Source organism: Camellia sinensis, chromosome 3 (assembly GCF_055761805.1).
Source record: "Camellia sinensis isolate YWXY chromosome 3, ASM5576180v1, whole genome shotgun sequence".
In the NCBI taxonomy this organism is placed as follows: Eukaryota; Viridiplantae; Streptophyta; class Magnoliopsida; order Ericales; family Theaceae; genus Camellia; species Camellia sinensis.
In genome coordinates, this window is record NC_138963.1 from 164,724,583 (window position 1) to 164,796,671 (window position 72,089).

Genomic DNA, 72,089 nt, shown 5'->3' on the forward strand with positions numbered 1-72,089 from the left:
CTAAGATAGATATTTTTGGTGAAGATACACACTCTCTCATCCAACCAATCCACTTATCACCAAAGCCAAAGTTTGCAAGCATGGAAAATAGGAAATTCCAATTTATTGAATCATAGGCTTTCTCAAAATCAAGCTTTAATATTATGCCACTCTTCCTATTTTTCTTCCAACCATCCACAATCTCATTAGCAATCAACACTCCATCCAAGATATTTCTACCTCCTATGAACGCTAATTGTGTATCATTAACTATCCTTGGCAACACTTGTTTAATTCTATTTGATAGTATTTTGCAAGAATTTTGTACAAAGTACCTATGAGACTGATAGGTCTATACTTACTCAAACAAGAAAGGTTCTCAGTTTTAGGAATCAGAGCAACAAAAGAACTATTAATCGCCTTTACCAGCTTGTCCTTTTAATGAAAATCCCTCATGAATTGAATCACATCTGCCTTGGCTGTCTGCTAACATTTCTGAAACATCATCAAGTTAAAACCATCAGGCCTTAGTGCCTTGTTTTCTTCACTACTCTTCACTGCAACTTCTATCTCAGCTTCTGAAAATTCAGCTTCCAATGAATCCACAGTTTCTCCACCTCCAATGGTCTTAAATGGGCCAGATAGACTGGGTCTATTAGTCCATGATTCACTGAATTGATTCCTTAAGTGTTGCAATACTTCAACCCATACTTCACCAGGTTCCTATCTGACAAACCCATTAACAGTCACTGAGCATAATGAATTCCTGTTGTTCCTGGACCTAGCCATGATATGAAAAAACCTTGTATTTCTGTCTCCTTTTAATGCCAAATTAACTCGACTTTTGCACCCATATCCATTTCATCATTCTACTCAAATTCCCAAGCTTTCTCTTTTGTCTCCCTTTTTCTAGCCAGTTCTGACTCATCCACTGTTCTTTCTTCAGCAGCCAAGTCTAGCGTGTGTAATCCCTCCTCAAGAAGTTTGAGTTTATATTCCACATTTCAGAACTTCATCGTTCCATTGTTTCAATGCTAATTTCAGTGCTTTGAGCTTCCCAAGCACTTAAAAATAGCCTAACCTACCTCATCAGATTCAGCCCAGGCATTCTCCACAAAAGTCTGGAAATTGGGGTGAAATGTCCAAGCATTTAGGAATCTAAATGGTTTTGGACCCCAATCCCTCACATCTTCCATGAGCAAAATAAGACAGTGGTCTGAAACCCTTCTAGGAAGCCCTCATAACTTGAATCCATTCTGGGTTGAGTAGAAACCTGTCTAATCTACTCCGTTTTGCCCAATTTTTTGAATTCAAATCCTTGTGCTCTATGTTTCTATCTTATCTGGATTAGAAATAGATTCAGTTAAATCTGTGTGTCGTTTGAACTCAATTCAATTCAAGTTTGTGAAAGAAAGATATGATTTAGAGAAGAATCATTAAAAAGCAAAAAGAATAATCACATTTTATCCAATATTAGACTTTGAAAATTTAAAAAGAAAGTGACACTACTATTTTAAAAAGTGAAGGTTCCCCATGTTTTCTACTTTTAGTATTCCACAAATATCCCTAAATTTATTACTTTAACACTACTATTTTAAAAAGTGAAAGCTCCCTGTGTTTTCTACATTTTAGTATTCCACAAATATCCCTAATAAAAAAATAAATGTACTTGCCCCACATCTTTTACAACCTATCTGCTAATGCTTCAATGTTGATGATATGCCTATTAGAGAACACAAATAGATCCATCTGTCAACAACCACGTCATTTCAAACCAAATACATATGTTTTAAAGTGTTTTCTACACATTTGCTATCCTGTTCCTCTACTGCATCATCAACTAAAATAAAGGTGTCGATTGACTACCTATTCAGTGATAGAGAAATATAAGAAAGTCTTTTCTTTGTGATTACATTACAATCAGTGGCGAGTTGGGAAATTAAGCCGGAGGGGGCACCTTACAATTTCATTTTTTTTGGGTGATCAACAATAAGATAATAATAATTTTATGAGACTAATTTAAGTATAAAATTTTAAATATTCATTATTAATAGAAACTAATCAAAATTCTATAATAGTGTGGAGTAACTTTGTTAGAACATGTGTGAAGGTAAATTATTGGAGCATGAAGGCATAGTCCCGCATCGGATAAGAGTAAAAAAGATGAGTCTCAATATACATTAGATAGACTTTCCACTTATAGACTTAAGCTTTTAACTGGGTATAAGTTCCAAATAATGTATGTTAGGCCTTCATATGACGTTTGTGGACTCTAGAGTTTCTTCATAACGGATTGGGCCGGTAGTATTGTGCACTTGTGAGCTCCCTAATTTCCTAACAAACTCGGCATACGGTGGTAATGTAAGTTTGCAATTTTTGCACAAAAAATTACAAGTTAAAATTCTTAATTTTAGAAAATAGAAATATATCATTTATAGCATAAATCATTATAAAATTTCTTTAATTTTTATTTAAGAGAAAAATATTAGAGAGATAGTATTGCTTATAAACGATGTGTTTTAAATAGAAATTATTAGATAGTCGTGGAGTACTATGTGGTGTTGCCTACGTGGTGCTTCCGATATGAGAAATCACAACTCACACTAAGTGGTCCGTTTATTGTTGCCAACTACTTAACAGTAATGAGTTACTATGTCCTATTTACGCAATTCTACGCTGCATTATTGATTTAGACCATCATATAAACAACACCACATATTCGTCTTAGAGTACCAAATAAGTAACCTATTGTGAAAAATGCAAAAAAAAACCCTTGACAAAGAGCATATATAAGTGAGAGGACAGAATTTGTACATGAAAAAATAAATAAAAATTGGAGGGATGGGGCACGTGACCTCTCTGCTCCTTCTTTAGCTCCGTCTCTGATTACAATTTAAGAGCCTCTTGTCTATGTTTGAAGATTTACCCATGTGTTATTGTTTTTGTTTGTGAATTGAATTTGTTGTTATCTCATATATTTACTCTTATGGTTTGCGTCTACATTGAAAGATTAATTTGAAAGAGAGGCTAGAGAGCAAAAGAGTGTTTCTGTATTGTGTGTTATTATTACAAGAGAAATGAACTCTCTCTTTATAGAGAGAGGCAATGTACATTGGATGCCAATCCATTACCACCGAAAGCAGAAAGAAGCCAGCTATACAATTAGCAAGAAAGCTAGACAGCTATACAATTAACAAATTAACAATATTATATTAACAGCCCCCCGCAAACTCAAGGAGGGAAAGCATCTACCAAGTTGAGTTTGGAAACAAGATCAGTAAAGCGGCCAGGAGGATGAGCCTTAGTGAAGATATCAGCGGGTTGATCGACTGAAGCAATAGGAAGAAGATGAACAGTTCCACAAGTAACATGCTGGCGAATGAAATGACAATCAATCTCAATATGTTTGGTGCGATCATGAAAAACATCATTGTGAGCAATCTGAATAGCACTCCGATTGTCACAGTAGAGAGGAGTAGGAGTAGATGAAGAAACTCCCATATCAGCAAGGAGCCAACGAAGCCAGAGAAGTTCCTGAGTAGTATCAGCAAGAGCTCGGTATTCAACTTCGGTGCTAGAGCGGGCAGTGAGAGATTGTTTTTTGCTACGCCAAGCAAGAAGAGAATCCCCTAAGAAGAAGCAGAATCCCGTGGTGGAGCGTCGATCCGTAGGATCCCCAGCCCAATCAGCATCGGAAAAGGCACGGAGGTCAAGAGAGGAAGAAGCCGAGAAGTGAAGACCATGGAACAGAGTGCCTTTGAGGTAGCGAAGGATGCGGAGTAGAGCAGTATAGTAGGGAGTGCGAGGAGCCGACATGTACTGACTGACAATGTGAACAGCATAGGCAATGTCAGGACGAGTGACTGTGAGATAGACAAGACTGCCGACGAGCTGGCGATAAAGAGTAGCATCAGAGAGAAGAGTGCCATCGAGAGGAGTGAGACGAATCTGAGGATCAATCGGAGTAGAGGCAGTTTTGCAATCAGTAAGACCAGCACGAGCCAGAAGATCGGATGCATATTTGGCCTGGGACAAATAGGAACCAGTAGAATCATGAGAGACTTCAAGGCCTAAGAAGTAGTTAAGAGTACCAAGGTCCTTCATCTCAAATTGTTGGTGGAGAAATTGTTTGAGGTGGAGAATACCAGCTGTATCATTACCAGTGATAATCATATCATCCACATACAGAAGAAGAAGAGTAGTACCATGAGCAGTAGTCCGTATAAAGAGAGCAGAGTCATAGGAACTAGAGGTGAATCCGAAGTCAAGAATGGTAGAACTGAACGTAGCAAACCAAGCACGAGGTGCTTGCTTGAGACCATAGAGAGCACGCTGTAGTTTGCAAACCTGATGAGGTTGAAAAGTGGACCCAGGTGGAGGTTGCATGTAGACCTCCTCAAGGAGATGACCATTGAGGAAAGCATTTTTGACATCCATCTGAAAGAGCCCCCAGTGGCGAGCAGTAGCAACAGCAAGTAAACTGCGAACAGATGTAAGCCGAGCAACAGGAGAGAATGTCTCCTCATAATCAATGCCATATTCTTGGTTGAAGCCCTTGGCAACAAGACGAGCTTTGTAGCGTTCAATAGATCCATCAGAATGTGTTTTGATTTTGTAAACCCATTTGCAGCCAATTGCAGTCTTGCCAGGAGGAAGATCAACAAGATCCCAAGTATGAGCTTTATCCAAGGCATGAAGTTCATCAGTCATAGCTTGCTGCCAAAGAGGATTAGTACAAGCCTCACGATAGGAGGTAGGTTCATAAGTAGAGAAGGCAGCAGATCCAACAATATAATCACGAAGATGGATAGGAGGTTGAGTTACCCGGCGTGGTCGACCTGGAGAAGGATCGGTGGGAGGAAGAGCCGGTGGAGAAGGAGGTGTGGTTGCAAGAGGTAGACCTTCAGGGAGAGCAGGCTGGACAGGATCAGGGGTGAGCAAGGGCGTCTCGATGGAGGAGGAACCTGTATCAAAATCAGCAGAGAAAAGATCGATGGAAGGATCAGTAAATAGTGCAGTAGTGGAAAGTCCGGGTAAGTGAAAAGAGGATAACGAGGAAAACATTTGGTGTTCCCAGAAAACGACATGGCGGGAGATACGAAGACGTTTAGAGAGAGGATCCCAACAGCGGCAGCCTTTATGTTCAATGCCATACCCAAGAAAGCAACAAAGACGAGAGCGAGGTTCAAGTTTGGTGTGTTCATGGGATTGAAGTAGAACAAAGCAGGCAGAACCAAAAACCCGGAGATTGGCGTATGGAGGGGGAGTGCCATGCAGACGTTCAAAGGGAGTTTGATTATGGATGACAGGTGTAGGAGAACAGTTGATAGTGTAAACAGCAGTGAGGGCAGCTTCGCCCCAAAAGTTTTCAGGGCAGGAAGAAGAGAGAAGGAGAGCGCGAGTAGTGTCAAGAATATGCCTATGTTTCCGTTCAGCGCGGCCATTTTGCTGGGATGTGCCAGCACAGGAACGATGAGGCAATGTACCATGATGCTGAAGAAAGGAAAGGAAATCGGAATCCCGATATTCCATAGCATTGTCAGAGCGAAAAATTTTGATGGTTTTGGAGAATTGGGTGTGGACCATTTGTGCAAAACGATAATAAATGTGTTTCAATTCAGACCTATGTTTCATGAGAAAAAGCCAAGTAAACCGGGAAAAATCATCAATAAAAAAAACAAAATAGCGGGATCCCCCCATAGTAGTAGTAGGTGAGGGTCCCCAAATGTCCGAATGTATAAGATCAAAAGGTGCAAGAGAAACAGAAGTACTTTTATTAAATGATAAAGCAGGTTGTTTGGCCAGTTGACAGGGTATACAATCGAAATTATCGGGAATTACATGACCCAACTGTCCACTAGAAACCAAAGACCTTAAGCGATTAACAGAAATATGCCCTAAGCGACAATGCCAAAGATGAAAGGGAGATAATGAGGAAGTAGATGTAGGAGCAGCAATTTGAGGAGAGGCAGGAACATGAAGGTGAATGAGTTCATAGAGACGTCCATGCTTACGGCCGATCCCAATAGTCTGCCCTGTCTAAGGGTCCTGTACCAAACAATCAGTAGCAGAAAATGTGACAGTTAGACCAAGTTCACATAATTGACCAATGGAAATAAGGTTTAAGGTAAGAGCAGGGATATGATAAACGTGAGGTATGGATAAAGAAGAGGTGGAAACAGTACCAACATGACGAACAGACATGAGAGAACCATCAGCAGTATGTATTGAGGGAATATGAGGAGAGGAAGATAAGGAAGAAAAAATAGTAGAACTGGAGGTCATATGATTACAACAGGCAGAGTCAAAATACCAAGAAGAGTTACCTGGAATGACAGACAAAGCAGTAGGAGGAGGTGTACCAGATGGGGAGAGAAGCTGTTTGAGCATGGCCTCTACATCTGTTGGAGAAAAGCGAGGGGTAGATGGAGTAGGTGACTCAGAGAACCCGGCAGAGGTGGCAGTGTCAGTGTGATGAGACTGATTCCCGGAAGCAGCAGCAGCAGTGTGATGAGACTGATTGCCGGAACGGTGAAAGTTTCCCCGGGAAGAGCCACCGCGAGAGGAGTGGCTATTGGAGGATGAGCGAGAGGGATTGCGAAAACAATCCTGTTGCAGATGGCCAGGACCAAGTTTGTTGCAGTAGCGGCAGGATCTGACGGGGCAATGGACCAGGAGATGGGTTGAAGGAAGGCCCCGATTCTGACAGTAGAGGCAAGCAGTAGTCCGCTGGGGAAAGGATGGCCGGGACGGAGGAGTGGCAAGAACAGAGTCCACATGATGAGTTTGAAGAGTACCGAGACGAGTCTCCTCGGAGAGCAACTCAGAAATTGCTTGTTCAAGAGTGGGCAATGGATGGCGATGAAGCAGAGAGGCACGTACGGGCTCAAAAGATGAGGTAAGAGCCATGAGAAATTGCACCAACCTTTGCTGGTTGCGATGGATAGTAAATAAAACGGCATCTTCGGGGTCATGCCATGCTGGTTCGGAAAGAGCAAGCTGATCCCAAACAGAGTATATTTGAGAAAGGAAGTCATTAATGGACTGAGTGGATTCTTGGCGCATGCGGTGAAGTTGGTTCTGAAGTTGATATTGATGGGCAAGACCAGTAGTCTGGTATCGTTCTTTCAAAAAATCCCAGATGTCTTTCGCAGGAGTAGTTACAGAGTCAAGCTGAAAGCGGCCAAATTGAAGACTGATAGAGGTAATATAGGTATTACGAAACCAGGTAATGATTTGGTAATTCTTACTGTCCCATTCCTCAAGTCGGTCTTCATAAGTAGCAGTATGAACAGGAGTTTCAGTAGTGGCACTGTCTTTTACTGGTTTAGCCACATCCCCGGTGACAATTCGCCAAAGCTTCTTGCCTTTGAGGAAAGAGGACATAGCTTGGGCCCACAGAACATAGTTTGAACCATTTAAAATGACGGAAATGGGATGGGAGGCATCATGACGATCCATAATACTAGTTGAGTAGGGTTAAAGTAATAGAAATAGATCCGTAGGAGCAAAATTTGGTAAAACAGAGTGTACCAGTGAGTCCGGAAGGTCGAAAATAGCAAGGAAAGGTATGTTGGACAGAGATGATGTCAGCAATGATGTCAGCGGCGCACGTTAGCAGAGTGTAGGGAGGAGCACGTTAGCAGGAAGGCAACGGCGCACGTTAGCAGAAAGCGCAGGCGCGGCGCACGGGAGCTGGTTTGGCGCACGCGGGTGCACAATAGCAAAGTGGCGCACGGTACGCGTACGGTAGCAGGCGCGGCGTATGGGAGCCGCGGACGTGTGGGCGCGTGTGGGCGCGTGGCGGAAGTGAGCGACAGGAGTTGGCGCGTGCGAGCGCGTGTGAGAGTGGTGGCGGTCGTGTTGACGCGCAGAGGCTAAGGGCGGCGCGTGTGGGCGCGTGTTGGCTTTTCTGAGAACGGGCTTGGTGCCGTTGGACTCAGGAGAAAATTTCGAACAGATTTATGCGCTCTGATACCATGAAAGATTAATTTGAAAGAGAGGCTAGAGAGCAAAAGAGTGTTTCTGTATTGTGTGTTATTATTACAAGAGAAATGAACTCTCTCTTTATAGAGAGAGGCAATGTACATTGGATGCCAATCCATTACCACCGAAAGCAGAAAGAAGCCAGCTATACAATTAGCAAGAAAGCTAGACAGCTATACAATTAACAAATTAACAATATTATATTAACATACATAATTATGAAGCTAAGCTTTTGTATGTTCTATTTTACTCGTGTGCTTCCTTCTTTTCTTTTCTTTTTTTGTCATTAATTATTAAGAAACTCAAGTTTTGGTTATTCTTTATACTTCCTCTTTCTTTCTTATTTGATAATATTATTTATGTGAATTTCTAAGCGCAAATTATGATGCTGAAGTTGTTATTCTCAAAATTTGTTGAGATTGCTGGTGTGCAAATTATGTTGGTGTTGCATTATCCATCTATTGGCTCTTACAATTGTTATGCTATCAATATATATAATACAACAAAAAGTATAATAACATTTTTCCTTCGTAAATTATCAGTTATTAACAATCAATATCACTTCCCTCACACATAATAACATGCATATATAAAAATGCAAACTCTTGAGAAATACCACGTGTACCATCACTAATACAGAAAAATGTACAAGATCGATCCCAAAATAAATATAATCCATATACATTATTATTATTATTATTATTATTATTATTATTTGGTACAATTTTCTGTGTTTAGCTATGCATGTAGATTTATTGAGCAAAACATATCTTTTGTTTGGTTGAGTTTTGAGAAAATGTTTTTCTTTATATTAAAGCTAGTTTGGTGAAAAAAAATAATAAATAAATAAAACACCGTCATTATTTTCATATGGTTCTCTTTTTTGGGGGGCGAATTTTTTTTTTAAATTCAAAAAATGTTTTTAATGTTGATTTTTGTCAAGCTAGGTTCTAACTTTTCAAAGAGGGAAAAAAAAAATCAGAATTTAAGTTCCGAAGACTCAAGGGTTTTTCTTTTTTTTTTTTTTGGCAGTATTTTTTTCTCTTGTTTTAGCTATTCGCAGCTATGAACTACTGTTCTGGATTGAAAATGTTGAAGCATAAAACATGAGGCCCAAATTGTGTTTTGATAACTATGGGCTACCGATTAGTAACTAATTAAAGGCGTACTTACCAATAAGTTTCATATATAAAGTTTAAAATTCATCTAATCTCAAAATAAAATATTTGTACCAATTAATCTTACATATTTTTAATTGTTACCAAAAAAAAAATATTTTTTATCACTTTAAAAGTATTGCTACATCCAACGACTTCTGTCAGACTCGCCGAAATATTCAACATCACTGGAAAGTCGCCAGAGTATCACCAGAAGTTCACTGGAGTGTTTTGAGCATCTCCGAAAATTCGCCGGAGTGTTCTAAACGTCACTAGCAAATGTCAAAAGTATCATCGGAAACTCACCGGAATATTCAGAATATTGCCCAAAAAAAAAAAAAAGTAAACAAACAACTAAGCAAATAATCTGTAATATTGATCAAACTTAAAAGTAAATTTTGAAACTGTAAAATGTTACAGTTTCAAAGCATTATTCTATTAAGTTGGAAAACATGTTATGACACTGTAAAATTTTGCAATTTTAAAGCATAATTCATTTCGGCACCAAAAAAGCTAAAACTGTAAAATTTTACAGTTTTCACCGCCTGTAACTAAAACTTAAAAACAATTTATTCAAAACTTGAAATTTTTCTCCATTAAAACAGAAAAATAAATGTGTGTAACAGAGAGAGTGTAGAAAAATTGAGAAATCGAAGGAAAGAATAGATATAGAAATAATATTGTATTTCGGCAACTATTTTTGGTTTAAATCTAGTCGAATCTCATGTAAATCTACTCAGATCTGATGTAGATCTGAGTAGATCTACTCATTTTCTTCACCGTCTGTGAGGATGAAGTAACGAGTTGATGTCGATGGTTGGTGGTTACCCGTGAATCCCAATCAATGGTAGTCGTCAGTCACCGGTGACTATATATTAGAAAGAGAAAGAGAATAAGGAATGTGTGATCATCGGTTGTTGGACATGACAAAGAGAAGGAAAAAAAAATAAAAAAATAAAAAATAAAAAAAGAGAGAAACGTAAAGAATGAGAGAAAACGCAGAGAGAGAGAGAGAGAAGAAAAGTGTAGGACTTTTGGGTATACTCAAAAAGTTATTGGATTAAATAGTGTACACATATTTCAAATAGAACCTACAGATAATTTTCCCCCAACTAAAAACATGAGGCCCAGAATGTGTTTTGCTAACTAGGTCTATGGGTTGCTTTATTTCTTCTTGGTCCCTTTATTTTTAATCAATTATTATGATTAGCTAATTGGGCTAAGCTTAAGTTCATTCCTTCTGGGCTTTTCTTGCCTAAAAACTTTTGGGGAACTGACCCAAAGGTCCAAGCCCAACATATCATACCCCATTTAGGCCCAAAACAAATTTAATACTCCATTAAGTCCTCAAATTATCAATAAGACGAAAATACCCACAATATATCATCCAATTTACACGCGCACAACCATCACCCACGATCATCTCAGCCTGATCAGTACACTGTCACATCTCCGCCGCTCGAAATTGAATTCTCAGTCCTCCATCTCTCCTTCGTTCGACTCCATTCCCTCTGAAACCCTACCCTAACCACAAAGTGAAACCATTCATCTTCATCACCCACGATCATCTCAGTCTGATCAGTACACTGTTACATCTCCGCCGCTCGAAATCGCATTCTCACTCCTCCATCTCTCCTCCGTTTGACTCCATTCCCTCTGAAACCCTACCCTAACCACAAAACGAAACCGTTCATCTTCAACACAACACCAAGCCGTTCATATTCTCCAATCGGCGACTCTCAACAACACGAAGAACCATCACCACTCTGAAGAAATTTCATAGTTCCTGACTTCCGATTCACAGAAATGGGGAAAAAAAGTTATATCTCTCTTCACCTATTCATTATTTTTCATTCAAATTTGTATATTATTCTTTCATATTTCGTATATATACATTTTACATACTTCAAAATGTATAAACCCTCTTTCATATATAATCCCCTGTTTTATAACATTCTAGCCCCCTATTTTTAAACATTCTAATCCACTGTTTTTACACATAAATCCCTGTTTTTACACATTCAACACCTTATTCTTATTCTTGTTGTTCAATATTGGTTTTTCTTATTGTTGTTATTTTTGAATACTTAATCTTCTCGTTGTTATTGTTGTTGTTTACAAAATACAATGGGCTATTCCTATTGTTGATACTGTTTATAAAAACTGCAACATCATACAGTTTCATTTCATCACTCTACAAGTAACATATCTAAATTTATTCAAACTGCAAATGAAACTGCAAAATTACACAGTTTAATCACTACTCAAAACAAATAGCTAACTTATTATAAAGTGCGAATCAAACTATCAAATTATACAGTTTCGTAACTGTTACCAACAAATACATATAACTTCATATTAAACTGCATATAAAACTTCAAAATTATACAGTTTTGTCACTATATTACTCATACCCTGCTGTCGCTTTCATTTTTTTAGAAATAGTTGTCGGAAGATATTGGAAGAAACAAACCCATATGCCCAAAAATCCAATCAGGGATTTAAGTATCTTCCCTTTTGAAAGTCTGTCTCCTGTATCCACTGAAATGCCACCAACATCTCCCCCTCCACAAAAAACCCAACCACCACAACCAAAAACAACCAAACACCACAGACCCCACCAAAAAACCCACAAAACAACCACACTACCTACAAGAAAAAGCACAAGAACTACACCACAGACCCCACCCACACAACAAACACCAACCACACCTCCAACCACAACAAAAACAAACAAAAGAAAGCCAACAAAAAAACAAGAAGCTCCTCCAACCAAAAAAAGAAAGCTCCAAGAAAGCCAATCAACTACCATAACAAAAACCAAGGCATCAAAAGGGAAAAAAGCAGCAGTCCTTGCGAAGAGAGTCCAACAATTTAATTACCGTTCCAACATCGGAACAGTAATCAAACTGTTGAAGGGGGTCAAATTTACAAAAGCCCAACAGACAGAGCTGGAAAAAAATCCCTTTTTGGCTCATTATAAATGCTCTCTCCTCAACACAACTGAAGGCCTCTTGGTGCAAATGCTACAATTCCATTGTAGCAGAAATGACAACACTCTACAACAAAAGAAAAATAGCATTTATACTTGGCAAAAAAGAAATGAAACTCAAAAACAGTGATGTCAAACTCATTTTTGGTATCGACTGTGGAGAAGACAGCATCACCACCAAATCCTATGCAAGACCAAAGGATTTTGAGCTTCCATTTTACAAACGAAGATGCAAATCAGTAAAGAGATTGGATGGTAAGTCTTTGAGCAAAATGTTTCAACAAACAAAAAAAGGAAAATCAACCAATGATCTTCAAGATCTTGCAAAGGTCATCACCCTTTACTTGTTCTTGAAACTTCTCATGCCTACAACAGGCCATGCACTCAGTTGGAGTTTCCTCAACTATGTTGACAATCTCAACAACATCAAGAAGTACAGTTGGGTTGAGGCAATAAAACACACACTCATGAATTCAATGGCAAATGCAAACAACAACCCAAGGCATGTCACTAGATGCGTCATCTTACTCTTGGTAAACACATTACTTAACTAGTTCACACAAAAACATCAGATATCTACCTATTTCTAACTATCTAACATATTTCAAATTTTTTTTACAGTACTAGTACTGTGAGCACAGTAAACTCCTCCGACCATCCAACAAAGAAGGCTTCTCAAGATTTATGAAATGGAACCTTGGCAAAATGTACTCCAAGTGGAAACATATCAGCATTGCTCACTTTGAAAAGGTATTCAAACTCTTCTATACTATCATAGCACAAATCTATTCAGCACTCATTTCACAGTCATTATAGTAAAAATCATGTTATGAAACTGTCAAATTCTTCAGTTTCAAACAACATATGTTCAACACTTGACACACATTATTCACAGTACAAATCATATTATGAAACAGTAAAAGTTTGCAGTTTCAAAGCACATACTTATTTAACACCACTCATGTTATGAAACTGCAAAAGTTTACATTTTAAACGCACAAATCTATTTCACATCACTCATATTATGAAACTGTAAAATTTTTCAGTTTCAAGCAACATATTTCGACACTTAACCCACATTACTCACAATACAACTCATCTTATGAAACTGACCAATTTTACAGTATTACTGATATATGCCACATTGTTCCAATGTAGGTTAACCAAAGTGCTTTAACCCCAACTGAACAAGAAATACAGTTGTTGCATATCAATCAAAGCACATCAACAAACTCTTCAGCAAAGAAACATGACCACAAAAAGGACAATAAGCGAAAAAAGAAAACAAAAGCAACAAAAAAAAGAGACTTCTAGACAGTGATGAGGATGACTTTCTCGAAGAAGAACATCAATCAGAAGCAGAAGCAGAATCAGAATCAGAACAAGAAGAACAACCAAAAAAAAAAAAAAAAGAAGCAAAAACCACAAGAACCAGAAAGTGATGAACAAGAAGAAGAGAGTGATGAAGAAAAAAAACAAGTGGCTGATGAAGAAGAAGCTGAAGAAGAAGAAACTGAAGAAGAAGAAAAAGAAGAAGAAGAAACTGAAGAAGAAAAACCTGATGAACAACAAGACAATGATGAAGCAGAAGAAAGACAAGAAGCAAAAGGTGATCAACCAAAAGACACTGATGAAGAAGAAGAAGAACAACAAACAAACCAATAACAAGAAGTCAATGAACAAGAACTGACAAACCAACAAGAAGAACTCCAAGAGAAATCTGACATATTTCATGCACAAGGTAAACTATTGTCTAATACTAAAGCAAATTGCAAAATTTAATTAAACTAACCAAAACACAATCCAACATTTTTATAGGTCATGACCAACCACAAACACCAACCAAAGAGGACGACAAGGACAAGCTCATATCAGCCATGAGAGCACAAATGCAAGATATAGAACAAAAATTCATGGCTGAATTGCGTAAAAAAGAAGATCAATTGAAGGAAATGTCCACCAAAAAAACTGGCAGTCCCCAACAAAGATCAATGGTCAGAGAATCAAACAAAAGTCAAGAAAACAAGCACATGACCCAGATTTTGAATACCAACCAATGACAAAAGCCAAAGAAGATACAAGGAACAAGACACAAACTGCTGCTGATGTACCTAAACCAACAGAGGGTACCGATGAAGAAAAAGAGAAGAAGAATGAAAAGAAAAAAAAAAAGAAATCAAAACAGAGACAGAACCTGCTACTGAACCCGAGCCAAAAGAGGGTGTTCATGAAGCAAAACAACAACAGAAAGAAAAGATGCAAGAAGATATTGGCCAAGAGAAAGCAGTTGCTGCTGAAACCAACCCAAAAGAGCATGCCAATCAAGAGAAGACACAACTTCAAGTATTGGAAAGTGATGATGATTTCAAAGAAGAATCAATCCAAAACAAGTCACTCGCCATTTCTTGCCGCAAAACAAACAAGGTTTGGCATAGCCTATCTAAAAAAGACCAAGACCAAATTCAACTTATCAACAACACACAATCAAGTGCTTGTGTCTAGTCTGGCAGCGAAGATGAAAATTGCGTATACTTTTCAGATATATGCCGATTGACCAACAGGGAACCCTTATATGGGAATGTAGGTCTCCAACTGCAGAATTTTACAGTTTATGTTCATATTCAATAACCTATTCCACAAACCTAACACATTCTCATATATAACATGTTTCAGGTCATTGATGCCTTCTCAGAAAAGCAATTGGCACTCCAACCAACCATTGAAGAATTTGAGAAAAATGATCTAGCCTTTGCAAGAAATCCATACGCGGGAAGATCTTACGTTTTCTCAACACTCATCAATGTAAGCAAAACTTAACATATATTTCAACTGTAAAATTTTCTACTTTCTTAACATGTCTTACTACATAGTTTTATAAAATATTTCAAACATATATATAACTTACAGACTCCACTACAAAACCAAGATCAAGCACTGAGAGAAAAAATGATAGACAACCATTTTCCAAAAGCAATGAAAAACAGATATATCCATTTCCCAATCAACCACGACAATCATTAGACAATTGTGGTCTTTGACAATGCTGATGGGATATGGAGACACTATGACTCTTTGAGACCAGCAAAAGATTGCCACAACAAGCACTTTGAAATTGCAAATGAAATTGTAAATTAAATAAAATTTCCTACTTAGTTCCATTCCTTTAAAAACATCTCAACTCATCACTATAACTAACAAAAACACCCACTAACTATTTTGTAGCAACAACATCAACTGAGATGGAATAAAGCATTACTCAGCAATCAAGGAAACATGTCATCATCTCAAGAGTGCGAGACAGTAATTGCATCAATTGAGGAATGCCTACAACAAACCCCACACTCGTAAGATACAAAATCAATAAACTAATCTTCCAATATGCTAAATTTTATAGTTTTACCTAACTAATTAACTTCATCTAAAACTTTGCAGGAATGATTGTGCAATCGCCGTCTGCAATATTATCAACCAATATATCAACTGGCAACCTGTGCAGAAATCACTTCGACCAACTGAGTGGGTCAAATTTCGAGCAGAAATCGTCAGTCAATTCCTCAATGATGAAATCCGATCTTGGAAAGTCGAGCACTACCAAATGTTGAAAAAACATACCAAACCATAGAAACAATGAACAAACTTCTTGACAATACAAATATTCAAGTGAACATATCTTTGTACTTTTCTTTTTTTCTTTTTCTTTTTTTTTTTTTTTTAACATGTGACAAGTACTTTATATACTTTTGGGAATGATCTTCTTCTGGTTATTATGATGAAAATGATTGTTGTCATTGATGTTATTATTGCTCTTCTTCTTGTTATTATTATTGTGCTTGTACTTCTGATTGTTTGTGTACTTGTTTGTGGTTGCATATATTTTTATACAGTAAAAGTTATTTCTAATAATTCTTCAAACTGTAAAATTATGTAGTTTCATCAGGTTGTTTCTAATAATTCTTAAAATTACAAAATTATGCAGTTTCATCAAGTTGTTTCTTATAATTCTTAAAACTACAAAATTATACAGTTTCATTACTCAAACAAAATTTATTCTACACAATTATGCATCCAATTTCATGACTCAACAAATAGATGAACTACATTTCAAAATTGAAAATAAAACTGTAAAATTTTACAGTTTTCTCGCTATAAAATATGAAATAAATTAATCATGTAGTAAAACTGCATTTCAATATAATAGTTTCAATAAGAAATTTTCAACAACCTTCTCTGCATTCCATAAAAATAAAACTAACCAAACCTACAAAAAAAAATGACAATAAAAAACAAAACAAAACTGTTACAAAACAATTTCAATAACTAAAGAACACATCAAAAAACAAAAAACAATTCAACCAACTTTATTCATTACTTCCATAATACCAAGTATCACATTTTTTATTATCATAATTCCTCAAATTCAAATACAAATCCAAAAGAATAGACTGTGGCCTCAAATAGCAGCCTTGCACGTCTTCTTATTGTGATTCCCATATTTCAAGCACCTCACACACTTGATTTGCTTTACATTCTCACCCCTAGAAGGTATCCTCTTCTTCTTGTTCCGCCCGGGCTGTTTCTTCGTTATAGGAGGTTTGATAATCGAACTACTGGCACCATCAAAGTCAAATCTCTCACTTGAAGAAACTGGATAAACAGATTCCTTGTATGACTCTCTAAAACAATCTACATGAAAAAAGGGATCAATGAAATCATATACATCTCTACCACTACTACACAAAGCATGCATAGCATGACAACAAGGAAAACAATTCAATTGCCATTCATGGCAAGAACAAGTCTGTCAACCAATATCAACATAAAAAGAAATAGAAGAATGAACCTCAAGCACAGTATCATTAGCAACAATCACATCCCAAGACTTAGCTAGCTCCAAAGAGTCCACCAACTTCTTTTCCATAACTGGACACAATTTCGTAATCCATCTTTTAGATTCAGCTCTTCTATTCGACAATTGAGTCATGATTTGAACCCTAATCATATCAACCATACAAGTAATAGGCAACTCACGGGCCCCACCAATCCAATTATTGTAAGACTCGGCAGCATTAGATGACATCTCACCATATCGTTTCCCTCTAAAAAATACATTCGCCCACTTATCATTTTGCAAACCATCCAACATACTATCAACTCTACCATTCCCAACAATACGCCTCAATTTCTCCATATAATGTTGGAAAGAAGTAACCGTTGGCGCATAAACACATTTAACTAATATTTTCATCAAACTCAGCTTATAGTTAGTACGAAGTCCCACCAGTTTGTCAATCAAATTTCTCTTCAAATGATTCAAGCAATATGCATGATTTGCATTGGGAAAAACCACTGAAAGAGCGTCTAGCAATCCATGTTGACGGTCTGACACAAAGGTCAATCTCCGGCCTGAACCAACACACTTTAACAACTGACTTAAGAACCACATCCAATTATCTTGATTTTCAGCATCAACAATCGCAAAAGCCAAAGGAAACAGGCATGCAAACAAAATAACATGAAACTGCAAAAATTAACAGACTCACAATACAATAAGACGCTGACAAACCAAACCTATACTAACTGTAAATAAATACATACCTTGATTACCATCCTTTGATGTTGCTGCAAACAAATGCCCCTTGTAACGCCCCTTCAAGAATGTACCATCAACAAACAACAACGGACGACAAAATTGAAAGCCATACAAACATCCATGAAATGCCACAAACAACCTCCGAAAACACCCACTACTTTCATCCACATCTAATTCAACACACACTTCCCGGATTCGTTCTCATGGCCGTCTCAAGGTACCATCGAAGTTGGTCAAAAGAAGTTGCAAAATCACTAAACAACCCACCTCTTGCCTTTTCAACTCCTAACCATGCAACCTGATAAGAAACATCTATACCATATTGCTTCTTCAACTTTTTTTTAACTTCAACAGGACAAGTCAACGGATTATCACTAATATCATTTTGCACAATATCAGACATAAGTCTAGAACCAACCATTTTGGTACAAGATCTACGAGCAACAACCCCACAAGTATGCACATTATCCAACTTCATTATAAAAAAAATACCGGAATTCATTAACACCCTTCCATGCACAAACCATTTACAACTCGTAGACGACTTCATCATACATTCAGCAGTTACTCTTGTTGCATCGTTCTTCAAATAATTCACTGCAAAACCACACTCAACTACATACTTAGCCAATGCAATGTGGAACGCCGGCACTCCACCTTCAAATTTTTGACCAACACTATGTATAATCCCCTTCCAACTAGCAGACAACAAAACTCTCTCTGGTTCTGGATAAAAACTAGGCAACAAATCACCAAAATCATCACAATCGTTAACCAAAGAACTCTCACCAATTACAGAATCAATCCTACAAGAATTACTATCATCAACCTCCACAATTCTCTTATCACCCACAACAACATCAACAACATGACAACCACTACCACCTACCATTGACAGCATATTCCACAAATCATCATCACATTCAACAATACAATTAGAATATCCAACAATAGAGAAAAACAAACAAAAGTTACCAACACTCAACTCCTTGAACTTCACACATATTTTCTCAATAACTTCATCATAACTACATCCCTTACTAATCTTAATAACAACACAACAATTACTGTATTTGCACATTAACATGAAACACCCCTCCATACTACAAAATCACAAACTAACAAACAATTGTTCACAGATTCCAAACTGCAAAATTAAACAGTTACAACATATCAGTACCAACACTGCACAATTCACAATTCCAAATTGCAAAATTATACACTTACAACATATCAGTATCAAAACACCAGAATTCACAATTCCAAACTATAGCTTCAAAACACATTATACTATACAACAAACAAAATCAACAAAATCAAAATCATTACACTATATCACATACAAAAATCAAATAAAATAAATATCAAACAAACAAAATTTATCACAAAACAAAGAACTAAAACAACATTGCCAAACACAAACCAAATATCACGCAAATTTGCTTATCTATATATACATTCATATATGTATCGACAGATACAAACCACACATACACACAGAGATATATATATGTATATGTATGTATCGACAGATACATACATACACATACATATATGTATCGACAAATACAAACCAAATACACAAAAAGAGCGAGAGAGAGAGAGAAAGAGAGAGAGAGAGAGAGAACGTACGCAGAGATCGCCTGTACACAGAGATTCAGATCGCACAACCAGATCCACCTCGCAGCACAATGAGATCGACCACACAGCACAATGTGATCACCATAACGAAGAGAAATCGAGATCGCAGAGACGAAGATTTGATTTTCTTTTTTTAACGGAGCAAAAATTTGATTTTTCACGTATATATAGATCTCAAAACAAAGGGTAATACAGTCATTTACAAAGTACGAAAATAAAAAATGGGACCTCTGGGTATAAAACTTAAAAGACTGTGGACCTATTAATCTATTAAAAATATATTGGGATTAGAAGGGAAATACATCCCCTACATAGGACTACATAGTAATTTTTTCAAAACTTTTTAATTTATTTTTTTGGGCTTGTTTTTGTGCAGAATTGATCCTGATCATGGGGCTGTAGAATATTACTTCCAACTATCAAGGGATGTTATCAGACCCAGCCCATGTTTGTCATCATTTTGGTGTTTGTCAAAATAGATTTGCTTTTCAGTAACATAAAATTTTCAATAAGTATTGCTCCGTCCGTCTTAAAATATTGATCCCTTATTTTATTTTTTATTATTCTAAAATATCAATTTTTTTTCAAAAATCAAGTACAAAAATAATATAAATTTTCCATTTTGTCCTTCTTTTAAATTCACTAACAACATAAAAAGTACAATTATGACATTGATATTTTCCAAAAAAATGTACTATCAAATAATAATTCTGAAAAATCAATTTTTTTTAAAGTGTAATAATTATACTACCAAAAAAGGTTGGATTTCCTAAAAAGAACCATTATTTTGGGAAATATTATGAAGTAGTTTTGTGGGTCTCACAATTTTTTTTTTTTTATATCATGATATTATTATATAAGATTATAGATACTATGAAGGTATTTTTTAGTTAGAATGGAATAAAGAATATAGTAAAATTTGAAAGATTATTTTCATCATTGGCAGAGGAAGATAATTATCATAAACAATGGGATTTAATAATTTTCCAAATAGAAGATTAATAATCGGATTATAAAATCAATCAGCCAAACATCGGATTAAACAGAATAAATAATAGGACTTTTCTCATGTGTGCCTTGCATATGGTATGCAAGGCAGTTACACCCTTCCATTTTGCATTTACACATTTATATGTATTGGGTTATATCAAAATATTTGGAAACTTACACATTGGTGACCTGCTAAGCAGGTCAGTTTCCAGGTAAATTAATAAAATAATATATTATATGACTAAAGGTGTAAATGGTCTCAAGAAAGGCGTAAGGAATTTCAGAAAAGGCGTAACTGATTACTGAAAAGTATAAATCATTTACACCTTTTATGAACACTTACTCCTTTTGTGTAAGAATTTTTGGCATAAGATTTATACCTTTTGTGGAAGCCCAACTTAAAGCTTTTCGGAAGTCAAAAATTCTTACACAAAAGGAGTAACTTTTCAAAATATATATAAGCACTTCCACGAAAAGGTATAAGGTTAAGAAAAAGGTGTAAATTTGATGAATTTTTTTTTCCACGAAAGGTATAAGTGACTTCCGAAATAGGTTTAAATTGGCCTTTCACAAAAGGTGTAAGTTCGAAGAAAAAGTATAAATCTCATGCCAACAATTCTTACACAAAAGCAGTAACTTTTGAAAAATGGTGTAAATATTTTCACGAAAAGTATGACGGAGTAACATTTCAAAGCGTTGATAACGAGAAAAGGAGTAACAAAGGGTTCATTTAAAAATGTTCGTAAACACAGAAGGAGTAACATATGTTCATCTGAAAGTAGTAAACACAGAAGGAGTAATATTTCGAAGTGTTCATAAACCCAATTGAGACAACCACTGAACAAATCAAAGGGTCGTGACCACCGCTGACCACCCAAGCGTCGGTGGGCTCCAGTGCTCACAGCCTTCTGAGATCGGCACCTCCACTGGCACCGCCGCCGCAAATCAAAGGTTTTTTGAAAGATTGGCTATCGATCTTGGTCTCTCTGTGTCGATGTCGGTCTCTCTCTATCGATCCCTGTTTATCTCGGTCTGTCTCCAGCGATCTTGGTATGTCGGTGTCCATGTGGGTCTCTTCTCTGTCGATCTCTGTCGATCTCGGTCCCTCTGTCGATCAGTGTCCATCTAGGTCTCTATGTCTGTGGATCTCAGTCTATCTCTCTCTCTCTCTCTCTCTCTCTCTCTCTCTCTCTATGTCTCTGTCCGTTGCTCTATACTAAAAACGGTATCTATATCTGTCGATAACAGTCTGTCGATCAGTTATACATTTTGTGGAAAAATAAAGTCATCAAATTTACACCTTTTCCCTAAGCTTCTACCTTTTTGTGGAAGTGCTTATATTTTTTTGAAAAGTTACTCCTTTTGTGTAAGAATTTTGGCATAAGATTATACCTTTTCTTCGAACTTACACCGTTTGTGGAAGGATAACTTAAAGCTTTTTCGCAAGTCAGTTATACCTTTTGTGAAAAGATAAATTCATTAACTTACACCTTTTGCTTAAGCTTATACCTTTTCGTGGAAGTGGTTATATTTTTTTTGAAAAGTTACTCCTTTTGTGTAAGAATTTTTGGCATAAGATTTATACCTTTTCTTCGAACTTACACCGTTTGTGGAAGGCCAACTTAAACCTTTTTCGGAAGTCACTTATACCTTTTGTGAAAAGATAAATTCATCAAATTTACACCTTTTGCTTAAGCTTATACCTTCGTGGAAGTGCTTATATATTTTTCGAAAAGTTACTCCTTTTGTGTAAGAATTTTTGGCATAAGATTTATACCTTTTCTTCGAACTTACACCTTTTGTGGATGCCCAACTTAAAGCTTTTTCGCAAGTCAGTTATACCTTTTGTGAAAAAATAAATTCATCAAATGTACACCTTTTGCTTCAGCTTATACCTTTTCGTGAAACTGCTTATATTGTTCTTGAAAAGTTACTCCTTTTGTGAAATAATTTTTCTCATAAGATTTATACTTTTTCTTGAAACTTACACCTTCTGTGAAAGAGTATATAAGCACAAAAGTATAAATGTCATGCCAAAAATTCTTACACAAAAGGAATAACTTTTCAAAAATGGTGTAAGTATTTTCAGTAAAAAGTGTAAGCTTAATCAAAAGGTGCAAAATTAATGATTTTTTTTTTTTTCACAAAAGGTATAAGTGACTTCCGAAATAGGTTTAAGTTGGGCTTTCACAAAAGGTGTCAGTTCGAAGAAAAAGTCCAAAGTATAAATCTTATGCCAACAATTCTTACACAAAAGCAGTAACTTTTCCAAAATGGTGTAAATATTTTAATGAAGGAGTAACATTTGAAAGCGTTGATAACCAGAAAAGGAGTAACAAAGGGTTCATTTCAAAATGTTCGTAAACACAGAAGGAGTAACATATGTTCATCTCAGAGTAGTAAACACAGAAGGAGTAACATTTCGAATTGTTCATAAACCAATTGAGAGAACCACTGAACAAATCAAAGGGTTCGTGACCCCCGCTGACCACCCAAAGCGCGGTGGGCTCCGGTGCTCACAGCCTTCTGAGATCGGCAACTCCACTTGCACCGACGCCGCAAATCAAAGAATTTTTGAAAGATTGGCTATCGATCTTGGACTCTCTGTGTCGATGTCGGTCTCCCTCTGTCGATCCCTGTTTATCTCGGTCTGTCTCCAGCGATCTTGGTCTGTCGGTGTCCATGTGGGTGTCTTCTCTGTCGATCTCTGTCGATCTCGGTCCCTCTGTCGATCAGTGTCCATCTAGGTCTCTATGTCTGTTGATCTCAGTCTATCTCTCTCTCTCTCTCTCTGTCCGTTGCTCTATATTAAAAACGGTTCTCGTTTACATTGACATACTTGGTTGGATTTGGACTCGGAGTCGCTATTGGAAGCCTTCCCAGACTCGTCTTGTATGAAACGGAGTTCTACTGGGAGAAAGGCCAAGCCCTCCGAAACGCCCTTCTCTCTCACATTGCCATTATCTGAACAAGACAAATACAGTGTGATTGGATTTTAGGAACTTGCAAAAAAAACGGAACTTGGACGTTTTGCGAAGTTACTTACATCTCTTTGTGGCATAGATCTATACGTTTTCTCCGAACTTACACCTTTTGTGAAAGTCCAACTTAAAGCTTTTTTGGAAGTCAGTTATACCATTTGTGAAAAAATAAATTCATCCAATTTACACCTTTTGCTTAAGCTTATACCTTTTCGTGGAAGTGCTTATATTTTTTTGGAAAAGTTACTCCTTTTGTGTAAGAATTTTTGGCATAAGATTTATACCTTTTCTTCGAACTTACACCGTTTGTGGAAGGCCAACTTAAACCCATTTCGGAAGTCACTTATACCTTTTGTGAAAAGATAAATTCATCAAATTTACACCTTTTGCTTAAGCTTACACCTTTCGTCGAAGTGCTTATATTTTTTTTCGAAAAGTTACTCCTTTTGTGTAAGAATTTTTGGCATAAGATTTATACCTTTTCTTCGAACTTACACCGTTTGTGGAAGGCCAACTTAAACCCATTTCGGAAGTCACTTATACCTTTTGTGAAAAGATAAATTCATCAAATTTACACCTTTTGCGTAAGCTTACACCTTTCGTGGAAGTGCTTATATTTTTTTCGAAAAGTTACTCTTTTTGTGTAAGAATTTTTGGCATAAGATTTATACCTTTTTTCGAACTTACACCGTTTGTGGAAGGCCAACTTAAACCTTTTTCGGAAGTCAATTATACCTTTTTGTGAAAAGATAAATTCATCAAATTTACACCTTTTGCTTAGGCTTATACCTTTTCGTGGAAGTGCTTATATTTTTTTGAAAAGTTACTCCTTTTGTGTAACAATTTTTGGCATAAGATTTATACCTTTTTTCGAACTTACACCGTTTGTGGAAGGCCAACTTAAACCTTTTTCGGAAGTCAATTATACCTTTTTGTGAAAAGATAAATTCATCAAATTTACACCTTTTGCTTAGGCTTATACCTTTTCGTGGAAGTGCTTATATTTTTTTGAAAAGTTACTCCTTTTGTGTAACAATTTTTGGCATAACTTTTATACCTTTTGTTCGAACTTACACCGTTTGTGGAAGGCCAACTTAAAGCTTTGTCGGAAGTCACTTATACCTTTTGTGAAAAGATAAATTCATCAAATTTACACATTTTGACCCTCTCGTGGAAGTGCTTATATTTTTTTTGAAAAGTTACTCCTTTTGTGAAATAATTTTTGTCATAAGATTTATACTTTATCTTCAAACTTACACCTCTTGTGAAAGAGTATATAACCACAATAGTATAAACTTGATGCCACAAATTCTTACACAAAAGGAGTAACTTTTAAAAAAAAATATAAGCACTACCACGAAAAGGAATAAGGTTAAGAAAAAGGTGTAAATTTGATGAATTTTTTTTTCCACAAAAGGTATAAGTGACTTCCGAAATAGGTTTAAGTTGGCCTTTCACAAAAGGTGTAAGTTCGAAGAAAAAGTATAAATCTCATGCCAACAATTCTTACACAAAAGCAGTAACTTTTGAAAAATGGTGTAAACATTTTCACGAAAAGTATGAAGGAGTAACATTTCAAAGCGTTGATAACCAGAAAAGGAGTAACAAAGTGTTCATTTCAAAATGTTCGTAAACACAGAAGGAGTAACATATGTTCATCTCAGAGTAGTAAACACAGAAGGAGTAACATTTCGAAGTGTTCATAAACCCAATTGAGACAACCACTGAACAAATCAAAGGGTCGTGACCACCGCTGACCACCCAAGCGTCGGTGGGCTCCGGTGCTCACAGCCTTCTGAGATCGGCACCTCCACTGGCACCGCCGCCGCAAATCAAAGGTTTTTTGAAAGATTGGCTATCGATCTTGGTCTCTCTGTGTCGATGTCGGTCTCTCTCTGTCGATCCCTGTTTATCTCGGTCTGTCTCCAGCGATCTTGGTCTGTCGGTGTCCATGTGGGTCTCTTCTCTGTCGATCTCGGTCCCTCTGTCGATCAGTGTCCATCTAGGTCTCTATGTCTGTCGATCTCAGTCTATCTCTCTCTCTCTCTCTCTGTCCGTTGCGCTATATTAAAAACGGTTCTCTTTTACATTGACATACTTGGTTGGATTTGGGGTCGGAGTCGCTATTCCAAGCCCTCACAGACTCGTCTTCTCTGAAACGGAGTTCTACTGGGACAAAGGCCAAGCCATCCGAAACGCCCTTGTCTCTCACATTGCCATTATCTGAACAAGACAAATACAGTGTGATTGGATTTTAGGAACTTACAAAAAAAACGGAACTTAGACGTTTTGCGAAGTTACTTACATCTCTTTGTGGCATAGATCTATACGTTTTCTCCGAACTTACACCTTTTGTGAAAGTCCAACTTAAAGCTTTTTTGGAAGTCAGTTATACCATTTCTGAAAAAATAAATTCATCAAATTTACACCTTTTGCTTAAGCTTATACCTTTTCGTGGAAGTGCTTATATTTTTTTGGAAAAGTTACTCCTTTTGTGTAAGAATTTTTGGCATAAGATTTATATCTTTTCTTCGAACTTACACCGTTTGTGAAAGGCCAACTTAAACCCTTTTCGGAAGTCACTTATACCTTTTGTGAGAAGATAAATTCATCAAATATACACCTTTTGGTTAAGCTTACACCTTTCGTGGAAGTGCTTATATATTTTTCGAAAAGTTACTCCTTCTGTGTAAGAATTTTTGGCATAAGATTTATACCTTTTCTTCGAACTTACACCTTTTGTGGAAGCCCAACTTAAAGGTTTTTCGGAAGTCAGTTATACCCTTTGTGAAAAAATAAATTCATCAAATTTACACCTTTTGCCTAAGCTTATACCTTTTCGTGGAAGTGCTTATATTTTTTTTGAAAAGTTACTCCTTTTGTGTAAGAATTTTTGGCATAAGATTTATACCTTTTCTTCGAACTTACACCGTTTGTGTAAGGCCAACTTAAACCTTTTTCGGAAGTCAATTATACCTTTTGTGAAAAGATAAATTCATCAAATTTACACCTTTTGCTTAAGCTTATACCTTTTCGTGGAAGTGCTTATAATTTTTTGAAAAGTTACTCCTTTTGTGTAACAATTTTTGGCATAACTTTTATACCTTTTGTTCGAACTTACACCGTTTGTGGAAGGCCAACTTAAAGCTTTGTCTGAAGTCACTTATACCTTTTGTGAAAAGATAAATTCATCAAATTTACACATGTTGACCCTCTCGTGGAAGTGCTTATATTTTTTTTGAAAAGTTACTCCTTTTGTGAAATAATTTTTGTCATAAGATTTATACTTTTTTTCAAACTTACACCTCTTGTGAAAGAGTATATAACCAGAAAAGTATAAACTTGATGCCAAAAATTCTTACACAAAAGGAGTAACTTTTAAAAAAAAATATAAGCACTTCCACGAAAAGGTATAAGGTTAAGAAAAATGTGTAAATTTGATGAATTTTTTTTTCCACAAAAGGTATAAGTGACTTCCGAAATAGGTTTAAGTTGGCCTTTCACAAAAGGTGTAAGTTCGAAGAAAAAGTATAAATCTCATGCCAACAATTCTTACACAAAAGCAGTAACATTTCAAAAATGGTGTAAACATTTTCACGAAAAGTATGAAGGAGTAACATTTCAAAGCGTTGATAACCAGAAAAGGAGTAACAAAGGGTTCATTTCAAAATGTTCGTAAACACAGAAGGAGTAACATATGTTCATCTCAGAGTAGTAAACACAGAAGGAGTAACATTTCGAAGTGTTCATAAACCCAATTGAGACAACCACTGAACAAATGAAAGGGTCGTCACCACCGTTGACCACACAAGCGTCGGTGGGCTCCGGTGCTCACAGCCTTCTGAGATCGGCACCTCCACTGGCACCGCCGCCGCAAATCAAAGGTTTTTTGAAAGATTGGCTATCGATCTTGGTCTCTCTGTGTCGATGTCGGTCTCTCTCTGTCGATCCCTGTTTATCTCGGTCTGTCTCCAGCGATCTTGGTCTGTCGGTGTCCATGTGGGTCTCTTCTCTGTCGATCTCTGTCGATCTCGGTCCCTCTGTCGATCAGTGTCCATGTAGGTCTCTATGTCTGTCGATCTCAGTCTATCTCTCTCTCTCTCTCTCTCTCTCTCTCTCTCTCTGTCCGTTGCGCTATATTAAAAACGGTTCTCTTTTACATTGACATACTTGGTTGGATTTGGGGTCGGAGTCGCTATTCCAAGCCCTCACAGACTCGTCTTCTCTGAAACGGAGTTCTACTGGGACAAAGGCCAAGCCCTCCGAAACGCCCTTGTCTCTCACATTGCCATTATCTGAACAAGACAAATACAGTGTGATTGGATTTTAGGAACTTACAAAAAAAACGGAACTTGGACGTTTTGCGAAGTTACTTACATCTCTTTGTGGCATAGATCTATACGTTTTCTCCGAACTTACACCTTTTGTGAAAGTCCAACTTAAAGCTTTTTTGGAAGTCAGTTATACCATTTCTGAAAAAATAAATTCATCAAATTTACACCTTTTGCTTAAGCTTATACCTTTTCGTGGAAGTGCTTATATTTTTTTGGAAAAGTTACTCCTTTTGTGTAAGAATTTTTGGCATAAGATTTATATCTTTTCTTCGAACTTACACCGTTTGTGCAAGGCCAACTTAAACCCTTTTCGGAAGTCACTTATACCTTTTGTGAGAAGATAAATTCATCAAATATACACCTTTTGGTTAAGCTTACACCTTTCGTGGAAGTGCTTATATATTTTTCGAAAAGTTACTCCTTCTGTGTAAGAATTTTTGGCATAAGATTTATACCTTTTCTTCGAACTTACACCTTTTGTGGAAGCCCAACTTAAAGGTTTTTCGGAATTCAGTTATACCGTTTGTGGAAAAATAAAATCATCAAATTTACACCTTTTGCCGAAGCTTATACCTTTTCGTGGAAGTGCTTATAATTTTTTTTGAAAAGTTACTCCTTTTGTGTAAGAATTTTTGGCATAGGATTTATACCTTTTTTCGAACTTACACCGTTTGTGGAAGGCCAACTTAAACCTTTTTCGCAAGTCACTTATACCTTTTCGTGGAAGTGCATATATTTATTTTAAAAAGTTACTCCTTTTCTGTAAAAATATTTGGCATAACTTTTATAGCTTTTCTTCGAACTTACACCTTTGTGGATGCCCAACTTAAAGCTTTTTCGCAAGTCAGTTATACCTTTTGTGAAAAAATAAATTCATCAAATGTACACCTTTTGCATCGGCTTATACCTTTTCATGAAACTGCTTATATTTTTCTTGAAAAGTTACTCCTTTATGAAATAATTTTTCTCATAAGATTTATACTTTTTCTTCAAACTTACACCTTCTGTGAAAGAGTATATAAGCCCAAAAGTATAAATGTTATGCCAAAAATTCTTACACAAAAGGAGTAACTTTTCAAAAATTGTGTAAGTATTTTCAGGAAAAAGTGTAAGCATAAGCAAAAGGTGCAAAATTAATGAATTTTTTTTTTCACAAAAGGTATAAGTGACTTCCGAAATAGGTTTAAGTTCGGCTTTCAGAAAAACTGTCAGTTCGAAGAAAAAGTATAAATCTTATGCCAACAATTCTTACACAAAAGGAGTAACTTTTCCAAAATGGTGTAAATATATTAACGAAGGAGTAACTTTTCAAAGTGTTGATAACCAGAAAAGGAGTAACAAAGGGTTCATTTCAAAATGTTCGTAAACACAGAAGGAGTAACATATGTTCATCTCAAAGTAGTAAACACAAAAGGAGTAACATTTCGAAGTGTTCATAAACCCAATTGAGACAACCACTGAACAAATCAAAGGGTTCGTGACCCCCGCTGACCACCCAAGCGTCGGTGGGCTCCGGTCCTCACAGCCTTCTGAGATCGGCAACTCCACTTGCACCGCCGCCGCAAAGCAAAGATTTTTTGAAAGATTGCCTATCGATCTTGGACTCTCTGTGTCGATGTCGGTCTGTCTCTGTCGATCCCTGTTTATCTCGGTCTGTCTCCAGCGTGGGTCTCTTCTCTGTCGATCTCTGTCGATTTCGGTCCCTCTGTCGATAAGTGTCCATCTAGGTCTCTATGTCTGTTGACCTCAGTCTATCAACGGTTCTCTTTTACATTGACATACTTGGTTGGATTTGGACTCGGAGTCGCTATTGGAATCCTTCCCAGACTCGTCTTGTATGAAACGGAGTTCTACTGGGAGAAAGGCCAAGCCCTCCGAAATGCCCTTCTCTCTCACATTGCCATTATCTGAACAAGACAAATACAGTGTGATTCGATTTTAGGAACTTACAGGTTTTCGGGGGAAAAAACCGAACTTAGACGTTTTGCGAAGTTACTGACATTTCTTTGTGGCATAAGATTTATACTTTTTCTTCGAACTTACACCGTTTGTGAAAGCCCAACTTAAACCTTTTGTGTAACAATTTTTTTCATAAGATTTATACTTTTGCTCCGAAGTTACACCTTTTGTGGAAAAAAAAATTCATCAAATTTACACATTTTCCTTAAGCTTTCACCTTTTCGTGGAAGTGCTTACACCATTTTTCAAAAGTTACTCAGTTGGTGTAATAACTTTTGGCATAACATTTATACTTTGTCTTCGAACTTACACCTTATGGGAAAGCCCAACTTAGAGCTTCGTCGGAAGTCACTTATACCATTTGTGAAAAAAAAAATTCATAAAATTTAGACATTTTGCTTAAGCTTACACCTTTTTGGGAACATATTTACACCATTTTTGAAAAGGTACTCCTTTTGTGTAAGAATTTTTGGCATAACACTTATACTTTTTCTTCCAACTTACACCTTTTGTGAAAGACCAAGTTAAAGCATCTTCGGAAGTCACTTATACTTTTTCTTCCAACTTATACCTTTTGTGAAAGACCAAGTTAAAGCATCTTCGGAAGTCACTTATACTTTTTCTTCCAACTTACACCTTTTGTGAAAGACCAAGTTAAAGCATCTTCGGAAGTCACTTATACCTTTTGTAAAAAACAAAATTAATGAAATTTACACCTTTTGCTTAAGCTTACACCTTTTTGGGAAGATAGTTACACCATTTTTGAAAATGTACTCCTTTTGTGTAAGAATTTTTGTCATAACATTTACTCTGTGCTTATACAATCTTTCACAGAAGGTGTAAGTTGGAAGAAAAAGTATAAATGTTATGCCAAAAATTCTTACACAAAAGGAGTACGTTTTCAAAAATGGTGTAAGTATTTTCTCGAAAAGGTGTAAGCTTAAGAAAAAGGTGTAAATTTGATGATTTTTTTTTTTCCCAAAAGGTGTAAGTGACTTCCGAATAAAGCTTTAAGTTGGGGTTTCACAAAAGGTGTAAGTTGGAAGTTAAAGTATAAATGTTATGAAAAAAATTCTTACACAAAAGGAGTAACTTTTCAAAAATGGTGTAAGCCCTGCCACGAAAAGGTGTAAGCACAAGCTAAATGTGTAAATTTTTTGTTTTTTTTATCACAAATGCTATAAGTGACTTCTGACGAAGCTTTAAGTTGCCGCTCACAAACTTAAAGGAGTAACTTTTCAAAAATGGTGTAAGTATTTTCACGAAAAGTATGAAGGAGTAACATTTCAAAGTGTTCAAAACCACAAATGGAGTAACAAAGCGTTCATTTCAAAATATTCGTAAACACAGAAGGAGTAAAATTTCTGTTTATATTTACAAAAATTTAAAAAACTCAAATAAAAACTTGTTTGGAAAAATTTTTGATTTATAAATCAGTGGTCTCAGTTTATAAATTTGGCCAAAAAATAAAAACACAAAAAATGTGTTTCCATTTTGAGCTTTCAGTTTTTTTTTTTTTTACCACCCAACACTAGCCACCACCCGCCACCATTTTCCACCACCGTCTTCCGCCTCCGCCAGCACCACCCACCCCCACCCCCACCCCCACCCCCACCACCACCACTACTGCCCACCACCCACCACCCACCTGCCATCCAACCGCCACCACCCACCACTTGCCATTACCATCCACCGCTCGCCACCACCACCTACTTGCCACCACCTACTTGCCACCACCCACCTGCCACCACCACCTGCCACCACTAGCCACCCACCACCACCTGCCACTCACCTGCCACCACCACCACCCACCACCCACCACCACCATCACGTATCACCCACCTGCCACCACCACCCGCCACCCGCCACCACCACCACCCAGTCGTTACCACCTATCACCCGCCACCGTCACCCACCACCACCACCACCATCCGTCACCTACCCGCCACCACCCACCACCACCCGCCATCCGCCACCCACATGCCACCACCACCCGCCGCCACCACCACCCGCCACCGTCACCCACCCACCCACCATCACCACCCGCCACCACTCGCTATCCGCCACCCACCTGCCACCACCACCCGCCACCATCACCACCACCACCTATTCGTTACTACCCACCACCCGCCGCTGTCACCCACCCACCCACCCACCCACCCACCATCACCACTCGCCACCACCTAGCACCTACCACCACCCGCCATCCGCCACCCACCTGCCACCACCACCCACTTGCTACCACCCACCACCCGTCACCGTTACCCATCCACTCACCACCACCACCCGTCACCTACCCGCTACCACCACCCACCACCCGCCACCACCACCACCACCACCACCACCCACTCGCTACCACCTGCCACCATCACCCACCCACCACCACCACCACCACCACCCACCACTCACCGTCACCACTTTCCACCACCGTCTTCCGCTGCCACTTGCCACCACTCGCCATTTCTCACTCTTTTTTATATTTTAAATTTTTTTAAAACATTTTGTCAATTACGAAACGCGTTTGTAGTTTATGTTTTTCAAAAAATAAACAAAAACTAGTTTATAAATTTTTTGTAAATATAAACTGAAAACGTAAACGTTACCAAACACACCAAGAAATTATTTGACAAAAGGTATAACCTTTTCAAATATGGTGTATGTTTGTCCGTAGAAGGTGTAAATGACCATAGAAAAGATGTAAGTTTTGTTTTTCACTAAAGGTGTAACTTGAAATAATAAGTGTAAATTTTACGAAAAAGGTTTTTCCACAAAATGTGTCATTTTTCAAGAAGTTGTAAATATTTCCGAGAGGAGGTGTAAATTTTTAGGAAAGGTGTAAACTTTAGGAATAGTTGTAAACTTTGTGATTTTTTACAAAAGGTACAAGTTCCCAAATAAGAGCAACCATCGAAGCTGAATGTTTCGTTTTTACAAAAGATATAAGTTCCCAAAGAAGACCAATCCGAATTAAAGCTGAATGTTTCGTTTTTGGAAAAGATCCAAGGTGTAACTTTTACTAAGAAAATTAATGTAATGTAAAGATAAAGTTCCAAGGTGTAACTTTTATGAAGAAAATTAATTTATAAATGATGTCAGTTTTCATTAAAAGGTGTAGGTTGTCAGAACAAGTATAAAACTTAAAAAATTGCCGAAGTGTTCAGAAGAGGTGTAAGTTCCGTCGGCCCGTCCGTCTCTCTTCCATCTCGGACCTCTCTCTTTGTTTGTCTTTCTGTCTGCCCGTCTCTCCGTTGTTCCATTTCCCCGTAGCTGTAGGGTTTTACAGAGAACAATATTTGAGTGCTGAGCTTAAGTTCTTGGGAAGGCTAGCCATGGAAGTGGATGCGTAAATACTTTTTTTGAGTTGATTTTTGTCGGTGGAGCACAACCGCAAGGGTTAATCGAGCACCACCGTCGGTTCGTCTGATCCGGTTGGTATTTCCTTTATTTCGTGCTGGTACATTATCTGTCTCCTTGTTTGTCTTCTATCATTCGCATATACCTTCACACCCAACCCGAAATCGACCCAATAGGAACTGTTCTGTACTCCATTTTGGTATTTTGTGCTATTCGAATAGGAACTCTTCCCTCTGCTAACCGAAATGAACCCAATAGGAACTGTTCTGTACTCGATTTTTTGTATTTTCTCCCTTCCGAATAGGAAGTCTTCCCTCTGCTATCAGTGCTGCAAGTTGAACATAGGTATGATAGTAGTTAGCAACAAGAATAAAAGGTGTTCTGCATTTACATGGCGAACTTGTTATGTTGGGTTATATATAACGAAAGAAGAGTTTAAAAGAAATTTGTGTAATGTTGGCACGGGAAAAACAAATTTTTTTTTTCTTTTCGAGTAGCCAAAAAAGCAAAAATAAGAAACTCGATAAACAAACAATGACTAATCTTGTTTCCGCAACAGGTAGCACACTCGGTTGAATTGTGCTTTAAATTTTGCTGTACTCGGTGATTTTATATTGCCAGAACTTATGTTTAGAAACAATCTGTGGTACACGGACTCTTCAAAATAGATCAAATACCCGTGTCGGACACCTGAGAGTCGGACAAGGGTATGGGATATGTGTCGGATACTTTTCAACGGACACTTCTTATATAATTGTATAAAACACAATTATTATATGTGCAAATTATTGTGAAATTACTATAAACGTGATTTTGACACCGTGAGTTACATATAGTACCATTTTATGGCACATATTAGATTAAAAATATGATATTTTTTCCCCACACCGTGTACCATTGAATGTAGGGTTAAGATATAATGAGTCGGACCTGTACATGCATACCGCACCTGGGACCCGTACCCGAGTCCGTGTAACACAGTAAACAACTCTTTCTTTCAGTGCTGAAGTTCATGCATAGTTGACGGTATTCAACTTAAAACATAGGAAAGCCAATTGAAAGAGTTGAAATGAGGATGACGATTTCCAAATTTTGTAGAGAGCTATTCGTTCCCACACCCAATTCTGAATCAAGAGTTGAAGCATTCACTTTCATGGCTAGCCTTTCCAACAACTTAAGTGGCCAGAGACGATGGCTGAAAACCAATACCTTCTCCCCACCTGAGTCGGAGAACCCTAACAGATTAAGGAAGAAGTTTGCCTTCAGTCCTTGTCTAATATCCAACTTTTCTAAGATGTGGTCCATCCGGGCATCGTCAATGCCCTCTGTTTCTGTGGTTGACGTGTCTGTAGGTGAAATCTTTAGGAGGGATCTCAACTGTGCGTGCACATACAGTGTGCTCCCATCGCAAGTGATGTTCAACTGCTTAACGAAGTTGTTCAGTTCTTCAACTTCACGAACTGTCGTAAGGGTGAGGTGAAGAAATTCAGAGAAGTCAACAAGCCCAGGCAATTCACGAAGAAAATCTAATTTGTAGAAATGGACAACCTTGCCTGTCATTGCACGCAACTTTTGAATGACGGTTACCTTTCTGTTGAAGTTATCATCTTGCATATATATACAGCAGTTACATTTGAAGAGGAAGGTAGCTGTCATTCATGAGTTGCGGGCTGTTTGAACTTCATTGAGCGTAGAAATGAAATGCGTACTCTCATTTGTCTTTTTTATGACCTTCGTGCAGAATGAGAATGGATGGGTACGTTAGTAATATTTTTTGGCAGGCAGTGGCAGTCTTGCTTGTTTCATTGTCGCATACAATTGATGAAACTTGTTTGTCAACCACAGAAAAGTATTCTTCTCTGATCTGCCCACTGTCTGAGCACCCGAAGGTAATGGAGCACGGGCCAGGATGCAGCCACCTCGATTCTCTGCAACCAAGTTGCTCAGTAGGAAATTGAAGCCCTCAACTTGATGGCTGGCCTTGCCAACAACTTAAGCGGCCGGAGAGTGCGTGCACACTGTATGTGCACGCACAATTTAGATCCCTCCTAAAGAGTTCACCTACAGACACGTCAACCACGGAAACAGAGGGCATTGACGATGCCCGGATGGACCACATCTTAGAAAAGTTGGATATTAGACAAGGACTGAAGGCAAACTTCTTCCTTAATCTGTTAGGGTTCTCCGACTCAGGTGGGGAGAAGGTATTGGTTTTCAGCCATCGTCTCCGGCCACTTAAGTTGTTGGAAAGGCTAGGCCAACCATCAAGTTGAGGGCTTCAATTTCCTACTGAGCAACTTGGTTGCAGAGAATCGAGGTGGCTGCATCGTGCCCACTGTCTGACCACCCAAAGGTAATGGAGCACGGGCCACGATGCAGCCACCTCGATTCTCTGCAACCAAGTTGCTCAGTAGGAAATTGAAGCCCTCAACTTGATGGCTGGCCTTGCCAACAACTTAAGTGGCCGGAGACGATGGCTGAAAACCAATACCTTCTCCCCATCTGAGTCGGAGAACCCTAACAGATTAAGGAAGAAGTTTGCCTTCAGTCCTTGTCTAATATCCAACTTTTCTAAGATGTGGTCCATCCGGGCATCGTCAATGCCCTCTGTTTCCGTGGTTGACGTGTCTGTAGGTGAACTCTTTAGGAGGGATCTAAACTGTGCGTGCACATACAGTGTGCACGCACTCTCCGGCCGCTTAAGTTGTTGGCAAGGCCAGCCATCAAGTTGAGGGCTTCAATTTCCTACTGAGCAACTTGGTTGCAGAGAATCGAGGTGGCTGCATCCTGGCCCGTGCTCCATTACCTTCGGGTGCTCAGACAGTGGGCAGATCAGAGAAGAATACTTTTCTGTGGTTGACAAACAAGTTTCATCAATTGTATGCGACAATGAAACAAGCAAGACTGCTACTGCCTGCCAAAAAATATTACTAACGTACCCATCCATTCTCATTCTGCACGAAGGTCATAAAAAAGACAAATGAGAGTACGCATTTCATTTCTACGCTCAATGAAGTTCAACCAACCCGCAACTCATGAATGACAGCTACCTTCCTCTTCAAATGTAACTGCTGTATATATATGCAAGATGATAACTTCAACAGAAAGGTAACCGTCATTCAAAAGTTGCGTGCAATGACAGGCAAGGTTGTCCATTTCTACAAATTAGATTTTCTTCGTGAATTGCCTGGGCTTGTTGACTTCTCTGAATTTCTTCACCTCACCCTTACGACAGTTCGTGAAGTTGAAGAACTGAACAACTTCGTTAAGCAGTTGAACATCACCTACGATGGGAGCACACTGTATGTGCACGCACAGTTGAGATCCCTCCTAAAGATTTCACCTACAGACACGTCAACCACAGAAAAGTATTCTTCTCTGATCTGCCCACTGTCTGACCACCCAAAGGTAATGGAGCACGGGCCACGATGCAGCCACCTCGATTCTCTGCAACCAAGTTTCTTAGTAGGAAATTGAAGCCCTCAACTTGATGGATGGGGTTTCATCTGGTTTTTGTGCCTAGGATGAGCACCAATTTCTGTCACAGAAGAATCGTGTCCTGATTGTTTAACCCCGTCATGAAATAGTTCAGTTGCTTCTTTGTCATTTGTAGGCGGGCCTTCATAAAAGTATGTGCGTGTAGTCCTTCAGCCCTAAATGAAAAACACAATGTAGTCCTTCCTCTTGAATATTTGTGAAATTATGCATTTATCGCTTGTACACATAATTGTTTTAATTGTAAGCTGTGTGAAAGAAATGCAAAATTTCCATGTGTGCCCTTTCTTTTGTCTGTTTCAAAATCTGTATGTGTTGGGAAATTCTGCGTGTTGTTGTCTGTGTTTACGCAAAATTTTAAGGTTAACAGCCACATGTTGCAGTCGTTTGTTTGTGTTCCTGTAAATATTGATTGCAATACTTTGCAGGAGTTGTCGTCATTGCATCTGATGGATATTGGTCACCTCGCACCAACAATGTTAGTTTTCTCCTTAAAGACTTGCTACCAGTTGGTTTGGTACATATGTTTGTAAACAAACGAAATCCATCACCAAGGAATACGCTGATTTTTTTCCGGATCAATTCTTACAGCAGCCCTTGTACTTTTGTGTTTGTGTTATTTGTTTTGCACAAATTTTGAATGGCCTCGCTTTGCACCATCAATTTTGAACTTTTGTTTCAATTACGTCCATTTGATTTCAACTCTTCACTGTTTTGTATCAGAAAATATGCATATACGTGGCAACTGTATTTTTTGTTGTAGTCAACTTATAACTTTACTGAACTTACATAATCTGAATCAATTGACATTACAATCTTTGTTTTAAAAATGACAAACGGCATTAGCAATTTGACCGAAAATGTCCACGAAATTTGAAATGGACTGTCACAATTTAGGTAGTTTAAAGTGCATCGATCGAAATTAGACGACGGACAAAATGTGTACACCACCCCTGTAATTTTCCCTTCAATCTAATTTGTATGATTTGTTCTTTCATAAGGGGAAGGAAAAGATTGAAGACAATTGCCGAACAACATATCCAAATGTCTGACACTATCGCTGGCTCTTGTCGAAAGCGGCCAGTTGCACCATTCATTTGTTACAGGTACTAGTTCTTTATTTTGACAATCTGGAATTACATATTTCGTACTGAAATTACGCGCCTCGTCGAAGTTCAGTTTGTGATGTTTCAAATTGGTTTTGTTCCGCATGTCTGAAAATGTTTAACTTGGTGTCGATTCAGTCCCGGATGTACGAAAGCTGTCTTATGCCGATTTCAGGGCCAGCGTGACATAAAAACTTGCATATATATATATATATATGTATTCATATTTCACATTTAGTGATGATAAGCTTGACGATGCTTGCATGCAGCCAGCAACAATTCAAGGAAATGCAAGGGCCAGACAACACTCGACGAAAAATGGTGAGTGTTGAAATCTGTATTCTCTATAATACAGTATGATGGAAACACATCGCTGGGTTGCTATCCACACGTTGTATTGAATGGTCGTAGTGGGCTTGTGATTGTTTCGCGTTTGTAGGATTGTAGCATGTAATAATGTCACCTTCCTATTGTTTTTGTAAATTTCAATTCGTTGTAAAAGTCCAGCTACGTTTCGTCGCTGACTTTTTGCTGCAACTGTTATTTGTATTTGCAATCTTATTTAATTAGCAACAATGCACGCGGATTGCGTTTGGCATAAAGTTGTAGTTACAGTAATTTCGGACTCATAGTTGTTACTTGTCTTGTACGTCTGTCATTTTCTTGGTTAAAGACTAGAAAGGAGATTGGGGAAAGGTGGAAGGCACTCCCCTCTGATGAGAAAAAGAGGTTTGTCGAAATGGCTAAGGCGAGCGCTGAGGAACACGCCAAAGTAGTACCATGTGCACCGAAGTCTGAAAAGGTCATTACGTACTTCATGTTTTCGTAAATGCATTTGCCTAGGTCCTGCTTTGCTGACATTGTTGGTTGTATTTTTTTATTAATTTAAGGGTAAAAAATGTGCAGGGTAAAAGGCAACTCCGCATATCATTGAAGTCAATTGTTGAGCTAGTTAACCGGTTCAACGAAGCACAAAAGCAGGCAGTCATTGACATTGGGTTTGCTGGCCTCCTGGGGATGAAGTGTACACGTATAGATCACGACTTGTGCGCATGGTTGGTACAGAACTTCGATCCTGACAGTAGTTCATTGAATGTCCATGGTTGTCAAGTCAGGCTCACGTGTAAGGCAGTTAATGTTTTATTGGGAATACGGTGTGAAGGCGATGACGTGCAGTTGGCTGGGTCATTGGAAGCATATCCCAATATCTACGATGAGGTTGGAGTTGTTAACGGAGTCATTCCTTTGAACAAGTTGAGACTTTATCTGACCGAGACTGCTGGTGCGGAGGACGAGTTTCGGCGGAAATTTGCGCTGTACGTGTTGGGGGCCATGTTGTGTCCTACCACAATGACCGGGTTGAAGCCATCGTTCATTCATGCCGTGAAGGACGTGAATCGTATGCGAGCTTGTAATTGGGCAAAGTTGACACTGCAATTCCTTCACAACGGTGTTCGCAAGTATAAAGGTCATCGCGGTGCAACTGGATGTGTTTTCCTGCTAATGGTATGCCAATACCTTGAATTTTTTTTTCCATTCCCCCCTTCATGTGTTTCATGCATTGTTCTGTCATGGTTCAACAAATTGGCCTTGATTGGGACATACAATGGTACCTGCTTTGTGAGTACGACAAACAGCACTCTTCCTGACCAAGTATGGTACTTGCAGAAATAAATTTTGTGTGACTACCGTCATGAATTTAAGAACAAAGAGTACAGGGCAAAAAGTATGCTGAACCTCAATGGAGGAACCAATTAAAACTACGTTGCGAAGAGGGGAACATGTACATAAAAAAAATTTCTTGGTTTCATCAATAAAGTCCTTGGTGTGCTGTACAATTTTTTCCCCAAAAAACATTGCATGATATGTGCCTATAAAGTTGACAGCATCCTCAACAAAATCGGTATGCTATGTACGTTCCACTGCAAAATTGAGAATAATGAATGTCATTGTTACTGAATATAGTTCATTTCTGTGGGAAGAACAACTTAATTATGGTATGCCCCTTAATGTCCACAGCTGTTGTACCTTGATTGTGTTTGTCTGAGCTCGACTACGACGCGGTCCACACCTCGGCTTCATTATTGGGGTGATACCCAAATACGGGAGACGCTGCGACGTATCAGAAGGAAGCAAAATTTCCCAACAATTGCGGTAAGCACTCCTACCACTGTGCACATTTCACACCATCGACCCACTTGTCTTCAACATACAATGTCAGACTTCATTTATGCGTTTCTATGATTAGGTGGAGTTTGATTACAGTAACACCGATGATGCTGACATGGATGCATGCCATGTCGAGAACCAACAAACAGGACAGTACAATGAAGTCCGTATGAGCAATTTGGAGTCCGACATTCGTGAACTGAAGGAAATGATGAAGCAAGTTCTCCACAACCAAACAGATTTAATGGAGATGTTGCGACATTTCGAAGGCAAGCAAGTTGTTCGCAATGACAAGGTAATCCATCCAAGCATTACGCAATTTTCACACAGTTGAGCCACATCATTTGAAGATGGTTTGTAAGACTAAGTTCACGAATGTGTATGTATAATTAGGTGGAAGGCAATGATGTGTGTATCATTAACCTCTCCTCCAATGTTGCTCAACTGAAGGACATGCTGAAGCAACTGCTTCAACGTTTCAGTTTGGGCTGCAACGAACCGTTCACTGAACAAACCAATTTACGTGAACTGAAGCAAATGCTACACCACCTCATCGAAGGTATATTCTCTACACCGCAACCGGCAGGCGTGGCCAAACAGGGTGTGGACCCTGCTGTTGGAGTCGAGGCGCATGAGGATGGCGTGGTCAAACCATCGGACGAAGTTAACCCAATGGAGTGTAATATTTCAGATGTACAAGGGGTGGATCACCAACAACATATTTTGAAGGGAACCTTGGCAAGGGACAAAAGTCATTTGCATGATGGGCACAAGCTGAACATCGAAGAAGGTGGCGACAACAACAAGAAGGGAGGCCTTCAGTCAGGGGAAACATATGAAACTGAAGATAAATACAGTCCTGACCTTCAGTCAGTGGGCGTGAAGAACGTGGCGTGCGATGTGCATACTTCTCCTACTAAGCTTGGCAAACCATTGGGAGCAACTGGAATCGTTAGAAGAAGTGCAAAGGGAAGACGAAAAGGAAAAGGAAAAGGAAAAATGTGCGGAAGTGGAGTTCAAGCCACTGAGGTCGGGGATATGCAATTGTGCATCGATAGCAAAACAAATAGTGGAGTTGACGACAGCAGTTCACCTGTGGATGTTGATGGTGTGGACAACGTGAACAAGGTACAAATACTGCCTTTAATGCCCCACAAGTTGTGAATACCCAATTCATGCCCACATCAATAATGTGAATCAGTAATTTTACAATCATCTGTGTTGTATTGTACTAGTTGTCAAAGAATTGCATGTTTGCAGTTATGACTGCTGCCATATGTTAGTACACATTTCTAACAAACTCCGCACCAAACATCACAAGTTGGGAAAACTCTGGGGCTCACAGTTTTTACATCATTTCACGTTTTTTTTATGACTACAGACCTTGTAATATAAGCTTCAATACTTTTATGAAATGTGTACTGTTAGTTGGCTGTTTATTTTTGTAGGACTCGTTGACGATGTTGGACAGCGAAGGGTTGTTATCGGCGGAGGAACAAAAACTTCTTCACTATGTATTTGACGATAGCAAAAATGAAATGTATTGTTTCATTTACTACTTGCAAATTTTCAATGACAGTCCACTGTGAAATAACTATCGTTCTAAGGATCATTTATTGCTTGTAGGGACATTGTTGTTTCCATGAATCTTCATGGACGGGCATGTGAAGTTGGCACCCGGCGTGACATGCGCACGCTCAAACCAGGGTCGTGGCTATCCGACACTGTAAGTGTTGGCTGCACAAATATGAATCTGCGTTTTTCAGTACCCCTAACTCAGAAACCTTTCTAATCAACTTGCCTTGTGTCTTGCATACAATGTTCCAGCCAATCAACTTGGTGGTGGTGCAATTGACTAATCGACAGAGGGATTTACACAATGACGGGAGGCACACTGATTGGTTCTTTCCCGTATATCTGTCGGTAAGTAAGTGTTTAAAGCTACGTTGTGTATTGTGTATGACATATTTTGACAAATGTTTCCGTCAATGACCTTTACGCATTACACATGCAGACTATGATTCTAAATAAAGATATGCAACCTCTGGACCATGAACATATCGTCACATCATTTTTCGGACATGACAGATACACTGGTGCGATTGATGCATGCCAGAGGGTAATATCAATGTTCATCCCGTTATATTAAAACGAAAATATGAAAGCCATTACATGTTTGCATGGCCTCTAAACAAGGTCTGCCGTTGTGTTTTCGTGTAGATTTACGTGCCTTTCAATTACAGAGGAGTGCATTGGTTGTGCGTTAAAATTGATATGGTGGACCGTGTAGCCTACCTATTCGACTCAGTCCCATCCAACCGACCGAACAAAAGGAAGCTAAATGCAGCTAAAATTTTGGTATGTCCTTCTGGTGCATTTCTGAACACTACAAAAAACTTGAACATCCTTTACGTAAACCAACTTCAACCTTGTGGAACAGGTTGAAACTATGCACGACTTGCTGCAACTACACTTTGGAAATGATTATGTTACAGACGTGCGTACCTTCCACCGCTGCATGTTAGACGAGAGGCCAGTACAACAACTGGATGAGTAATCCACAATCCCTCCCTCACATTAATGTCTAAGCTGCATGACTGACTTAATGAACCTATTACGTATTGACGACAACTTTAATGTGAAATTATTTTTGTAGCACGTTTGACTGTGGGATGTTCGTCATCAAATTCATGCAGCAACCTGATTTAAGCCCCGGTCCACACAAGGTACATTCTACCGCTTAATTTCCGTTTGTCAATCAAATCCTTCCTCGTACGTCCTCCAATTTTAACTGATTTGTCTTACGATTTTTGTGGACAAAGTTCGCTCCCTCTGTGCGTCATAAGTTGTTGGTTGACATCGTTATGGATGTCAATAATGCAAAGATCGCAGAGTACCGGGACTGCCTTCATATGAGCAATGCCACAAGCTAGGCCAGTGATGGGAATGGGCTGCCAGTACGCCACTAATTTGGGTGGCAATAGGACTTTAACTAATTTTTTATTCTTTGATTTCAATATGGATGTTAATTATGGGTCCCCAGTATTGTTTTTGCTGGACGATGTAAATATGGACCAACTGTAAACATGGATCAAACATGTCGATGTAAACATGGATCAAACATGTCGACGTGGCTGCTGACTTAGTACTGTTTTGTTTACGCATGTTTCTTATTCGGATGAATGCGACTGTAACTGTATATAATTTACGGCTGCTTTTGTTACCGAAGTTAATTTATAATTTAATTACAAAAAAGGCAAAATTAATTTTCAAAAATGAAAGAAACCACATTATGAATGAAAACTCAATACTCTTCGTAGGTAAGTTATATATCAGCCCATTAGCACATATGACTCCAGCCAAAAAAAAACTTTCATGGCTTACAGGGAAGGATAAAAAAAAAATAAATCAAATCTACATATCTGCTGCATCATCAGCAGCGTCTTCTGAAGAGTTGTCCGTACTGTCTGACTGACTGTCCTCATCCATTGTCTTATCAGACTTCGCTTCGTCCGCCGCCAATTTGTCATCGGTCAGCCAATCAACGTTCTGCTTGATAGCGCCGACTTGCCGCTCCAAACTTGACAACCGTGTGTCCACTTCATTCAGCCTTTCGTAGATAGCTTGCAACTGCTGGAATACAGGAGCAACATGAGCTTCAACAATAGCTTCAATCTTGTTCGAATCGGACATTTTGTAGGAATATGTGTATGGTTTATTTTACTGACTACTTTTTTAAAGGAATGTACAGATTCATAATATTACACAACACTATGCTGTAAGTATTTGTAATATATGGTACATGACTTGTATGTTTGCAGAAGACCTCATGCATTGTGACATACATCGTATTAATTTCTCAAACTGGCCGAATTCATCTTGCAAAAATTCGTTCCTTCTTGCATGCACCAAGTCATCCGTTCAGTACCCCTGATCGTCCATTATTTGGCATTTCCAACACACATGCATTGTACCTTCCATCAGTACTAGCCCACTGTCATTGATTTCCACACCCACAGTTCATCATACAGTCACATTCGTCATTTGTATTTGTGCCCCAAGCCAATTACATGTCTACTCATCCATAAAGGTTAGCAAAATTGCTCTTATCAGATACATATGCCGTTCCAATTGCACCGAACCTTTAAATGCAATACCCGCAGTCATTAAGTTGCTTTTACGCAGTTTGGGTAGTTGTTGCCACCAAACAACAATAAGTGTGTTCACGTCTTTAAACCTACCACCAACGTATTAATGACTATGGGTTGAAGGTAATTTAACATTTACAACCAACCACAAAAAGGTTGCAACCAGTGTTGTTTCCTTTGCATTTGGGTTTGTTTTTGCGTCCATATATTCTTCGTGAACCTGCGAAAACAAAGTTGGACTCAATCAAGAAGCTTCACACCTATGGATGCACACCACGGTAAATGTGGTCGTGGACAATCACTTGCAACGGCTGGCAGCTCCCGACCGAAGTCACCAGAATTGGATTATGCAGGTGGGTATATTGATTCCTTCGGTGATCGACGTTTCTTTGAAACAGGGTTCCCACTGTGGAGTTTTGAACCTCTACGGGATTACAACTGCACCCCAATACAAGATGCTTGCCTGGGGAAGTATTTTGGAATTCCAGTTTCACTGTTTGCCAAACGAGTTCAGTGTGAACACCACTGTCGATGTGCTTTCCTGAAGGTCACAAAAGCCCGATCGGTTGAAATGCAGCGGCAATTCCCTCATGTCAGCGACTCCCAACTTAGGCATCGTTTGCAAAGTGAGGTTTATCAAATGACTCGTCGACTCATTAGGAACTCACAGATAGAGGACGCAAAGGCAGAGTCGAAGATACATGGATCGAACCCGGCATCTGCGATAAAGGCTATAATGGAGGATCCTGCACTGGTGTCGGACCCTGACCTTTCAGATTACTCAGACTCCGAAGTTGTTGATTTGAGCGAGGATTAGCAGACCTGGACATGTGTATGACATAGTAAGCGTAGTCTTGTGAGATGGCATCGTCGCGCAAAAATAAACGACTTAGAAACTAACAGACCGTCATACTCTGCTAACCATTGCAACGGTGCATGCATTAACGTCTTCATCAAAATGATTTGTTGAAGGTATTTTTTTGGGTCACCGTCCTCGACTAAAATCTGTCTTATGATTTTTGTTGGTACGATGACAAGATAATATTTTTGTAATGTCAATGACCGATATCAGAAACTATCATTAACCTACGTTTTGTTGATTACTTCATGTTTGTGAATCGTTCAATATGGACAACAAGGTTTAAGTGTCGGAATCATTGCCTGGAATCACAAGCTGTAATTGCAAACAAAAATTGTGCACAACCAGCCAACGGTCTCATACACTCTTACCATCAATATGGGCACAAAATGTTTTGTTTTTTCAAAGACGACGGTTGTGTGGAAGCATACCCCATCGGGTCAACCTGTGCATTACCAATTTTTCTCCCATTGTGCATTGTTATGAACTAATCAGCTCCCCTTCAAACAAAAAAATATACAATAGACCATGCAGAAACAGAGTATTGATATTCATTAATGAAGAAGTCAGCACGATGGTGAAGAAATGTACCACGCATCCTACATCTGCTTTCAACTTGCTAACAGATAATAGTTGAGGCCACAGATAAGTGACAAACAGATACTAGTTGACAGATAACAGATTTGCCAAATCTGTTAATTACAAACAAACCTGCAACACATAACAGAAGTTGTTCATTACAACCAAAATTGATGCACCCAGATAAGAGAACCTGCAACAGAAAACAGGCCACAGATAAGTGACAATGCACCGAAAAAATTCAGTCATCCACAAAGCATCCACAAAATTCATCCACAGAGCATCCACAAAAATGAATCCACATACCATCCACAAAATTCGTCCACAGATCTGCCAAATAGCATCCACAAAGCTCTTACAATGACACCAATGTTTCCCAAAATTCATTACAGACTAACATTATAAGTCACATCATAATAACTTATAAAATTCATTCCGTACATTCATTCCATAATAAAATTCATTCCACAAAGCTATTAAGTAAGTTACATAAGTTACATCATAATAAAATTCATTCCATAAACATTACTTACATAATGAAGTACAATACAACAAAAACTGGTACAAACTTCCATTCAATTTCCCAAAATACAAACAAGTACGAAAGTTACATGATCAAGTACAAAATGATAGAAGGGCTGTGCTACATCCCCCGAATTTGGGGGCCCCTAATCCCCCGAAAAATCAGAACAAGGCAAAAAAAAAAACATGCCCAAAACGACGTTGCTTTGGGCATTAGGGGGATTAGGGGGGGCATTTTTAGGGGGACAAATCATTTCTCAATGATAGAAAATAGCAAAATGATTTGTCCCCCTAAAAATGCCCCCCCCCCCTAATCCCCCTAATGCCCCAAACGACGTGGTTTTGGGCAAATTTTTTTTTTTTTTTTACCGTTTTTTTTTTTTTTTTTTGCCTTGGTTTGAAATTTAGGGGGATTAGGGGGCCAAAAATTAGGGGCATGTAGCAAGGCCCTAGAAAAAATAATGAAATACACCATCGCTTTGATTATATTTTCTATCCTTTCAAGCCTTCGACCATGGTCATTTCCCAAGTCATGAAGCCTCGTCCTTACATCGTTGAAGTGTTCTACTGTTAAAGCATCACCAGCTCTAGTGTTGGAAGGGATTGTGGACATAACGCCTTCATCATCTTCAGCCACGAAGTTGAAGTAATTGCAATGGGGAGTGGGAGTGGTACTCTACAATGCATGACAATCAGTTAGTTGAATACGACAAATATTACTGTGACTACTAAAGGATTAAAATTTCCAATACATACTTACATATTTTGATGGGCAAACAAAGCACAAACGCCCTTCATTTCCATTCTTATTGTTCTGACAATACGTATGGCAGCGGTTCTTCCACAATTGCACAGCCTCGTTTGTAATCTTATGTTGCTAATGTTAGAAGAAGAAGCCATTTTTAAAATCCGCATACATGAGAAATTTGTAGTGGTCTGCTATGCTTCTGTTTGATGGGGTTAATAGCAGGTCTAGGTTAATTTGAGGGACAGAGTGTGTCTTTACTGAAAACATCTATTTGTTCAAACTGCCATGTTTAATAGCATTTGCACAGAGGTTACACAGACTAAACTGTTAATAGCATTTGAACAAACATCGCAGCTCAATGTACACACGTAGCATTTTGAAACTGAACAAATACAGTAGTTTCAAACATAGCATTTGTGATTAATTACAGACATGTTACACACATAGCATTTTCAATCTGAACAAACATGGCAGTTTTACAAACATATCAGGTCAATGTCAAGTAAATTATCAATCACGCATGTTAAACAACTATTATCAACAAATCATGCTGAAGTGAAATGATTAGGGGCAGATTGTTGGAGACTGTGATTCAGTAGTTATCAAACTGAAATAGTTATCAACAAATGACACATGTGATTTTCAACAAAGCACACTGAAATACTTATCAACAAATCAGTAATAGTTATGAACATTTAAGTTCAGTTTGATAATAGTTACCAATGTTGATAATAGTTAATTCAAGTCACGCAGCTAACACATTAGTTGATAGCAGTTCATTACAACAATTCATGCGTGATTGACAACAAATTCAGCAAAATCACATTATCAATCACACATTGAAAATTACACAACTATATGCATTCGTTCAACTAATTATCAATCTGCATAATCATACTATGTTCTGCAAAGATGTGATCCTTTCATTTTATGTTGGATCAGTTTCTGCGTATTCATACTACGTTCTGCAAAATTTATACTTTAACTCTAAAAGGTAAATGCATAAATGTTCGTCACAATATGTGCCGCATTTTTCAAGCATACCATTTATCTATCTGCATAACAGTAATTTTCAAATATATTTTGTGAATCACAACCCTAACTTTTTTATTTCAGCATTTGGAGGACGAACCTGGTTCATCTATGGCCTGAAAGCCCACGTTATCGTCAACAAATTCCTTCTCTACAGTCGATGGTGGTCGCGGTCGAGCTATGGTTCGCAAAGCAGAGAAAATGAGGGCTACAGCGGTGGGTTGGGTTTACGAGTGGGTGGCCGTCGGGAGTGGTCGCCGGTGAGGCTGGGTTCGGTGGAGGAGGAGTGATTCGGTGGAGGAGGAGTGAGTGTGACAGTGAGGGGGAGTGAGAATGAGATTGAGGTGTATACTCTGTATAACCTGTATAGCAGAGCCGGAAAACGGAAATTTATGTTTGGTTTGCATTTGGGAGACGAGTTTTAAAGAAAAAAATTTCTAAAAAATTGTTTGGTTTTAGTTTTTGTGAAAAAAATTTCAAAATCACTTTCTCTCACTTACATATCAATCAATCACTTTTTCTCTCTCCTCTCTCCTTTCCAATCACTTTTTCTCTCACACACATCTACTCAAATTCTCCCAAAATATCAAATCATTCCAAACTCCCAAAAAAACAACTCTCCCAAAATACACAACCATTGTTAACATAAATTTCAGAACATAAACCTTACACTTTTGATCATTTACCATGTGTATTATCAAGAAATCAAGACAAAATGACATACCTGAATCCATTGATGAACGGTTAAACGGAAGCGTGATTATCAATGAACTCTTTGTTATTGATTATGTTATTGCCTTCTAATCCTTTCCCCTTTGGTGCCTTATGTTTTTCCTTGAGAGGATTTAGAAAATAAAATGGCAGTGTTCTTCTTTTTTCACCTTTTTCACTTGGGAAGGAATACGGACCATAACCTTTTAAAGGTTGTAATTGGTTTTCAAAACTGAAAGGTTGTGGAAGTTAAAAATGAATGAAAACCAACTTTAACCATTATTGGTTTTAATTTCTATTTATTGGTTTTCAAAACTGAAAGGTTGTGGAAGTTCAAAAGGAATGAAAACCAATTTTAACCAATATGTTTTAATTTCTATTTCTGCCTGTCATAGAAATAGAAATTATACAACTAGCTAGTATCTACACATTAGGTCCATAACACATATACCCTTAAGCCTATTAACTAAATTGAATCACTTAAATTGTAGGTTTCTTATAAATGATAACACCACGTTTAATTATGTGGTCCCATTGAGACATTATCTAACAATCTCCCACTGGACCACATATGTATCCTGAAAAATGTGCTTAACTTTACTGAGCTCAGAAATTTGTTATCATAACTTGAGGGTATCCAAACAATCTTGTCCATTAACTATATTAATATAGGATCAAAGCGGTCTTCATTACATCAATCGTAACTCGACCCACCAATGGTCACGTATACTAATACAGCTAAATGACATAGATCAATTATGGATGCGTAGCATGGAAATTACATGTGATGTGATCCATACATGCCTATTTCCAACTGGTCCTACTTAACTTTATTGAGATCAATACTTCACAATACGTAACAGAGCGTAATAAACAGAATATTTCATTTCTGCAGAAATTAATCCAATTACATAGCTAAAACTCGAGGCTGACATAAAGCAGTAATATAAATACAAACTCCCACTAAACCAGAATGTTCTCAAATAGAACAACACCCATCTGAGCAGTGTGCTCATGAAAAACCTTGGGTGGTAGTCCCTTCGTAAGTGGATCCGCTATCATGGAGTTTGTCCCAATGTGCTCTATGGAAATTTGTTCACTCTGCACTCTTTCTTTTACAACTAGGAACTTGATATCAATATGCTTTGATTTTGTCGAGCTGCTGTTGTTATTTAAAAGAACAAACCTAAAAAATTTTAAACTCTCTCCCCAAATTTTTTTTCAAAAACAACTCTCCCAAAAACAAACCAAACAGTCTTCATTTTAATTTTTAGTCCATAAGCCAAAAAATCACTAATAAAAGACAGAATGAATTAAGACTGGGACCCCCTTTCCCCGTACAAGGATCCTCTCCTTGCAAGCCCCTCCTTGTGCCCGTCCTTGCAGAGCCGTCGGGCCTACTTTTAGGCCCAATTTTGATAATCCAAACCGTTCAAATTTTCTGATTTATTCAGTATATCATACCTGTAAAAAATCAAGTTGATATATTCACTGTAACGCCCTAAAAATTTACCCATTATATATATATCAATGACATGCATTATTTAAAGAAAACACTTCAATAATTCATTATAATATTCATCAGAGTCTTACTAAACAAAAACATTACATGTAACATCAAATTTAATGCCCTAACGGCTTACATCTTTCCAAGCCAACACTTGGACACAAAAGTATGAGTTCTAACTCAAATATAAATAAAGCCCTAGGCTTGAGTGTTTACTTGTACTAACAATAAAATAAAACAAATAACTAGAAATAGTCTTCAAAGTCCAAGTCCTTCCAAGCTAAGTCCTTGGAGGTAGCTTATCACCTGAACCTGAAAATGATGTTCCCATAAAGGGTGAGCCACAGCCCAGTAGAAATATACTAAACCACATATAAGCAATGAATAAAGCAATAGCGTTCAACAGATGGTTAACCAAGATAATCAATTACTTCATTTTACAGTCTCATGACACTATTGTCTAAGATACGTTTTACTTTCCAACTTTATCAACATGGCTCAGAACCTGGCCAAACTTACAACAGTGAATTATATATATCATATTCACATTCTTCCAATATCAACAAACAAATGAGACTCAAGCTCAAATCAAAACACTTCATACTTCCAGATTGATACACATTTTAGTGTTGTATCAATAAAACACTTCTATATAAATAAGCACACATAAAAGTGATGCTAATGGAGTCCATCCCCTATCTCCTCCCACACAAAACAATGTATGCAAATGCAATGCTCAATCAATACACGTATTTTCTGTATCAATGCAATAGTCAAAAATTAATGACTTAACCAATGTGATTAGTTTCAGTTATTCCTAATCCACATGCAATGTCTACAACAATCACGACTATCCTCCACCGATAGCCCAAAACAGTTATTTCTAGACTGCAAATAAATATATCAATATCAACAATTCAATAGGTGAGTGATTTAAATTACACAACTACTCCATTTAATCAATGAATTCCTCAATTTCATGAATTTAACAAAATTCCCCAATCTCCTGAAATTAATTATACAAATTAATTTATTATTACAACTAGGGTTTTTCCCAAAATTACCAAAGCATTTCCAACATATCAAAATACCAAAACTTAGAACAAAACTTATAAGATGGAGTAGGAAATCCCTACCCTTGAAGAAAAGAACTGGAATGAAAAAGATGACGAAAACCAAGGTGCTCCAAACCCACGATTGTTCAGATTAAACGGAAGCCCTTGACCCTCTCTATCTTTTTAACAAAGGACTTAGGGTAGAAATACACTCTAAGTAGATCAAACCTAAGAGAGAAGGTGTGTAGGGAGAGGGAGAAGACGGTTCTAGGGTTTTAAAATCAAAAAGGAGATGAAAAATGATCCAGAAAGTCGGATCTCGGATTTTTATACCAGTCGCCCCGCTCGAGCGTGGAAACCCCCGCTCGAGCGCCACTCACAGACTCCCGGTCGAGCGGCCAAACTCCCGCTCGAGCGGCGAATGCACACTCGCAGAAGTTTTTGCAGACATGTCCCCGCTCGAGCTCCCAACTCCCCGCTCGAGCGTTATTCACGACTTCCCGCTCGAGCGTGTAATCCCCCACTCGAGCGGCCAACACTACACAGGACATACTGGATGGGTGTATTCCCCGCTCGAGCGTCCAAACCCCCGCTCGAGCGGACAAGCCAAAATCTGGGCAACCAGACTGGGTTCCTAAGCTCAACCAACCTACTCCAAATCTTCCCAACACAACCCAAGACTGAAAATAAGGATTAAAGGGTGCAAACAACATACTCTCAACAATCAGCTCCACAGAACCTAAGTCTATATATAACAAGTAAAGAAAAGGGAAACCGGGATCGCTATATTCACTCTCTCTGCTTCCAAGTCCCTATGGAGCCTCCCTTTCTCTTCCCTGCCTTGGCGCGCTCGCCCTCCAATTCCCTCTAGAGATCGCCTACTCTGCTATCCACCTCGTCCTTCTGCCTGACCAGCTCCTCATTATTGCTCATAGCCTCTTCATGTCGCTCGACCGCGGCGGCACAGGCTCTTTGGGCCTCGTCGATCTTCTTCTGCTCGCCAGCAAGTTGGAACTCGAGCGACACAACCTGGCGGCGTGTGTCCTCCAGCTCCGCCTGAACCGTTTGCAGCTCAGTGTGGACACTCTCCCAACTTGCACTCTTCTCCTTCAACTTTGCAAGCTGGGCCTTGGCTTCATATGCCTTGAGTTTGTCACCCCCCGCCTTCCTCAGCAGGGCCCCTGCTAAGGTGGTTACCTCCATTTGAGCGAAGTATAACCCCCTTAGCAGCTCAGCCTCGTTGAATCTGGAGGCCGAGCGCAAGGCTGCCTCTTCTACAATCCCTACAAGGCGATCTGCCCCTGCTTTGGCTGGGCCTTCTTCTCCCTCCAGCCGCCCTACGGTCCTACCGACTCCTCCTTCTTGAGGTAGAAGACCCCCCTGAGGCTGTCCCTCCCTCCTTGGCCCAGGGCCAACAGCCTCATCCTCCACTTGCCTTTCAGGGACGACCTTTGCGCCCCCTACGGCGATCGCCGCCGCCACTGGCACCACCTCCATGACCTTTGAGGCAAGCATTTATTACGACAACACCTCTCCGTCGGAACAGGACCCCCTTACCCTGAGCAAGGTAAGGTACAACATAGGCTTTCGGCAAGGAGAGCAGGTCGGAAGGGACAACGAAATGATGAGAAAAGGATATAAGCAAATGTTGTAGACAAGAAAAAGGTTAAGTTCTCTATTTGGAATCCTCTCCCATATACTCTGCTTCTTTCCAACAACTTGCTCGTCCGAGAGTTCGCTGGGGGACTACTCCGTTCCCCGTTGAACTTGCCTGCAGGTTATCTGGTGGGCTTGATCATTTGGACACGGCCTGGAGGAGCTTAGACCTGTCTGATCCATACACTGGGACGAACAACATTAACACATAATCAGTGCAAATTTCCTGTCACAAACATCATATCCAAGTACAACAAAATCTATTACTTTGAAAACACAAAAAATTAAATTTAAAAAATATGAAAATACTAAAATAACATAAAAATAGCAACTTCCTAACCACCTTTTAGGGCTGGTTTGGCATGTTTACAAAAAGCCAAAAGTCAAAAAGTCAATATTTTTACTTTGATCACATTATTTTAAGTGACATCACCTGTCACACACATCATTTCAACCCCTAACCCAAACGGAACTCATATTTCACAAAAAGTGAAAAAATACATTTATTTATATTTAAAAAGTGAGGGAAAAAATTGGACTAAAAAAGTGCAATTTTTGTCTTTGTGGATGAAAAAAATGTGGATGTTTGGGTTAACTTTTTGACTTTTATAAAAAAATGTGTATTAAAAAATTGTATAAATTAATGTGTAAGGCAAAATTAGAATTCGGAATTGTGTAGGCCTAATTTTTGACTTCCTGTGAATAGTAATAACTTTTTGACTTTTTGGTTTTTTTTCCCAACTTGCCAAACTTGGCCTTAATATGTAGTGTCACGTACGTTTCCGTTTCCCTCCCAAATTTGGAACAAAAACCAAAGTCGGCAGACAGCGCTTTTGAAATCCCACAGACGCAGTACTTTTCATGATGACACACATGCCGTAGCCTTTCTAATCTCACCAACTCATTTCCATTTCCCATACAAATTTCGGCTACTTTGCTGTCCCTCCTTCTCTCTCCATTTCGGTTTTGCTGTCCACCTCCAGTAACACACTCTCTCTCTGTGTCTCCATTTCGACTGCGCCAGGTCGCCGACGGTAACAGTCACCATTTTCTCCGGTATGTGTGAGTCTGTCTATTTTTTATTTCGGAGCACATTATTATTATGACCTACTGTGTTCCACTCGCACGACATTACCATTTATGAACTATGAAACTGTTCCTCCTTAGGTAATTGAAACCATACGTACGATTAGGTATACAAACTACACGGGTGACAAACTGATATTGCCATTGAGGAGTTCCAAACTGACAGACGGTCTTCGTTGAGCAGTGTAGTCGGGTTTTTATTTCTCTGCATGAAGGTAAGTTGCGTATGGGTGCTGTTGGGTTGAATGTCCGATGTGGCCCTGTTTCAAGTGTGCGCATTGGTTGTTGATTCGGGCTTCAAGTCGTAAATACTATAAAACGAGTACAACATATGGCCAATTAATTTTCGTAAAACAGTGGCATGCCATATCTGCATAAATTAACGACAACATATCGTAGTTGAAAATAAACGAAAAGTACCACTCGTACAATGCACGTACGACTCAATGGTCCGTTGATTGTAAGTTGTTAACAGTCAATTTCGTTTTGTTACAATGTGGGAGTAACGTTCTTTCTGCATCCTTATGAATATTGCATGCAATTCTTTGCAGGAATTATCGTAATTGGATATGGGCGACATGTCAGACAATGCGAAGCAACTGTGAGTTTATGTCGTTCAGTATTTGATACATTTAGGTTTGCAAGGTTATGTTTCCTGTACCTACTAAATACCACGGTCTGTTCGTGTATGGCATATTGTGCCGTTATGTACTGCCATCAGGAGGTTGTGCGATTTGAGTTTGACACATTTGCGATAGCCTCAAATTGCACCATGAATTTCGTGTAATGGATTAAAACTGTGTCGATTTCTTACCAGAATATGTGCACATACGGCACATGTCGCGTATTCTGCGGAGAGCATTTGTGAAATCCATAATTCACTGAGTTATACTAAACCAATTCGGTTCATCATTTTCGGTGACAACGGAAAACGACGTTACCAATTTCACGAAAATGGCACAACTTTTGAAATGGGAAGGCAAGATTGACTAACTTGAAAGTTAACCGACGAAGATGATAGGATGCACAAAACGTACATACCACCGATGTAATTTGGCCTTGAACAAAATTTCATTTACGCTGATATTTGTTACAGGCAAAGGAAAACATTGAAGGCAAGTGGCAAAGGTTCAGGAATGGAAAGGGTTGACATTACCGAGCCCCCTCATCAAAAGCGGCCACTTGGGCCATTTATTTTTTACAGGTTCGATCCGTGTCCTTCAAAGCGGCTCACAGTACGAATCCCTCTCGTCAGAAACATGTGACAGTATTTTTGCACAATTCTGCATTACATATTTTGAACTCATAGCTTGCGCCTGTGCAGATTTCAGTTTGTACTCACAAGAAATTAAGATTTTAGAGACCAAAAGTAAGGGCCAAAATAATTTGGGCCATTTATAATTTTTGTTGCAGAAATGATGTGGTTATTATATTTTTAGCAACCAAAATTGGACATTACGGATGCATTATTATGTAGTTGGGACCAAATTTGTTTGTGTCACAAATTGTGTACGTATATGTATATATATCCATCCATATCTAACATATACTTGCGCCGAAATTGACAATGGTTGCAGCCAGGAACAATTCAAGGAAAGACGAGAAGCAGACAACCCCGGACCGAATATGGTTAGTGTGCAGACATGTAGTAAGTAGAGTACCGTGATGGAAACACGTGACTGCTGTGATAGCAAAGTATGGACTTCTATTCCATGCGCGCACCAGTCATGTGCTTCCATTGTGTCGCATTCAGCGATTTCCAGCAGTCATAGAAGCCATATTGCATGTTCTTATAAACTCCGATTATTTGTAAAATTCCATGTCCGTTTTTATTTCAACTGTGTGCGAAATAGTAATTTGTATGTGCAAACATATGTAAATACCAAAAAATGTGCACACATTGCGAGTGATACAACTTTTGCTGACAATTATTTTGGACTTACAGCTCCTATTTGTCCTGTATGTGCGTCACGTTGGTGTAACACTTACAGAGCCGAAAGGATATTGGGGAAAGGTGGAAGGAACTCCCCTGTGATGAGAAGAAGAGGTTTCAGGACATGGCTAAGGCAAGTGCCAAGGAACTGGGCGAAGAAGTTGCAAAGAAATCTGCAAAGGTACTTACGTGCTTAGTGTTTTCGTAACTGCATTTGGGGAGGACCTGCTATCGACACAATGTTGGTTACTTTTTTGTATTAATGTTCACGTTAATCACATTGCAGAGTAAAATGCAAGTCCGCATATCATTGAAGGCAATTTTTGATATCGTGAACCGGTGTAACGAAGCACAAAAGCAGGCAGTCATTGATATTGGGTTCGGTGGCCTCCTGGGGTTAAAGTGTACCCGTATAGATCACAACATGTGCCAATGGTTGGTACAGAACTTCGATCCCGACACGTGTTCGTTGACTGTTCATGGCCGTCACCTGAGGCTCACCTGTGAGGAAGTGCATGTCTTATTGGGTATACGGTCAGAAGGCAATGACGTGCAGTTCACTGGTTCAATAAACGCATATCCCAATATCTACGAAGAGGTTGGAGCTGTTAAAGGAATCATTCCTTTGAACCAGTTGAGAGTTTATCTGACTGAGAGTGATGGTGCGGATGACGAGTTTCGGCGGAAGTTTGCGCTGTACGTGTTGGGGGCCATGTTGTGTCCTACCACAATGACCGTGTTGAGCCTGTCGTTCGTTCATGCCGTGAAGGACGTGACCGGTATGGGGGCATGTAATTGGGCAAAGGTGACACTGCAATTCCTTGTGAAAGGTGTTCGGAAGTATAAGATGAAACTTCAGCGCCAGGCAACTGGATGTGTTTTCCTTCTAATGGTAACGTAATTGACCGTTGTTTGTTTGTACCATGCCGATTACATATTTCATCCATTGCTGTGCATATGGTTCAATAAAATGGCAGTCGTTGCGAAATACAAACTTACCTGTTATTGAACAGCATGACAAATATACCTGTACGGGCCACATTTTTTGTAACCACGAAAAGCTTATCTTTTGAACCGGAAAGCTGCATGGGGATTTTGCCATCGAGACACATAAACACATACATATGATTGTGTTGTAAGTTGTATGCATTGTTAGCGAATACGGATTACTTTGCTCGGAAGTGTATAGTAAATATCTTTTCCCCCTTACAATGCAGCTATTTTACTTGGATCGTTTTGCCCCTCCCTGCAAGAGTACGTCGGCTACTACACGCTCCATCCCTCGGCTAAATGATTGGGGTGATGCCGAAATACGGGAGACGAGGTGACTTATGGGAAGGAAGCAAATGTTGCAGCAACATGAGGTAATCAACCCATTCGTTCTGCACATTTGACAGCATTGCCCCACCTGTGTTATGGATAACGGTGACAGACAGAATATGTGTTCCTATGACTAGGTGACAAGCACCGACAAACAGTGACCCATTCCTTAGCGTACGTCATATTTTCAGTTTGTCCCTCCCTATTTACTCTGAAATACTCGAACTTTTGGGGGGAAAACATGAAGTTTCCATGTGGACGATGTTGTAGCCTTACAAATTCAATTTTATGTACTACTTCTGTTACGAAATGAATTTTCGTTAAGCCCTGAAGTCAGATTTTTGGAAAAGCTTGAAGATTTTGGTTTTTTAACCTTGTAAAAAGGTCAAAACATTGTCGTTCAGTTATTGTTAGTTAGTTTGTAATTGAAAGTTTCTCTTTGTTTATGTAATTGGGAAAAGGTAAAGTGGTAAACATGGGATCGACTGTGAAGTTTTTATCCACACCAGATGAGCATCATTTACAACAACATTTTTTTTCCATTTCAGACGAATGGAGTAATTAATTTTTATTAGATATATTTAATATGTAAAGTGTGTATGTACACATATGTTGTGTGCAACTTAAGAAAGCAGACGGAAACTTTACGATTCAAAGTTGAGCTCGATTAACGATTCAGTGCATTACCATTTTCATTTATGATTTGAATCCCGATTTGACAACTATGTTAGGTGGAGTTTCATCCAACAAAAGCGGAAAGCAACGACATTGATGACGCAATTGACACACACCATGTCAATAACAAACAGAAACCACGGATTGATGATGTTCGTTTGAGCAAGGTTGAGACTGACATTGGTGAACTGAAGGAAACCATGAAGCAAGTGCTTCACAGCAATGCGGAAATAAGGGAGATGTTGCTCAATTTCCGAGGGAAGGAAGTTGTTCACAATGCAAAGGTAAGCAAAAGCAATCAGTACACATGCTTCACACAGTTCACAGAGGTTACTTGAAGATGAAATATCGTACCAGGTTAATGTATGTGTTTGTGTGATTAGGTGGAGTCCACTGAAAGAAATTGTAACATTAACATATCCTCCAGCATTGGTGAACTGAAAAGAATGCTGAACGAACTGGTTGCAGCTATATTGTCTGGGAAACAACCGTTTACTGAACAGACACACATTGCTGAAATGAAGCAAATGATGCAGCAAGTGCTGGCAGGTTTATCGGAAACAGCACAATTGGCTCGCTCAGAGGAAAAGGGTGTTGACCCTACCATGGGAGTCGAGTTGCATGATGGCAGCGTGGTCTTCCCAAATTATTATGGTAGCCCAAATGAGGGTAATGTTCAAGATTTACAGGGGGTGGATTGGGAGGACAATTATGTGAATGGAATGTTGTCCAATGAGATAATTGATATGCACGTTGGACAGTTGCGTACCGTCCAAGAAGTTGGGGACATGCACAACAACCGTCGCCTTGCGTTGGAGGAAACATACGCAAGCGAAGAAAGCAAATCTCTTTCAGTTCAGTTTCTGTCCATGAGGAACGTTGCAAAACAGAGTTTATCTTCCTTTGATGATTTGCAAACCTTGCCACCAATGCGAGGAGAAGCAGACAATGTGCATCCTTCTGCTGGTAAGGTTGCCCAAACATTGGGAGCGGGACAAATTGTAACAGCCACACGAAAGGGAAGAGGAAGAGGAAGAGGAAGAGGAAGAGGAAGAGGAAGAGGTGTTGAAGCGACAGACGTAGGGGATATGCATTCGTGCAACGATAGCAAAATAAGTACTCGACTTACTGCCGAAAAATTCCCAAGTCGCCACATCACTTCACCTTTCGTATGTTTCATTACCAATTGATGCCGACAGCATTACTGATCATAATAGAACCATTATTTGTGTTGTATTTTAATATTTGTCATTCTACTGCAAGTTTGCAGTAACAAATGTTGTACAATTGTCTTACAGATTTCGGACAAACTCCTGTCCAAACTGCACAGGTTGGACAAGCGGTTCCGTTCAGAGGTTAGACATCGCTTCACCAATTTTAGATGCATAAGGATGTGTTATGTACTTTGCAAATCACATTTCTGAACAGTGGTGAGTTAGTTAATTGTTTATATTAATAGGAGGAGTTGATGTTACTTGATTGTTTATATTGATAGAAGGACTTGATAACACTGGAGAGCAGAGAGGTTTTATCAGCGGCCCAAGACGAAGTTGTTGACTCTGTACTTGACGACAGAAACAATGAAAGGTACGGATGAGTTTAGTACTCGCAATTAACCTGTTCCGTAGTATTTGTGAAATAAGTTTGAATTCCACAATTTTCATGTGTCGTGCTATGTTTATTTGATTCTTGTAGGTATCAGTTCTTTAATTTTTCATTCTCTATGATTTTGATGGGTTTATGATGGGTTTATGATGGGTTTATCCATGTCGTATGTAGGATTCTCTTTGAATTTAATGCAGTGGGCTACGGAAAGATCAGTGGCTAAATTTCCTGTCTGAAGTTTTCTTCTTTTGGTCTTATCCTGCACACATGTACCTATTGGGAAAATTGCAAACCACTGATATTTTCACAAAAATATTTACACATTCATGGAAACCTTTATAATTTTAATTATGAAACTTAATAAAGTTTACCAATGATTTGCAAATTTTTTTGAGAACTTATAATGAAGTGCAATTTTCCCTACCTATTTTCTTCTACTCTGCTTACATTTTCCATTTTGATCATTTTGGGATATTGTTGGCTCCAGTTTGTAAAAAACGTGTTTCTTTTTTTTTAACTTGCTGACCTGTAAATGAGCATTTCAATTTTCACATATTATTTTAGCAAATACTATTGGACATGTCATGAGTTGTAATATCTAAAACTTTGTCTTTTCATTTTGTTTTTTAAAAACTTAAAACTAATCTTCATTGGATTGGAGCCTAGTAGAATCAGGAATATCTGCCATAGTTGTACAACAGGAAAAACTAATCTTATGTTGTAGAGTTAAGCCAGATACGTTTAAGTTTTACTAGGCTGTAGGTTGCTTCTTACTGATTGATGTATACGTTTTATGTAGGGACATTGTAGTGTCTATGAATCTGCATGAAATGCCTTGCGAATGTGCTACGCGACGTGACATGCGCACGCTGAAACCAGGGGCATGGCTATCCGACACTGTAAGTCGTGGCATCTGACAATGTTATTTCCACTATATTTGCATGATGGACATATCCATGTAGGGACATTGTTATTTCGTATTACATTTAAACAAATGGCAAACCTTATTTCGCAAGTTGCCTGGTCTGTTACAATGTTCCAGCCAATCAACTTGGTCGCGGTTCAATTGACTAACGGACAGCGGCAAGTACACAAAGACGGTAGGCATACTGCGTGGTTCTTTCCAGTATATTTGTCGGTAAGTAAGTGTTTTAGGTCGGTTGTGTATTGCAGAAGACATATTTTCAGAAAACTTTGGCTGACTGAACTTTACACACTAAACATGCAGACTTTGATACTAAATCAAAAAACTCAACCTCTGAACCATGAAAATATGGTCAAATCATATTTTGGACATGACAGATATACTGGGGTGCTTGATGCATGTGAGAAGGTAATATGAATGTCCATCCCATTGAAGCGAGTAGATTTAATATGGACGTCGGTAATATGAATGTCGATCCCATTTACTTGAATGTCAATGTAAATATGAAAGTGCGTACATGTTCGCATGCCCTCTAAACAATGTCTTCGCTTGTGTTTATGTTTATGTGTAGATTTACATGCCTTTCAATTATCGAGGAGTACATTGGGTGTGCCTAAAAATAGATATGGTAGACCGTGTGGCGTACTTATTTGACTCATTGGCATCCGCCACACTGGACACCAACAAGCTGAACACAGCAAAAATGTTGGTATGTCGTGCTGAATTTCACAAATCTACTTCCACACTGTCACATCCTTCACATAAACTAACCGTCTCATTCTGCAACAGGTTCAAACAATGCATGCCTTACTGCAACTACAGTTTGGAAATGAATATGCTGTAGACATGCGTACCTTTGAGGTGCGCATGTTAGAACAAAGGCCATTACAACAGCTGGACGAGTAATCCACAAACCCTGCGTCACATTGACTTCACTCTTGAATCACTCATTTAACGAACCTGCTTATATTTTACGAGAGACTGAATGTTACATTTCATTTGTAGCACTTTCGACTGTGGGATGTTTGTGATCAAGTACATGCAGCGGCCTGATATACCCAGCGGTCCACACAAGGTACATTGTACCGCTTAATTTCCAATTGCGAAATAAATCCGTTTATTCCCTACCGCTGTAACCGTACCTGATTTGTGTTATTCGCTTTCTGTACATAGTTTCATCCTTCTGTGCGCCGGAAGTTGGTGCTTGACTTCGTTATGGATGTGAACAATACAAAGATGGGCGAGTATCGTTCGTGCATGTGATTGATTGCAATTACAACAAATAGTGCAGCGATTTTATCATGGCCTGCCAGTACAAGTGTAATTTCGATGCCCAACCACAACTGGATTACTGCATCAGCTTGTCGTGACAACTTTTTAGGTCGCAGCTGTGATAATACTAATTTCCCACGCGTATTGATTGTACACATAATTCCAATGTTTGGGACTCGAACAAACGAGGGAAAGTAGTCATGTTTGTTTGGTTTTATCGTGGCCTGTACGTAATGTGATACACATAATTCCAATGTTATGGGTACAGTACAGAACAAACAATGCAATGTCATATTTGCCCAAATGACTATACTAATGTTTGTCCAGTGCAATGTGATATTTGTCCAACAAACAATGCAAGTTGAAAGTAGTAATGTTTGTTCGCTTTTACCACATGAATTATGTTTGTTCGATTTTTTTTAATGCCATGATTTTGTCCAAAACAAAGCAAAAAAAAGCCCACAGAAGAAACAAATGGCGGTGACTATAATGCACTTTGAAGGGGAATTGATTACTTCATAAAAATGCACAAACGGTGAAAAATTGCACAAAAAATAAAAACAACCATACAACAGACCATTAAAAACACAGATTATTGATATTCAATTTTTTTTTTTTTGTTCAGCAAAACAAAAAACTGTATTGATGGAAAAGCACATACAAGGTGTCAATGATACATCAACAAAGAGGAGGTTGGAGACCAACGAAGAGAAACAAAAACAGAAGGAAAACAATAACAATGTAACTCCAAGCCCATCCTCACAAAACCACATAATAGGGCAACCAGATGAAACTCCAAGGCAGCATGAACAAACTTCAGACCATACAGCCACCATTGAGACTTGAGCCTGAACCTTCAACCTCCATTGAGACTTGAGCCTGATCCTTCAACCTCCAAAAAAAAAAAATTAGTACAGCAGCAGACCAACAATTACAACAAGGCCCGCAGCAGACCTCCAATAACTTTCCCCAATCCAACAGCAGACTTCCAATACAGCACACCAAAACATCATTCAAACAATTGCAAAAAGGCCAATATGCAGCAGCAGACTGAAGCCTATTCGTTGATCCCATATAGCAGCAGCAGAGTACATATATAGCAGAGCAGATTTGAAGCACAGCAGAGCAGCAACCAGAAATGAGCATGCTTGACCCCATAAACTAAGCCAGAGCAACAAGCCAAAAATAAGGCAAAGCATAGCAACATTGAAGCACAGCAGAGCAAAAGTAGCCACCAAGAAGATATGGTAATACCACAGACTGACCAAAATCCTGCATACCACAGCTTGACCAAACTCCTGCACCCCAGTTTCAAAAAACACCAAACACCACCCCCTAAATGAGACTTTGATACTATCCAGAATACAATATATGTCGTCCACTGAATACTGTAGGCCTCTATAACTTTGCTTACAGCAAAGTGCAACCCTCACTTTCACCATCTCAGCCAATTCAGGCCCATCAACAATCTTATCATTAAAAAGGCAATCATTCCTACCTTTCCAAATCATTCCTAGGTGTGCAATACAAAAGAATACATATATAAACTAGCCTAGGATTTGGGGAACAGAACGCCTAGAACACCCCACTCTGATTGAGCATCTGCCAGCATGGCTTGGGCTTGGTCCAACTCAGCTTTAGTTGTCTGAATGGATGCAGAACGATGTCTAATTTGGGAGAGCATCATCCTTGCTTCTTGATTAAGCTGGTCGTGTTGCTGCTGCAGATGAGCCTTTCTTTGCCGGACAGAGGCAAGTTCTGCCATGAGTTTGGCTTCCTCAAGTTCAAGTGCTGAGTGTTGCTGAAGAATGGCTGCAGAGGTCTGCTGGCTGAGTTTGAGTGAAGTAGATATGGTGTGGGCTTCGTTTAGGAAATCCTTATTGGTTTGAATATCCTTCGAGCAAGTCTGAACCATCTCTGAAAGGGTTGGCCATTCTGTGATGATCTTGGCCAATTGCTTTAGTTGAATGGGGTTGAAAGGATTAGGGGAGAGGTTTACAACAGCAGAAAGACAGGCCAAGGTTTCATCAGGTTTGTGGAGAATGATTTCTTCAACTGGGGTGTTAATGAGGTTGATGAAGGTGGTTAAGGTTTGTTGAGTTTCAGCATCAAACAGATGTAGCCTTTGAGGCAATGGGGATATTTCGTCTAGATCTTGTTGAAGAATAGAAACTTCGGCCCAAATATCCTGGCATGGACCGACGGCCTGTGAACATTAATAGTTTGGTGAGAATATATGCTTGCAAGTAATAAAGAGTAAATAGGATGACGTTGGAAATGGTAGTACCTGTCCTGATAACGTGCACGCAGATGGTTGGCCTTGTTCAGCTGTGGTTGTCGCATGAGGACGAGTTGTTTCTGGTACTGATGAGATGGCAGCATCAGCGCCTTGAGGGTGTTTCTCTGGTTCTGCTAGCAGGGGAAAGTCATGAGGACCTTCAAGTTCTGTCTCGCCCATTGGTCGTGGAGATGAGTCCTGTATTATGTCCATCCCTGTAGATTGGAGAACAATACCAGTTACTTAAAGAGAAGTTTTTTTTTCCCAAACGAACAGTAACATTTGTATTTCTATTTACCTTGGTTGTGGTGAACTTCTGGTTGAGGGGATTTTGTGTTGTCATCTGTTGGAGAGGATTGGCTGTTGATTGAAATGTCAAATTCAATCCTCTGAGATTCTTTGTTTGACGTTTGGGAATTGGAGGGGTTGGATGGTGATGGTTGAGGGCTAGAGACAGAAGGGACAATGTGTTGAGGAGAAGTGGAAGGATGTTGTGATGCAGACTGTGTGGATTGCTGTGGCAAAGACTGTGAAGCAGGTTGTAAGGGAGTTTGTTGCGATGCTTCAGGTGGTGGTGGAGTTGGTTGTACAGTTGGTTCTGTGGGTACATTACTGATTGGACTGGGAATTTGATGAATGTGTTGAGGAGAAGTGGAAGCATCGTCATCATCAGCAGCAGCAAGGAGTAATCTCCTTCTTTTTCTCTGCACAAAAGTAAGTGATCAGTCGGGCGTGAATGCAAATTCAGATGCTGTAAATATGTAAAGTGAAGGCTTACTTGGTAGAGCTGCCCTGAAGGATTTGATGTTGTTTCGCCAACCATTTGGCTGAGAGGGATATCCCACTCACTTAGGTCTGTGCTTAGAGCAGGAGCAGTGGAAGGCTCTTCTCTCTTCTTCGCCGTGACCTCTGTCTCAGCAGGGGTACGGGTGGTAGCTCCTCTCTGTGCTTGTGTCTGCGCGGCTGCGAAAGAGTCTGCCATTAATTTCGGAACTGAGGGGGTGTTTGTCTGAGTAGTTGCATCCATTGGATCCTTGCCTTTACGTTGGTCCCTAACCAATGGTTCAGCAGCAGGCACAATTTTGGCTGTCAAGGGTTAAACAAGTTAGTGTTGTAGAGAAAAAAACAAAACAAATTGCATGACACAGTCAGGGATATGAAGTATATGAAGGAAGGATACCTGTAGCCTTAAGCTTGGAAGGCGAGGATATGCGGCCCTGAATATGAATACAAGTATCGTTAAGGCAGCTTTCAAGTGGCTTGCAGAAAATAATGGCAGTCATAAGTCCCCACCAATGGTCAAAAGCAGCCGAGCAGTCCGAAGCAGGTTTGAAGAAGAAGGGGCCAAAATCTTGGAAAAGTTTGGTGTTCTCTGTCAGAATGGATTCAGCTTGTGTAGGATCTTTCAAGTGGATTCTGGACCCAATCTCCTCATGGATGGTTGGGTGGAAATAAGGATAAGGGATAGCCTGGGAAAGACCAAATTGCCTGGACCATTGATTGGGACAGTATGTCTCAAAACTGCAGCTGGATAGCTTGGCGGAGGATATGGAACAGCCAACCAAGACATGTCTACAGGTGAGAATGTGTCTCCAACTCTCATTTTGTTCTTGGACTTGCTCATTGTGTAAATCAGAAGGGTCTGTGAAGAGGAAGTGAAGTCTACTGGAGGAGAATTCAAAGTTTTGAAATGGCATGTACAGGTTGGAAGGTCTCTGGGAAGGAAGGTTGTAAAACATGGTAAGATGATTTGTGAAAGTGAGTTTTGAATGGCTGTTATAAGTGAGCAGTTGCTCAGCATAGGAGTGGCAAACAGGTTTTAAGGTGTTAGGTGGTGGGGGTCATGCCTCAGGGAAATAGGCATACAACCAGGCCTGGAAGAGCCAGAAGGGGCCACCACAGTTGCCAGAAATCTTCTTGTCGACAAAGGAAAATAGGGCCTTGTAAAGGGTGGCAAGAAGATAAGGGGCTAAAGCCATAAGTTGGCCGTCTTGCATACACAAGGCAAGGGGGAGGTATTCTTTCGTGATCTTGTACCCAGGGACACAAAAAAGAAACTCACAAAGCCAAAGTAAGTAAAAAGCAGTTCTTTCTTTGTCATCGACAGGGGAACCACGCTTGCCTTGGTATTTTTTGGCAAAATCTGTATAGCACATGTCAGTGTTTAAAGTAAATGTCACTTTTGGAGGCTCAAGGAGAGCATGAATTGGATTGCCCAAGATTGGCAGACCAGTCAAGTGAGCTACATCTAAGATGGTAGGGGAAATCATACCAAAATTGAGGAGTAGGGAGTTACTAGACTGCGACCAAAAGCATGCAGCAGCAGCAATCAGCCCTTTCTCCACGTCATAAATTTTAGTCGACAGTCTAATTGCTTCAGCAATGCCCTGGTGCTTCCATACTTCGGCGTCGTGACCTTCAATTCTCCTGGCCCAGCTTCGCCAATCAGAGTCTGGTGACCTCCACCCTCTGAGTGGGTTTTTGCTGACATTCCAGTTAGTCCACTTGAGTCCAGCTTGGTTGAGAAGAAGGTTCTCACCATTACCAAGGGGATAGTATGGAGCTAGCTCGTCTGGGAAGTAAGACGCGAAGGTAGGGCCTAGAGTAGCCTTAGCGACAGAGCTTGGGCTGGGCAATAGGGTTGCAGCAAATTTTAGAGGAGCGATAAGTGCTCTGATAGGGTCCGGGAAGCGGAGTAGGTCTTCATTGTTCTCCTCAGATGGAGATGGTTGAGATTTTTTCGGTGCTATGGCTTAGGGTTTTGTGGTGCTCTGGTTTTGAACGGCAATGGTTGAGAAGAAGGAGTACAGTCTGGGGAGTTCGAATCAGAGGGAAATGAAGTGTTTTGAAGTTGAAAGGGTGGGTCTTTTATAGCTTATGATGGGGCCAGTATATTTAAAAGCTCTTATATTGGGCTGTACTTTATGCTTGTTTTGGGCCCAAACAATGGCCCCCTCGTTGAAGTTAAATATCATATGACTTGGACCCCCATGACCCCCTCTCTCTCTGATTGGCCACTTTTTTTTTTTTTTTTCAATTTCTTATTTTTTTTCCTTCTCCAAACAGCAGCCCCCACGTGTGTGTGTGGGGGGGGGTGGTGGTGATTGGGGGGGTCTCAATCACTTCCGCAATATTTAACTTGAACATGGGGGCCATTGTTTGCACCAAGTTTTGCCAGTCTCTGTCGACAGATGGTCCACTTAATCGAGGGCATGTGGCCAAGTCTGAAGGAATGTCCACGACCTGAAAGTGGGCTCTCTGCATGTGGGTCACCTAGAAGTGATAGGGGAAGTTTTTACCACCAGTCACGGAGTTAGCGGGCACACTTTCAGGAGGAAGCATGAGACAAAGCAGGAGCCTTGCTCTGTCGACAGAAGTTTAAAACAGTTGGTGGCCATGAAATAAACACAAGAAAAGGGAGCTCGACAGATAGAAGTGGAGGTTTAGTATTGATATCCGTATACTGTTTTTGTGGCCCATCATTGCATGATCCTACACGTCTACACCATAACTGCCACTGTAACTGCCCCGACTTCGAATCTTCAAGTCCACTCTGCCAAATATTGACTCTTCCCTGTCGACCTTCCTTTTCACCATTGTGGGGCATGTCCCTCATCATTATGAGACAAAAATCGACAGAATATTGTCCACTAAACACAACCACAGTCCTTGCAAACTGGGTCAATGAACCGCAACACTTGGCCACTCACAGTTACTGCCCCTGACTATGAATCATCAAACTCTGCCAAATATTGAATTTTCCCTGTAATTTAATCAAAATATATTCAATGTCGGTAAACTTGAAAATACGTTTGAAATAACCTTTTTCTGTATTGTAATGACTTAAACACAATTGTTATCCTACATTTTACGTAACGAAAATACACAACTTGTTTATATCAAAAACAAAATATACATCTCGGGTTTATAATCCAAAAAATGGGAACTACTTTTTTTTAAAAAAAAGTTCACTCATATTTTCACCTACATTCTGATTGGATATTAGATTAAAAATTCCTCTTTGCACCTATTTTTCCCACATCCTCCCAACAGCTGCTCCATTCAACTAACATTGAATCTTGCATGCCACCTGACTTACACGCTGGAGCAGTTACTGGCAGTGCTCATGGATTTAGTGGCCACCCTCCAACAGGAAACATGAACGAATTGGGAGTCTGTATCTGTCGAGGAAAGGCTAAAAGGACCTGGGCACAGGTGGTAACTTCAATTATATGCACTTCGACAGGTGGCAACTTACTTTCTACATTGTAACTTATGTGTAGTTTTTTCCCTTCTACTTTCTACTTTGTTACAAACAACACAACAACACAACAACTTACTTTCTACTTTCTACTTTCTACTTTGTTACTTTCTACTTTGTTACCATCACTTCATCGAAAGAAGTCTTCATCCATTTCAGGCATTTGAACCAATACCACAATTGCTTGATTTTCTTCTTGAACTTGTCAACTTTAAATTACTGCTTCGTTGCTGTCCATATAGGCCCACCATAATTTTACTAACAATAAACCCATAGTAAACATTAAATAATTTCACAACTCCTGTTCGTAACTCGTAATTCATATACCGATCGGCATGGAGATAAAGTAACGAGTTCGTTGGGTTACTTTCTCCAAGTAACACCCAAAATTAACTGCCACTTGGATTATATACAAAATACATGTGCTGGTATGTAATTTTGCAAACCCACTTGGACAAAATTCGTATTTTACTCGAAATATAATACTAATTTACAGACACAAGTCATAACAAATCAATACGAAGCGAAACACATCGTTAGTTGATAAACCACACCGCAAAAAAACCCTTCAGTTAGATCCAACCAAATATGGAACAGAAACAAGCAACCCGCAATAGGAATCTTGGAATACAGACATAAGCCAATTTCCCACCCAAAACAACACACAGACAACCCATATATATCTCACCTCACCTTCAGTTAGTTTTGAAAATGACAAGTCACTGCAAACACAAATGACAACATCACTCTAAACAATATGGGAAATTTACAACTCGTGGCCTTGTACATAAGTAACGTTGTGCCATTTCCTGGCATTGTACATAACCAATTATTTACACGTTACGTACAGCAATCCGTGCAAAATGAAAACTACATACATTATTTCCATGTGTTTTCAATAGCTAAGGGAATAAGTAAATCATACAAATTATACAATTACCTGATTCACCTCATCAATTGTGTTCGAATCATTTTTCCACACTGCTGCTTCAACACTACCGTATTGGCCCACAGGCTGCTTGGAATCAGGAGAAACATCAAAAAATAGTCGCCGTTGCTTAATGTGCGGTGTACTTGGATCCACCAACCCAGTTTTGCAGCGAACGGGCAATGACTCCGCATTGTACTCACGGTCAGTTATGTGGGGTGTATCTGCATCTGAGTTATTACCCACTGTTCGGCTAAACCGAACCTTAGGACACGTTCGCTTTGTGTGCCCAATGCATTTGCAATTCCCACATTTTCTTGGTCTTCGACAGTTGGACGAGGCCCGTCCTGGGTTCCCTTTTGTCTTCACAACATCAGGATCTTCTACTCCAAATTGTCGACAGAATGAATGTTTCCCTTTGTCTCCATTTCCACCGTTCAAATTCCTCTCATATAACTCCTTCATCCGGGTCGTCATTGGAAGACATGCATCCCTAGCATCCTTGAAACCTTCCGTTGATTGCGAGGCATAGAAACACATTTCGTTGTAGGAAGAACACAATATCCCATACCGGGCCGTCTGTGTTGTAGTGCTATCAATTGAGGGTTGAGGCCATTGCTGGCCATCCTTGCTTGCAGCCCTTGTCCATCTATGCAGCACACAAGTTGGGGGAATTTGCGTTAAATTTTCAGCTTTCATAACACATATCATGTGGCAGCAAGGTAGCCCCAACGACTCAAACTTCATGCAAGAACATCTCATTGCAGCATCCATTGGACTGTGTGTTACTATCCATGATCTGTCCTTCACTCTGTACTTATGAATATAGTAGCATTTCTGACCATCCGGCAAAGGGAACACATCCTTCACATTCAACTTCCCCTCTTCTAAGATTTCATCACGGAACATTCTAAATATATTTCGGGTGAATAGCTCAGCTCCATGTCTCTCTATATCTCGCAATGGAGTAATCAATACCGGAAAAGTGTTATTTGTTTCAGCATCATCTCCAGCCTCGTTATACCTTATCCTTGCAAGAGCCCGATCATAGTGCCTAACAAATTCATATAGCTTCAATTTGTGTTGGAGGAAGGGATTGAAATAAGCATTCATACACTCCGAGCGCTGAGTGTTCTTCATCCCAGCAAAGAAATGTCCACGCATATATGCCTCAGCCCACATATGACGCTTCTCATATGTCTCCAACACCCAACTGTTGGTTTGAAGTCCAAATTCTTCGACCATTGTCGTCCAGCCATGCTCAAACTTTGTCTCATCCGTTTCCATGTCCATGCACTGCTTGAAAGCATGTGCAAAGCCACTTATGTGAACATTTGAAACAGCATTTTTCCCAAGATGCCAATTACATAATCGATGTCTTGCATCTGGAAATACTCTTCTGATTGCCTCTCGCATCGACTTATCCCCATCTGTCAGTACGGACACAGGTGCTTTATTGCCCATCGCCTCCATAAATGTTTCCAAAACCCATGTGTATGTCTCAATTGTCTCATTAGCTAGCAAAACACATGCAAATATCGTGGTCCTAAAGTGGCTAGTCACACCAGCCAACATGACAAACGGTTTCTTGTATGCATTGGTTCTGTAAGTTGAGTCAAATATCAACACATCACCAAACTTTGCGTAGTCGGCCCGCGATTTCGAATCTGCCCAGAACAGATTTTGTAACTTGTTATCGTTACACACATCATACTTGTAAAAAAAACGTGCATCAACATCAAGTTTTGCGCATAGGTAAACCAACGCACCCTGCGCATCACCATCCTCAACTTCTGCTCTACGTTCGGCTTGAATATGGTTGTGCAGATCCGTGCGGATGAAACCAACATTCTCATAAGACCCGGACTGATTTACCATATAGTCCATGATTTGGCTAGTCTTCACACCGACATTGCGCATAGCCATTGCTTGAGCTTTGTCACCGCTGTTTAAACTGCGATGTGACCTCAGATACATCACACAGTGTTGTTCCGCCAATTCATGGTTGTGGTCTGCGACGAAGTGAGTCACAACATACTTTCCCCCTTCACCAGCATCCGCATCGTACCGTATGCGAAATTGGGCTTTGCAACCTACTCTTGTTAGTGCCTTGGGAGCTCTACTCTTCTCAGCAACACGGTCCAAGTATTTTGGTAATCTCTGACCTTCCCTTGAACACAACCACAGCCTACTAACGACCTTTCCCTCTTTATTTGTGTTAAATCTGGATTTTCGTATACTAAATCCCTTGGCTTTAGCATACGCATTGTAGAAATCTTCTCCATCTTCGACCGAATCAAATTTCTGTTCCAGAATAGCACGTTCAACATCACCAACCATGTCATTGCGATGAGCATCGTCAACCATTTCTTTTTTCACATCGGCTCCGCCATCTTCAACGTTCATGTTGGTTGCTTCTTCATTGCTCGGACCAGCTTCGCAACCATGATCAGGTTCTGCCCGACTTTCATTCATCAAACGGATGTCATCTGCTTCATTTGGAATGTCATAACCATCACCTTCCCTTTTAACTTCCGCTGGGGCCATACTGCACATGACATTACTACCAACAATTACTTGATGACCGAAAATTGTTAACACAAACACAAACATGACATTTTCACACGGGTTACCTGTTTGTGCAAACACAAACACTCGCTTGAGAAACAGAAAGAGAAAGGTTAGCTGCCAATGGAGGGGTTTCCGTTGGAGCGAAGCGTAGAGCGGTTGAAGTTAGGATGGGGGTTTAGTTGAGGGAAAATAGCTGAAGTGAACGGGCCAGAGAGACAGAGAGGGAGACAGAGAGAGGGACACAGCTCCATACCTCATATCTAGTTCGAGAGAAGGGCTTCACTTCAGCAATGGAACCAACACAGCCTTCTAGTTACGTTGTTGTTGGAAATCGCCCGTTATACTGTTCCCTACAGAGCTTCGCCAATGGAACGAACCCAACAGGGGCTTCTCCCTGTAATGGAAATCAACGGTTACACTGACTCAACCTTACACAGAGAGGAGAACAGAGAGAGATAGAGACGAAATACAGAGAGTGAGTGGGATGCAATCATGCAAATACAAGCATTAACCGGTTGCCCCGGTTTCAACTTTTTCAGGATTAAACAATTCAATGGTCTTGATCAATTATTGTAATCTAACGGCTAACAATTGGGTTGCATATGGTGTGCAACCTTAAGGGGGTTGCACACTTAAGCATGACCCTAAATAATAAACCTCAATACACGGGGAAATAAAACTTATA

The 72,089-nt window shown here is 39.3% G+C and overlaps 5 protein-coding genes across 5 annotated transcripts in view; 3 read left to right on the forward strand and 2 right to left on the reverse strand.

The window, feature by feature from the left end:
* Nucleotides 1–16,564: 16,564 nt before the first annotated feature.
* Nucleotides 16,565–18,785, reverse strand: LOC145821994 (uncharacterized). The gene is made up of 4 exons (XM_082918563.1): nucleotides 17,926–18,785; nucleotides 17,710–17,761; nucleotides 16,921–17,632; nucleotides 16,565–16,797 (listed from the first exon to the last, which is right to left on the reverse strand). The coding sequence occupies exons 1-4, from the start codon at nucleotides 18,783–18,785 to the stop codon at nucleotides 16,565–16,567; spliced, it is 1,857 nt and encodes a 618-aa protein (XP_082774689.1).
* A 19,454-nt stretch (nucleotides 18,786–38,239) lies between these two features.
* Nucleotides 38,240–39,336, forward strand: LOC145821181 (uncharacterized). Its single transcript, XM_082917722.1, has 2 exons — nucleotides 38,240–38,366; nucleotides 38,471–39,336. Exons 1-2 carry the CDS (start codon nucleotides 38,304–38,306, stop codon nucleotides 39,236–39,238), a joined length of 831 nt encoding a protein of 276 aa, XP_082773848.1. The 5' UTR covers nucleotides 38,240–38,303; the 3' UTR covers nucleotides 39,239–39,336.
* A 511-nt stretch (nucleotides 39,337–39,847) lies between these two features.
* Nucleotides 39,848–42,277, forward strand: LOC145822885 (uncharacterized). Its single transcript, XM_082921326.1, has 3 exons — nucleotides 39,848–40,861; nucleotides 41,182–41,852; nucleotides 41,954–42,277. The coding sequence occupies exons 1-2, from the start codon at nucleotides 40,187–40,189 to the stop codon at nucleotides 41,320–41,322; spliced, it is 816 nt and encodes a 271-aa protein (XP_082777452.1). The 5' UTR covers nucleotides 39,848–40,186; the 3' UTR covers nucleotides 41,323–41,852; nucleotides 41,954–42,277.
* Nucleotides 42,278–62,379: 20,102 nt separating this feature from the next.
* Nucleotides 62,380–67,491, reverse strand: LOC145821995 (uncharacterized). The gene is made up of 6 exons (XM_082918564.1): nucleotides 64,825–67,491; nucleotides 64,423–64,730; nucleotides 63,943–64,348; nucleotides 63,654–63,859; nucleotides 62,951–63,323; nucleotides 62,380–62,864 (listed from the first exon to the last, which is right to left on the reverse strand). Exons 1-6 carry the CDS (start codon nucleotides 65,381–65,383, stop codon nucleotides 62,380–62,382), a joined length of 2,337 nt encoding a protein of 778 aa, XP_082774690.1. The 5' UTR covers nucleotides 65,384–67,491.
* Nucleotides 65,818–72,089, forward strand: part of LOC114272547 (alcohol dehydrogenase 1) — a 12,475-nt gene continuing 6,203 nt past the window's right edge. Inside the window, exon 1 of the mRNA XM_082918565.1 lies at nucleotides 65,818–65,881. Coding sequence (XP_082774691.1) covers nucleotides 65,818–65,881 — 64 coding nt within the window. The remainder of the gene's footprint in view (nucleotides 65,882–72,089) is intronic.

What these genes read in the sequence shown, in the direction of transcription:
- LOC145821994 (XM_082918563.1), bottom strand. Translation starts at nt 18,785, where the DNA reads ATGTGCAAATACAGTAATTGTTGTGTTGTTATTAAGATTAGTAAGGGA. An exon ending in TCTTTTGACCAACTTCGATG is followed by an intron (nt 17,762 to 17,925) that starts GTACCTTGAGAC and finishes ACATTCTTGAAG; the next exon opens with GGGCGTTACAAGGGGCATTT. An exon ending in TTCTTTTTATGTTGATATTG is followed by an intron (nt 16,798 to 16,920) that starts GTTGACAGACTT and finishes TTTTTCATGTAG; the next exon opens with ATTGTTTTAGAGAGTCATAC.
- LOC145821181 (XM_082917722.1), top strand. Translation starts at nt 38,304, where the DNA reads ATGGCTAAGGCGAGCGCTGAGGAACACGCCAAAGTAGTACCATGTGCA. An exon ending in GTGCACCGAAGTCTGAAAAG is followed by an intron (nt 38,367 to 38,470) that starts GTCATTACGTAC and finishes AAAAATGTGCAG; the next exon opens with GGTAAAAGGCAACTCCGCAT.
- LOC145822885 (XM_082921326.1), top strand. Translation starts at nt 40,187, where the DNA reads ATGCTGAAGCAACTGCTTCAACGTTTCAGTTTGGGCTGCAACGAACCG. An exon ending in GTGTGGACAACGTGAACAAG is followed by an intron (nt 40,862 to 41,181) that starts GTACAAATACTG and finishes TTATTTTTGTAG; the next exon opens with GACTCGTTGACGATGTTGGA.
- LOC145821995 (XM_082918564.1), bottom strand. Translation starts at nt 65,383, where the DNA reads ATGTTTTACAACCTTCCTTCCCAGAGACCTTCCAACCTGTACATGCCA. An exon ending in AGAAGTTCACCACAACCAAG is followed by an intron (nt 63,860 to 63,942) that starts GTAAATAGAAAT and finishes TCCAATCTACAG; the next exon opens with GGATGGACATAATACAGGAC. An exon ending in CGTGCACGTTATCAGGACAG is followed by an intron (nt 63,324 to 63,653) that starts GTACTACCATTT and finishes ATTCAACTAAAG; the next exon opens with CAATTGGCCAAGATCATCAC.